The sequence below is a fragment of the Nicotiana sylvestris genome, chromosome 6, assembly GCF_000393655.2.
Source record: "Nicotiana sylvestris chromosome 6, ASM39365v2, whole genome shotgun sequence".
In the NCBI taxonomy this organism is placed as follows: Eukaryota; Viridiplantae; Streptophyta; class Magnoliopsida; order Solanales; family Solanaceae; genus Nicotiana; species Nicotiana sylvestris.
The window spans coordinates 74,377,720-74,449,808 of NC_091062.1; the positions used below are offsets into that span (position 1 = coordinate 74,377,720).

The 72,089-nt window shown below is 38.7% G+C and overlaps 1 protein-coding gene across 10 annotated transcripts; it reads right to left on the reverse strand.

Annotated features, from left to right (window-relative positions):
• Nucleotides 1-19,409: 19,409 nt before the first annotated feature.
• On the reverse strand, nt 19,410-40,718 carry LOC104213309 (rab GTPase-activating protein 22). Of its 10 annotated transcripts, XM_070150243.1 has the most exons (15): nt 40,521-40,718; nt 38,968-39,106; nt 37,369-37,461; nt 36,941-37,000; nt 36,602-36,807; nt 32,094-32,192; nt 28,161-28,264; nt 24,623-25,434; nt 24,400-24,522; nt 24,201-24,289; nt 23,892-24,092; nt 22,889-23,290; nt 21,796-21,879; nt 21,390-21,668; nt 19,410-19,660 (listed from the first exon to the last, which is right to left on the reverse strand). In XM_070150243.1, exons 4-14 carry the CDS (start codon nt 36,954-36,956, stop codon nt 21,621-21,623), a joined length of 2,184 nt encoding a protein of 727 aa, XP_070006344.1. In that variant the 5' UTR covers nt 36,957-37,000; nt 37,369-37,461; nt 38,968-39,106; nt 40,521-40,718; the 3' UTR covers nt 19,410-19,660; nt 21,390-21,620. The 10 variants fall into 10 exon arrangements, with proteins under 10 accessions (XP_070006344.1, XP_070006343.1, XP_070006346.1 ...); XM_070150242.1 differs by lacking the exon at nt 38,968-39,106; XM_070150245.1 differs by lacking the exon at nt 37,369-37,461.
• Between the last annotated feature and the right edge of the window lie 31,371 nt (nt 40,719-72,089).

The window sequence follows — 72,089 nt, forward strand, 5'->3', positions numbered from 1 at the left end:
TCTATGGGAGTCTAACAACAAAGTTTATAGTGAAACGATCCCCCTTCTACTCAGGAAGCTCAATTCTCTGAAACAAACCACCAGGCCTCTAATGCTCTTACTTTACCTGCTGACAGTTCAAACACCAAGCCACATACGCAACAATGTCCTTTTTCATCCTCCTCCACCAATAATGCAGCCACAAATCTTGACACATCTTAGCGGCACCCAGATGAATAGAATACCGGGAACTATGGGCCTCCTCTAGAATCAACTCACGAATTCCATCCACATTAGGTAGACAAATACGACTCTGCATCCTCAAAACTCCATCATCTCCAACTGTAACCTGTTTGTCACTTTCGTGCCGCACTGTGTCCCTAAGGACAAGCAATTAAGGACCATCATACTGCCAATCTCGGATACGCTGAAATAATGAAGAACGAGCGACTGTGCAAGCTAGAACACGGCTGGGCTCAAAAACATCCAACCTTACGAACTGATTGGCTAAAGCCTAAACATCCAAAGCAAGCGGCCTCTCACCAACTGGAATATACGCAAGGTTGCCCATACTGGCTGACTTCCTACTCAATGCATCGGCCACTACATTGGCCTTTCCTGATGATACAAGATGGTGATATCATAGTCTTTAAATAGCTCCAACCACCTCTTCTGCCTCAAATTTAGCTCCTTCTGCTTGAACAAGTATTGCAAACTCTTGTGATCCGTGAACACCTCACATGACACGCCATACAAATAATGTCTCCAAATCTTCAGTGCATGAACAATGGCTGCTAACTCCAAATCATGAACTGGATAATTCTTCTCGTGGATCTTCAACTGTCGCGAAGCATATGCAATAACCTTGCCATTCTGCATCAACACCGCACCAAGTCCAATACACGATGCATCACAATACACTATATATGGCCCTGAACTTGTGGGCAAAACCAATACTGGCGCCGTAGTCAAAGCTGTCTTGAGCTTCCGAAAGCTTTCCTCACACTCATTTGACCACCTAAACTGGGCACCCTTTTGGGTCAACCTAGTCATCGGGGCTGCAATAGATGAAAACCCCTCCACAAACCAATGGTAATAACCCGCCAAACCCAAGAAACTCTGGATCTCTATAGCTGATGCAGATCTAGGCCAGTCCTTGACTACCTCTATCATCTTCGGATCTACCTGAATACCCTCTGTTGATACAACGTGACCCAAGAAAGCAATTGATCCCAACCAAAACTTGCACTTCAAAAACTTAGCATACAATTGACTATCTCTCAAAGTCTAAAGAACAACTCTCAGATGCTGCTCATGCTCCTCCCGGCTGTGGGAATAAATCAAAATATCATCAATGAAGACTATCACGAATGAATCCAAGTAAGGCTTAAACACTCGGTTCATCAAATCCATGAAAGTTGTTGGGGCATTTCTCAACCCGAATGGCATCACCAAGAACTCATAATGCTCGTACCGAGTACGGAAAGCTGTCTTAGAGACATCGAATGCCCTAATCCTCAACTGATGTTAGCTAGATCTCAAGTCAATCTTCAAAAATACCTTGGTACCCTAAAGCTGATCAAATAAATAATCAATCCTCGGCAATGGATACTTATTCTTGATTGTAACCTTGTTCAACTTCCGGTAATCTATACACATCCTCTTAGATTTGTCCTTCTTCTTAACAAATAACATCAATGCACCCCAAGGCGAGACACTAGTCCTAATGAAGACCTTATCAAGCAAGTCTTGCAACTGTTCTTTCAATTCTTTCAACTCTGGCGGGGCCATACGATACGGCGGGATAGAAATGGGCTGAGTGCCCGGAGCCAAATCAATGCAAAAGTCAATATCCCTGTCGGGTGGCATACCCGGAAGGTCTAAAGGAAATACCTCAAGAAACTCACAAACAAAAGGCACAAAATCCATAGAAGGAACCTCGGCACTAGAATCACGAACATATGCCAAATAAGCCAAACACCCCTTCTCGATCATATGTCGAGCCTTCATATATGAGATAACCCTATGGGTAGAATGACAGTAGTCCCTCTCCACTCTAACCGAGGTAAACCTGGCAAGGCTAAGTTCACAATATTGGCATGACAGTCCAAGATAGCGTGGTAAGGTGATAAACAGTCCATCCCCAATATGACATCAAAGTCGACCATATCCAAAAGTAATAAATCTACCCGGGTCTCAAGACCCCCAATCACAACTATACAAGAACTATGAACATGATCTACCACAATAGAATCACCCACCGGTGTAGACACATATACGGGATCACTCAAAGAATCACTATGCATGATCAAAGATGGTGTAAAATAAGATTACATATAGGAGTATGTAGACCCTGGATCAAATAGTACTGAAGCATCCTTTCTACAAACCAGAACAGTACCTGTGATAACTGCATCGGAAGCTTCAGCCTCAGGCCTGGCTGGAAGAACATAACATCGGGGCTGGGCCCCACCACTCTGAGCTACGTCCCTGGGATGGCCTCCTGCTGGCTGGCCTCCACCTCTAGTGGCCTGACCTCCACCTCTAGTACCTCTACCTCCACCTCTAGCACCTCTACCCCCACCCCTAGTTGGCGGAGCGGGCAGTGGAACACCTGGTGCCTGAATCATAGCATGGGAACCTTGTTGCTGCGATTGAACACCCACTAATCTCGGACAAGCCCTCCGGATATGACCATATTCACTACACTCAAAGCATCCACTTGAGTGCTGCGACTGAGGGAATTGAGACTGACACTGGTGGGCCGGCTGACCATGAGAATAGCTCTGAATAGGTGGTGGTCTGATAGGAGCTGATGGTGCACGATAGGACTACTTATCAGAATACTGCATATGAGAACCACGGCCACCTGAAACACCATGAGAAGTCTGAAGTGCTGAATGAAACGGCCTGGGAGAATGGCCCCTACCAAAAGAATCTCTGCCTCCAGAAGAGGCACCACTAAACATGCCTGAATGATGGGGCCTCTTGTTATACCCCTGACCACTACTCTGTGATAGAACCATCTCAACTCTCCTGGCCACATTGGCCACATCCTGAAAAGAAATCTCGCTCCCAGTCTCCTTAGCCATCTGTAATCGAATCGGCTGCACGAGTCCCTCAATGAACCTCTTCACCCTCTCTCTCTCTCTCGGTAGGAAGTATGATAAGAGCATGACGAGCCAAAGTAATAAATCTAGTCTCATATTGAGTGACGGTTATAGAACCCTGCTGGAGACGCTCAAACTACCTCTGATAGTCCTCCCTCTGAGTGATAGGAAGAAACTTATCCAGAAATAGCTGAGAGAACTAATCCCAAGTCAAGACAGGCGACCCAGCTGACCTAGCCAAACAATAATCCCTCTAACTAGTCTTGGCGGCACCTGATAGATGAAAATCAGCAAAGTCGACCCCATTGGTCTCCACTATCCCCATATTCCGAAGAACCTCATGACAGCTGTCTAAGTAATCCTGGGATCCTCTGAAGATGTACCACTAAAAGTAGTAGTGAACAGCTTGGTGAACCTGTCCAACCTCCACAAACAATCGGCAGACATAGCTGCTCCATCACTGGTCTGAGCTACCACACCCGGCTGAAATGCTCCAACTGGTTGAGCTACTGGAGTCTGAAAATGGGGAGCCATCTACTCCGGAGTGCGGGTAGCGGGAGTCTGTGCTCCTCCCCTAGCCTGAGAGATGGCTGGTGCTACAGGAAGTAAGCTTGCCCGGGTGACACTCTCCATAAGGCCCACTAGACGGACCAGAGCATCTTGGAGTACTGGGTAGCAATGAACCCTTTTGGGACCTGAGCTGGGCCCACCGAAACTATCTAGGCCAGAACTTCATCATCAAACTCAACCTGAGGCTCCGCCGTTGGTGCTGCAGCTTTGGGTTAAGCTCTGCCCCTGCCTCGGCCTCGGCCTCGCCCTCTGCCCCTCATGGGAGCTGTTGTTGGGGGCTCGGGCTACTGATCAGTGGGTGAGGAAGAGCGTGTTCTTTCCATCTACAAAAGAAAAGAGTAGAAATTCAATTAGCATTGAGAAACCAAACCGCACAACAGAGATGAATAGAAGTGAAACTGTTCCTAACTCTGCAGCCTCTGGGGATAAATACAGACGTCTCTGTACCGATCCCTCAAACTCTACTAAGCTTGTCTGTTAATTGTGAGACCTAAGCAACCTAGAGCTCTGATACCAACTTGTCATGACCTTGATTTCCCACCCTCGAGAGTCGTGATGGCGCCTACTAGTGAAAGCTAGGCAAGCCAATGATTTCAATTACTTTACCCTTTTCATTTTTAATCCCTTGACGATTGTAAATTAACATTTTATAAACAGCAGAAATATTAAATTGGAAGAATGAAATGAAACATTTTAACCTAATACTGATACAAGTCTATAACATAAACCACCCAGAACTGGTATCACAATCTCACGGACTATCTAAGAAAACAACAAATAAAGTCTGAACAAGAAAGCCCATTCACCCACGAGCCCAAATATGCAATTAGCTTTGAAATCCGACCCCAAAACAAGGTTTAAATCCCAATTATTCAAAAAGCCCTAATTCTACCCATATCCTTAATTTCTACCATAAAAACCCTAGATTTTTGGATGAAGATTGATTAAATGCAAATGGAAATTGAAAGAAAAAGGTTTAAAATCATATACCAAAACTTTGGGGAAGAACTTTCCTGTTGAAAATCACCTCAATGCTCTCTAATTTTGAAAATATGAAATTATGGGCTAAATTCCCGTTTTGCTACTATTTTTAATTCACTGGACAGGCCTTCTTCGCGTTCGCGAGAGGCCTGTCACGTTCGCGAAGAGTCAGGCCCAGATACCCTCGCGTTTGCATTTAACGGCTCGCGTTCATGGAGCTTTGGCACCTTAAACCTTTGCGTTCGTGGTTAGGTGGCCGCGTTTGCGTAGAAAAATTTTAACTCCCTCCCCCAGGCCCACTAACCCTACGCGTTCGCAAGAGCCTAAATGCATTCGCGAAGGGTAACTCCCCCCACAGCTTCGTGTTTGCATCCTGAGCTCCGCATTCGCAAAGAACAAACTGGCACCTAAGGAAACTTACCTTACGCGTTCGCGAGTGAAGCCACGTGAATGCGAAGAACAAAATCTCTGTGCACCTGAGACAGCAAAACCTGCAACTTTTCTAAGTGTAAAAACATCCCGAAACCTATCCGAAACTCACTCAAGCGCTCGGGGCTCCAAACCAAACATGCATACTAACCCAACAACATCATATGGACTTACTCGTGCAATCAAATCGCCAAATTAACACCTTTAACAACAAATTTAGCATTAAAATCAAAGAAGAATCCCAAGAACTCTTAAATTCAAATTTGAACAACCGAGGGTCCGATTCACGTCATTTCAAGTCCGTTTCTTACCAAATTTTACAGGCTCAACCTAAATACCATATAAGACCTGTACCGTTCTTTGGAACCAAGATACGGGCCCGATACCATCAATTTCAAATACATTCAAATTTCCAAAAACCCTTAAGATTTTAGTTAAATAATTTTCTTCAAAAATTAATTTCTCGGGCTTGGGACCTTGTAATTCAATTCCGGGCATACGCCCAAGTCCCATATTTTCCTACAGACCCACCGGGACTATCACATCATGGGTCCAGTCAGTTTACCCAAAATATTGACCGAAGTCAACTTAAATTAAATTTTAAAGGCCAAATTAGCATTTTCATCAAATTTCCACATAGAAGCATTCTGGATATACGCCTGGACCGCGCACGCAAATTGAGGTGAGATAAAAGGAGGCTTCTAAGGCTTTGGAACACAGAATTTACTCGCAAATCAAGTGATGACCCAAAAGGGTCATCACATAGTCCCACAGTTGCAAGCCTAAGTTGGAAGAGTTGATCGGATTATGACTTTTGTGTGAATGACTCAAAAATTGAGTTTTGACAATTCTGATAGCTCTGTATGGTGATTTTGGACCTAAAAGTGTGTCCGGATGTTAATTTGGAGGCCCTTAGATGATTTTGGTTTGAATTGATGAAACATGGAAAAGTTGAAGTTTGGAGAGTTGAGAAGTTTGACTGAAAGTTGACTTTAAGTTTATCGGGCTCGGATTTGTTTTCTGAAAGTTTGATAGGTCCATTGTGTCATTTATGACTTGTGTGAAAAATTTGAGGTCAATCGGGTTTGGTTTGATAGGTTTTGGCATCGATTGTAGAAGTTACCAATTCATTAGTTTCAATAGGCTTGAATTAGGGTGCAATTCATGTTTTTAACGTTGTTTGACATGATTTGAGGTTTTAACTAAGTTTGTATCGCATTTCAGGACTTGTTGGTATGTCTGGATGGGGTCCCGAGGGCCTCAGGTGAGATTTGGATTGAAAATGGATTGAAATTTGGACTTAGAGGGATGTTGTTGTTGCTGAAGTCTGGTGTCATCGCACCTGCTGAGGGAGTGGCTGCAGGTGCGGTGAGTCATCGCAGGTGCGATATTTGTGGAGGAGGCCTATGAGCGCAGGTGCGAGAAACATTCCACACCTACGAGGTCGCATAAGCGAAGGAGAGGTCGCAGAAGCAGAATTGGCCAGATGGTCTAGGGGCGCAGAAGCAGACTTGGTCCGCAGGTGCGTGCGTGCAGAAGTGCTTGTTGCCCCCAGAAGCAGAAGCGCAGGTGCGCTATCGGAACCGCAGAAGCGGAAACTGTTGGCTTGAGTTGAATCTGCACTTGCAATGGATTTTTCGCAGGTGCGGAGCCGCAAAAGCGGTTATTGGTCCGCAAAAGTGAAAATTGCTGCGCAGAAATAGAAAGTTCGAGGGTTTTCATTCATTCTTCATCTTTTGACCTAGATTGCTCGTTTTTGGCGATTTTTCGAGGTATTTCCAAGGAAATCATCAGAGTAAGTGAATCTAACTCGGATTTGGCTATTACACATGAATCCATCATTATTTTTGTCATTTAATTAGTGGTTAGAGTTGGAAAATTTAGGGGGAAATTGTGAAACTTCATAGACCAAATATTGGGGATTTTAAAGGCGATTTGAGATCAGATTTGAATAATTTTAGTATGGTTGGACTCAACATTGAATGGGTGTTCGAATTTTGTAAATTTTATTGGATTCCGTGATGTGGGCTCGGGGTTGACTTTTGGGTTGGCTTTTTTATTTTGGTTAAAGATCTTAGCTTTATCATTTGGAATCAATTCCTATACTTTTTATTGATAGTATTAAGTTATTTTTGTCTAGATTCGAGCCTTCCGGAGGTCGATACGCGTGGGAAGGGCTTGCTAGCAAAGTGATTTGAATTGTTTGAGGTAAGTAACTTATCTAAACTTGATTGAGGCACTAGTTGCCTGAATTGTTGTTATATCTACATGTTATTGGGTGTGCACATGCGTGGGGATGAGCCCATGTGCGGGCACCGAGATTATTTATTCATGTTCGGGTTGTGCTCGGGCTCTTATAATCCTTGAATTTGACTGTTAAACCTTAAGCTATGATGCTTCGCACATTGTGACATTTTTGTGAACTATTTGGATCGTGTTTGAGGCTACATAAGGGTTTAATCCCTGAATTAACTAATAAATGTTATTTGATGAAATTTGTCAGTTTGAGTTATGATAGTGCACTTGCACATGCCTACACTTTAGCATGTCCTTTATACCAATGCAGGAGCATGAGATTTGATATTCACTCGTTTTATACATGTATGCTTGTTTATTTTCTCTTGCGTGATATGATTGGACTGGGTACCTGTGACTACGCCGAGCAGATTGTGTTGTTATGCATGTGATCATACCGGGCAAATTGTGTTATTAACACATGAGTTTCCATGCGGATCCAATATCGATGTTATTGGCACGCAAGTTGTCTATGCAACACGTGAGTTGTCAGTGCAGAACGTTAGTTGTCCGTGCAGCGTGTGGATAGGGATCCATTCCCCTAGAGTCACCCTCTCATGTTTCTCTCTTGATAGTTTACATGTGGATATTGAGAATATTGATCAGTGGTTTGGAATGGATATGGAAAAGTAAAGTAATCTTGATAGTGTTTGTTGGATTGCATTTCATCTTTACTTGAAATTTCTTTGATCATTTATCTGATTTAACTACATATCACCTCTATATGCCAAGATATTGTCTGAGTAGAGTATTTGAGAAACTGTACACATACACACACGGATGTTTCTTTTACTAAACATTATGATTTGATTCCAATATTGTTCTGTACTTGTTTATAAGATAAAACTATATAGGTGATAGCTAGTATCATTAATAATTTGTGCTTCTCTTACCGTGTTGTATTTATTTATGATACTTATTGAGTACATAGGGCCTATTGTACTCATACTACAGTCTACATTTAATTGTGCAGATTCAGGTGTGGGGACTAGTTATCAGTATAGGTTACTTGTTGAACTATCTGCTAGAGGCAAGGTAGAGATGCATTATTGGTCGCAGATTGACTTGTCTTTCCTTTCATGCTATTGTTATAGTTCAGACAATGTATTTATTGTTCAGTTTCAGACTTGTATTCCGTTGTAGAAGCTCATGGCTCTGTACTTACCAGCTTCTGGGGGAATTTACCTTGTATTGGTACTTTTATTGTAATGAACCACAGACTTTATGCTATTTCTATGAATTTTGTTATTTTATTGCCCTCGTTATCATGTTTCAGCTTGCCTAGCCGCTGTATTAAGCGTCATAACAACGGATTGAGATTTTGGATCGTGATAAGTTGGTATCAGAGCCCTAGGTTCATAGGTATAATGAGTCATGAGCAGGTTTAGTAGAGTTTTGAAGATCGGTACGGAGATGTTTGTACTTATCTTTGAGAGGCTACCGAACAATTAGGAAGCTTCGCTTTCTTGTATTCTTGTCATGCAAATTTGTTGATTCTAGAAACTAAAATTTTATTATTGTATTCTCTCACAGATGGTGAGGACACGTGCTACCGAATTGAGCGGACGGCCACCAGTACCACAATCTAGGGGCGCGAGAGGCTGGGGCCGCGTTAGAGGCTAAGGTGCAGCTCATACAGCAGCTAGAGTAGCGCCTATGGAGCCACTAGTTGCTCCAGCTTAGGAGAAAAATCCAAATGTGGTTGAGCCGGTGGGACCAGCTTAGGTACCTGTTGTGCCCATTGTGATTTCAGGCCTTCAGGAGGCTCTAGCCTAGATATTGACAGTATGCACTAGCCTTGCTTAGGCAGTTTTAGTTCTGACCGCACCAGCTAATTCTCAGGATGGGGGAGGTACTCACACTCCCTCGGCCCGTACTCCAGAGCATATGGTTCAGGGACTTCAGAAATTGGGGGTACTACCCACCCAACCGGTTGCAACGGCTCAGGACTCGGTGGGGCCCAACTAAGAGTGACGAGGAGCAAAAGAGGCTGGAGTGGTTTGGGAGGCTCAGGCCTCCATCATTTAGTGGGGCCGAGTCACAAAATGCTCAGGACTTCTTAGATCGGTGCCAGCAGATTCTTCGCATGGCGGGTATTCTGGAGATTAGTGGAGTATCATTTACTACTTTTCAGTTGTCTGGGCAGCCTTCAGATGGTGGGAGGCCTATGAGTTGAGCAGGCCAGTCGGTGCTGCACCACTTATGTGGCATGAGTTCTTCATTATCTTCTTGGAGAAGTTTATTCCACAGACCCATATGGAAGAGCTACATAGACAGTTTGAGCAGCTACACTAAGAGGGTATATCCATGACCCAGTATAAGATGAGGTTTTCAGAGTTAGCTCATCACGTAATCCGGTTGGTTCCCACAGAGAGGGAGAGGATTAGGAGGTTTATTGATGGCCTAAACTATGGACTATGTTTCATCATGACTTGGGAGATTGCATCAGGTGGTAGGTTCGACGAGGTGGCGGATATTTCTAGGCGGCTTGAGCAGTCAGGAGCGTGAGGAGAGGAAAGCCAAGAGGCCTCGTGGTTTAGGCGATTTCAGCGGTGTTTCTTCTGGAAGACAGTCCCATCAAAGTAGGGACGTCCTTATAGGCATACTCATATGGCTCATCCGGTTCATCATGGTATATCAATTGGCCATGGTTTCTACAGTGCTCGTTCAGGTCAGTCATCCTTCAGTGCATTACTAGCACAGAGTTCTTACCATGCTTTGTCCTCTCAGGTTTCTACAGGCAATTCCTCGGTTTATCAAGGGCATCAGCTCCGTCAGAGGAAAGGTTGCTTCGAGTTTGGGGACTTAAGTCATCTCAAAAGGGATTACCCTAGACTTTTGAGTGGGGTTCTACAGCAAAGTTCTTGTCCAATAATACCAGCACCAGCAGCTACACCACCCCTCATCCAGCTTAGGGTGGGGCTCAGGCAACTAGAGATTGCCTAGAGGGGAAGCCAGTCAAGTGGCAGACAAGCTCGATGCTATGCTTTCCCTGCCAGACCAGAGGTTGTTACTTCAGACGCAGTAATCACAAGTATTGTCTTAGCATGCCACAGGGATACTTCCACATTATTTGACCCTGGTTTCACTTATTCATGTGTCATCGTATTTTTATCGTTATCTGGATATGCCCCGTGAGTCCTTAGTTTTACTTGTTTATGTGTCTACATCGGTAGGCATTTCTATTGTTGTAGAACGTGTGTATCGGTCGTATGTGGTGACTATTGGGGGATTACAGACGAGAGTTGATCTCTTATTGCTTAGTATGGTTGGCTTTGACGTGATTCGGGGCATGGATTGGTTGTCCCCATTTCATGCTATTCTGGATTGTCACGCTAAGATTGTGACATTGGCGATGCCATAGTTACCTAGGATCGAGTGGAAGGGTTCTCTAGACTATGTTCCCAGTAGGGTGATTTCATATCTGAAGGCCCAAAGGATGGTTAGAATGAGAGTTTCTCATATTTGGCTTTGGTGAGGGACGTTGGTTCTGATACTCCTACCATTAATTATATTCTTGTGGTGCGAGACTTTTTGTCCTGTAGACCTGCCGAACATGCTTCCTGACAGGGACATCGATTTTTGTATTAACTTAGGGCTGGGCACTCATTTATATTCCTCCATATCGTATAGAACCAGCAGAGTTGAAGGAATTGAAAGAACAGCTTCAGGAGCTTCTTGATAAATGGTTCATCAAGCCTAGTATATCGCCTTGGGGTGCACCAGTTCTGTTTGTGAAGAAGAAGGATGGTGTTATGTGGATGTGCATCAACTATAGGCAGTTGAACAAAGTTACAATTAAGAACAAATATCCTTTTTCCGCGCATTGATGACTTATTTGACCAGCTTTAGGGATCTAAAGTGTTCTCTAAGATTGATTTTGAGGTCTAGATATCACCAGTTGAAGATTCGGGACTCGGATATTCTGAAGACGGCATTCAGGACCCATTATGGTCACTATGAGTTCCTTGTGATGTCTTTTAGGCTGACAAATCCCTTAGTAGCAATCATGCATCTGATGAACAGTGTGTTTCAGCCATATGTTGATTTGTTTTTCATAGTTTTTGTAGATGATATCTTGGTGTACTCACATAGCTAGGAGGAGCATGCACAATATCTAAGGATTGTACTAGATACGTTGAGGGACAAGAATCTTTATGCTAAGTTCTCCAAGTGTGAGTTTTGGCTCAGTTCGGTGGCGTTCTTGGGGCACGTGGTGTCCAGTGAAGGGATCAAGGTAGATCCGAAGAAGATTGAGGTAGTTTAGTGTTGGCCCAGACCATTTTCAGCTACTAAGATTCGGAGTTTTCTCAGCTTGGCCGAATATTACCATTGCTTCGTGGAAGGTTTCTCGTCCATTGCAGTGCCTTTGACCAGGTTGACTTAGAAGGCTTCTCCATTCAGGTGATCGGATGAGCGTGAGGAGTGCTTTCAGAAGCTCAAGACTGCCTTGACTACAGCTCCAGTTTTAGCTTTGCCTTCAGCATCGGGTTTTTATACAGTGCATTGTGATGCTTCTTAGATCGGTATTGGGTTTGTCTTGATGTAGGGGGTAGAGTGATTGCTTATGCTTCATGCCGGTTGAAGCCTCATGAGAAGAACTACCTCGTTCATGATTTGGAGTTGGTAGCCATCGTTCATGCATTAAAGATTTGGAGGCATTATATCTATGGCATTTCTTGTGAGGTATATATAGATCATCGGAGTCTTCAGCACTTGTTTAAGCAAAAGGATCTAAATTTGAGGCAGCGAAGATGGTTGGAGCTTCTAAAGGGCTATGATATTACCATTTCATATCATTCCGAGAAGGCCAATATGGTGGTCGATGCCTTGAGTAGCAACGCGGTGAGAGACTGCTTGCATCAGATGTTCAGGCCTTGGCCAATCCATTTGTGAGGTTAGATGTTTCGGAGCCCAGTTGAGTTCTAGCTTGCATTGTTTCTCGGTCTTCCTTATATGATTGCATCAAAGAGCGTCAGTATGACGACCCCCATTTGTTTGTCCTTAAGGACACGGTTCAGCACGTTGCGGCCAAGGAGGTTTCTATTAGGGATGATGGGGTGTTGTGGATGTAGGTTCAGATATGTGTGCCTAATGTGGATGGTTTATGTGAGTTGATTCTTGAGGAAGCCCAAAGTTTGTAGTATTTCATTCATCTGGATGTCGTAAAGATGTATCAAGACTTAAGGAAGAACTATTGGTGGAGGAGAATGAAGAAAAGATATAGTGGAGTTTGTAGCTTGGTGCTTGAACTATCAGCAAGTGAAGTACGAACATCAGAGGCTGAGCGGTTTGCTTTAGAAGCTTGAGATTCCGAAGTGAAAATGGGAGTGTACCACCATGGACTACGTAGTTGGGCTTCCACGGACCTTGAAGAAGTTTTGTGTTATTTGGGTGATTGTGGACCGATTGAATAAGTCTCCACGCTTCATCCCAGTTGGGACTACCTATTCTTCAGAGCGGTTGTCTAAGATCTATATCTGCGAGATTGTTCACCTACACGGTGTGCCCGTGTCCATCATCTCAGACTGGGACACGCAGTTCACATCGTAATTTTGGAGAGTAGTGCAACGAGAGTTAGGCATACGGGTTGAGTTGAGTACAACATTCCACCTTCAAATGGACGGACAGTCCGAGTGCACCATTCAGATATTGAAGGATATGTTACATGTTTGTGTCATAGATTTTGGGTGTTCTTGGGATCAGTTTCTACCGCTTGTAGAGTTTGCCTATAACAACAGCTACCAATCGAGTATTTAGATGGCTCCATATAAAGCCTTGTATGGGAGCGGTATCGGTCTCCAGTAGGTTGGTTCGAGTCCGGTGAGGCTAGGCTATTTGGTACTGACTTGGTTCAGGATGCTTTGGACAAGGTTAAGTTAATTTAGGATTGGCTTCACACAGCACAGTCTAGATAAAAGATTTACGCCGATTGAAAGGTTCTTGATGTTGCCTACACGGTGAGGGAGAAGGTACTACTCATAGTTTCACCTATGAAGGGAGTCACGAGGTTTGGAAAGAATGGAAAATTGAGCCCACAGTATATTGGCCCCTTTGAGGTACTACATTGGATTGGAGAGGTGACTTACAAGCTTTCATTGCCACCTAGGCTATCAAGTGCTCATCCAGTGTTTCATGTTTCCATGCTTCGAAAGTATTTCGGCGATCCGTCTCATGTTTTGGACTTCAGCACGGTTCAGTTAGATGGGGATTTGGCATATGATATAGAGCCGAGGGACATTTTGGGTGTGTAGGTTCGGAAGTTGAGGTCAAAGAATATAGCTTCAGTAAAGGTGCAGTGAAAAGATCAGCCAGTCGAGAAGGCTATGTGGGAGACAGAGTGGAAGATACGGAGCAGATATCCACACCTATTTGAGACTCCAGGTATGATTCTAGACCCGTTCGAGGACGAACGTCTGTTTAAGAAGGGGAGAATGTAACGACGCAGCTGGTCATTTTGAGCATTGTAGTCTCGTTCCCTATTTATTGCTTACTCTGTGTTCATTGTTGTTATCTGACTTGTCGAGGTGGTTGGTTTAGTTCCAGGGATGTTTCGGAATGAGTTGGGACACTTAGCCCCAAGGTTGGAAGCCTAAATGGGAAGAGTTGATCGGATATTGACTTTTGTGTGAATAACTCCAGAATAGAGTTTTGATATTTTCGGTAGCTCTACATTGTGATTTTGGACTTAGGAGTGTGTCCGGATATTGATTTGGAGATCCGTAGGTAATTTTGGCTTGAATTGGCAAAAATTAAAAAAGTTGAAGTTTTGGAGAGTTGAGATATTTGACCAAAAATTGACTTTGTGATTAGCGGGCTTAGATTTTTGTTACGGGAGATGGAATAAGTTCGTTGTGTCATTTATGAATTGTGTGAAAAATTTAAGGTCAATCAGAGTTAATTTAGTAGTAGCAACACAGAATTCTAATAAAATTCTAGCAATATAGAACTCTAGTTTTTTACTTAATCAACAAAAATAAGGTTTTTTTTTTCTTCAGCAATAAATCAGTAAGAATTTCAACTTGAACTAACTTATTCATTAGTAGAGAGAAGATTATTATTAGTTCAAACAAATCTCAACTGTAGAAACAAGAAGAATTTTCAGTTGACAATTCATATAATCAACTCAAAGTCTCAAAGGAATTCACCCAATCCGTCCAAAGCCATCAATAGATGTGAAACTAGATTTCAATGGTAACTAAATTTAAACTCTAGCAGCAATAGAACTCAAGTTTTTTTTTCTTTTTTTTTCGAATTCAATCAGTTGAACACAAGTGAAGTTCAATCCATAAACTCAGGAATCCACATGCTCAGTCATAATTCGAATAAGGAACACAAGTCGAACTTATGAATTCAACTCAATTGAATCCACATGTAGTTTAAATTATGCTAGATACCTGAATTTTAGCTTCCAAATATCATTGAAATTCTTCAAACTTTCTCAAACCAGTTGTAGAAGTGTTCTTCGATCTGAATTCAGCTTATACTTCACAACTGGAACTCAACATTTAACCACATTCTAAATCCAAAAAATTGAACTTGGTTCTTCTAGATCTTCGCACAGTCGCTTCAATTTGCTTGATCAAAACCCAATCAAATCTTTGCGAAATGAACTCAAATTTGAATTACAGCTTTGCGATAGCAGTACAAACAAAGCCCAGTAATTAATTTGAAGAAACAACCATGAAATCAGAAAAACCCCGCTCGTCGTCCTCTCCAAAATTGAATTCGATAATTTTTTATCAAACCCTAAAAATCATCTTCAATTGAGCCTAAATATTAGGTTTCGACCTCATACTCACGTTTCCATCAAGAATCTGTTACACCTACTCGAATTTGAACACCCAAATTTCAGATCAAAAACAACCCAGCTTCCTCTTTGAACTCGTCAATAGAGGATTCAAGCAGATTCGAACTTACTACTTCAAATTTCGGCCCCAAATCAGAAGTTCAAACTCCAATAATGAAGAAATTAGAATTTTCAGAATCAAAATTAATACTGAGAACAAGGAATTCAAATTTTTTTTGGGGAACAAACAGTGAAGAACAATGATAGAACATATACAATTTCCTCTTTAAAACACGGATGAACACTAACTTTCAATTTTTGGATTTTTTCTGATATTTTTTTTAAAAAAAATTCCGATTTAGATGATAATCAAAATAAATACCCAAGGATTGATAGAACAAATCGTTAACATTCGCTTTGATGCCAAGATGATACAGCATCAGATCGAAAACACGTATAATACAAAAATATCCTGAATCAAAAAGATAAAAGATTAGGTTTAAAATAAGGAAAGACAAACTAGTTAAACCACTTGAAATTCCTATGAAGAACACTAATCAACGAATAAGACGAATAAAAAGTACGGATTGAACTAAGTAAAGTATGTAATTTAAAGCCACTAATAATTATATTAATTAGAACAACAAATTAACATTCAAATATAAAAAATAATCGAAGATTAACTTAGCATAGATAAGAAAATATGGTAAATAAAGACAAGGTAAGATACCCCATAAACCTCTCAAGGTGTTTGTCAACCTATCATAAGCCTCTTTTCAAAATGAGAGGAAGAGACTATTTATACTAGGATAGTATTTGGGTTAAATGACCAAAATATCTTTAAGCTAGTAAGGAAGCTAAGTAGAGCCAAATTACAAAAGTAGCCTAAATATCCTTAAATACCAATATAACCACACTTGATCTTGATCCCTTTAAAGCACTCTAGAGTTAAGATGTTGACTTGAAAATCATCCTCATTAACCTCGATTATTCGGCATGTATGACCATTGGATCGGGTTGTTCGCCGCAACGAATATGATATGAATTCATGTGTTTAATATATGATATTGTCTTCCTTTGTGGATTATTGTTTTCCTTTGTCATTTTATGATATTGTTTCATCCTCTTGGGTTGAGCTGTTGGGAAAGGTTTGGCTACTTTTAGCCGTCGTTATTTTCTTTAGTTGATTATTTTACTATTTTTCATATTTATTTTTCTTATTTCTCTTGCTTTTTAACTGTGCAGGTTTATATGGTAAGTGCCTTGTCATATCCTCGTCACTATCTCGTCGAGGTTAGGCTCGATATTTACTGAGTACATTGGATCGATTGTACTCCTACTACACTTCTACTCTTCTTGTGGAGATTCAAGCATTGGTCCCAGCGGAGTCCCGAAAAGTGCTTAGTTTGGATACTTTGGAGACTCAAGGTAGTACTGCATATCTGTTCGCAGGCCTTGAAGTCATCTTGCTATATCTCTATTATTGTTCACTTATTTTAGACAGTATTGTATTTATTTTAGATTTGTATTTAGAACTCTTTAGAGCTCATGTATTTAGTGATACTGGTCTTGGAAAGTTGATTAGATAATTGTATTGGTTTTAGACTTGTTAAGTAATTCGGAGATTTTACTCTTTATTTATGATATTATGTTGTTAAATATTTAGTTTTTTTTTCTTTTATCGTTAAGTATTGGCTTGCCTAGCAAATGAAGTTAGACACTATCACGACCTCTTAGTTGGGATTTTGGATCGTGATAATGATTTTTTTTTATAGAAAATAAGGGGAAAAAATATTCTCCCTTATTCTCCCCCAACATCAATCCCGTCACCTGCTCTGTCGAAATTGCCGCCGAACAAGGTAAATAATTTTTTTTTTTTGGTCGGAAAGAAATACTTATATTGAAAGATTAAAACGTTACATTAGTACAGGGAGCAGGATACCTTGCAGGCATGTTAGTATCTAAACTAGTACTATTATAAGCTACTACAAGTGCCCCTGCATGGGGTGCATTACTAGACATAACATTAGTGTTACAAACGGGAAACAAAGCAGGGGTAAGTTGGTTGTTCTTGTTAACAAGCCTCATGTGTATTGTTCCCGCTAGATCTTGTTGATAGAAAGTTGCGGCAAAAGGTGGTGGTGTGACAAAAGAGATGCAACTATTGCTAATTGATTGCTTGGCTCCATATTTAGCTAGACTATCCATAACACTATTTTGCTCCCTGTAGATATGTTGTAGAGAAGGCCTACCCAGCTGTTGAAGCAATAACCTGCAGTCATTTAAACTGTTAGTGTACATTCACGCTGAATTTTCTTTACTGAAGTTTGAGAAACCTATCAAAACCCTATGACAAAAGTAACAAATTCCTTTAAGAGATTATGAGTATATATATATACACACACACACATTCGTCACGCTCATGAAGAAAAAAGGGAAAAGAAAATTCACTCCTTCTCATGGCCTGGTCTGGTCAACCCCCAGATTCGATCATAATAAAAGTTTCATTTCCCTTTCTTCTTTTTCACTTTATGTTTACCACCTTGCTGGACTAGAAAAAAGAAGCTTCCGAGTATTTCATAATGCATTTTTATATTATGATTTTAGAGGTTTTGACGAGCCGTATCTCTATCAAAACACCTCCGGCAAAAGAAAAGCTAGAACTTAATTCTGTAATTTAGTTATTTAAATGAACCCTCATTTCTGAATCTCATCAAATTGGAAACCCCCCCCCCCCCGGAAAAAAGATCAACACTCTAATTTGGATGATTCTGTGACGAACCTACTCTCTTAATACACTCTTCTTGTCCCCTGCAAATACAACATTCGGAAGTCACTATCAGGTTCTAGCTTCTTCACAAGCACTAGAAGCCTTGGCGGCAGTGGACACCAAACGGGTGTCAACCGACACCTATTCGTCAGAAAATTACACTGTATAGCTCGGTAATTTTTTTTAAAATATGTATATATACTATATAATGACACACCTTGACTTCTTGGTGAGTTTATTTCTTTATATTTTGACTCCCCTTAATGAAAATTCTGACTCTGCCGCTGCTTGGCAAATCCAGAATATTACTTTTATGGGTTTTAGATTTCGACTCCAACCCCTGAATCCATCACCTTATTTGAGTTATGAGTTCATACCTCAATTTTTTCAGTAATTTTAATAAATTTTATACTGAAAATTTAGGTTTAGGATAAAAAGTCATGGGTTCAATTGAACCCATGACTAATATATTGGATTCGCCCTGGTTGATATGTCATTACAATGGCGTTATTTTGAAATCCGAGCACCTTCACCACCAAGCCCACAGCGACGCTTTCTCTCCTTTCAATGTTTGCTGCCTGATGAACAACTCAATCAGAGCCTTCAGTTTTTTGAAGTTTTGAAACATAATAGGACGATCGAGTAAGTGGCCATAAAATGAAATATGAAATAAATAAGGTCCTGAATGATGAAAATCGAATGCATAGCAGTTGAAAATTAGTTTCTAAAACAGACAATTCGCGTAGATGATTTATTTTATTTCGAAAATGGACTTCTAAAAAATGTCTCCACATTGTTTTCAAATACCAAAGTTCTTTCAGAAAACCGCTAAAATAAAAACTACTGATATCCAAAGGGGACCAAAATGAACCACGGCACTTTTGCACCTTGACCACCAAAGATTCACCTTTTTCATTTTTCTTTCCCCAATACCGTAAATTGATCATCTTGTTCAGGAGCACAGGCAGTGGGTAAAGCACATTGAGATTCTTCTGTTCAATTTCAACACAACCTGAAAACCTTACCCCAGCATGAACAAATCTCTCTTAGAAAGTCTCAGATCACATTGCTCACTGAAAACAAGAAAAGGCCAAGCTATCCATTTCACACCAGAAAAAGGACAACACCACCAGCTCAGCAACAGCTCATGAATAGTTCTTGGAGTCGACCAACAGTTAGCATGTGGAGAGAGCTGACACTGGCGAGTTAATCTTTATACAACTAACTTCAAGCAGCTTCGAAGAACATTCATTCGCCTTGCATCGGACATGCCCGGGAGGGGGGGGGGTGTCCATCAACTAGGGGAAATACGCCGAGATTGCAAGTTCATAATCCCCATATAAAGTAGGGCATGATACATTTAGGTGTTATTGTTTAGAAGTTAGCCGGCTATATATATACTTTCTACTGCTTCTATTACTGATAAGAAGAGATCCATTTTTGTTTCAAACATGGTGGACAATATCGTTATGACTGAAGACATAAGTTGGTTAATAAAGATATGAAAAATCTATTTTATTTTATTTCTCTTGATGTTCAATTTGAAAAATATTATCTGAATGAGCCTGCTAATCCTCATCCCAAGCTTTTCCCTGAGAAATCTCAATGCTAGCAAGTTTATCAAAATTGTTGATACATAATCTCACCCACCAACTATATGACAGCAAAATTTCGTGTTCCCTGACTAGCTGACTGTATTCACCAACCAAGGTGAAGGAAACATGCAACTTAACGATCCTGCAAAAGAAAAATACAAAAAGGTGCATTTTATTTCTCCACTACAATTGACATGACAGATAAATTAAAATTTAAAAGGTAGAAATTGCCTGCTGAGATACTTGCTGTCATATGAAATATACGGAAAGTATCAGCATGTTAAACAATTACAGGTGCTAACTATGCATTCCGGGTCTGAATTCCAGATTACAGTAATTTTACTGTAGGGAACATCAGATCTGGAGACAAATTATCAGGCATAGTAAGAATCACACTAAGATAAACTTTACGTAGCATCCTACTACAGAATCGTGAAAAACTTACTAATTAACAATACTCGTGTTACCTGAAGACTAAATTTTAGTTCCTTGACAGAGTACTTTCAATATCCAAAGAAAAGACTTAAAAACATAATGGGCATTTGATCTACAGAGAATGGAATAAACAACATTATCAATTCTATCACCAAATGCAAAGTAATTCTTCTAAGGCAACAAAACTCCTGGGAATTAATCCAACTGAAGTCATACTAAAATAGATTGTTGAACCTAGACAAATGCATGGGGAGCCATCCTAACAGAAAAGAACCTCTGGAGGGAAATCTACATTAGGTAGAGCCATCCTAACAAACAAAGAACCTAAGGAGGACAATCAACATTGGTTTGAGCTTTGTGCACAAGCAAGCATGAGAATTGGTCTAATACTTCACAGCACTATTGCATACATGTTGTAGTGCATGGTGAGTAACAATGTTCAGAGTCTACTGGGTGATACTAGAGCGTGTAAGAGAGTGGTGCTTGGGTTGAAACTCAGAAAGAGCATGGGAAGTAAATCCTCTTGTGCCCATGTACACCATATGGAAAGAGAAGAACATGAGAGTGCTTCAAAGAGTAGAATTTTGCATTGTAAACATAAGCACAGTATTTTTGGCTTTGTAGACTTTTTTGGAGAACTTTTGACTAGATTCTCTTTGTAGAGAATCATGTTCTTTTTTAAGTTACTCTACTTTTGCATACATGTGAAGATGAACCTTGGACTTAACCCAATCCCAGAAGCTAGCTCATGAGGGAACGATTGCTAAGGCCATAAAAGACAATTTAACGGTATGTCCTCTTTTGAGACCACTGTTAATGTTTTGTCACTGTTTTAAGTTTTGGGGAGGGTTACCCAAAACTATGTAAGGAGACTATTACCCACTACAACATGTTTGTTTCATGAGATCATGTTACGAATCAAAAATGCTTGTTTCTCCAAGCCATTTTAGGGTTTCTCTCTCTAGGTTTCTTCATCTTCTTAGCTCACTTTTCTGCTACACTTGCTCATCAATCTTCTTTGATTCACATCCTTGGGACCAACTGCCTTTCCCTGATCAAGGTCATGAAATTCCTAATAAGGAGGCCCAGAAGACCTCTAAAATCTGAAGGCATTGGTTCTGTGTTACACTATGAGCCCCATAACAGCCAACAAACCCTTACCCCTTTGTGATGATTTTCAACCTGCGAGTAGTTCCCATCACTTCAAGAAATAAATATTTCTCTCAACTAATTTAACCCTAAAATCCTTTTTCACATGTTGGTGGAAAAGTCCTCCAACGGTCACTAATAATAAACCCGTGGCATGGAAAAAAAAGAAGATGAAATTTGCATGGTCCATAAGAAGTCGGGTTTCATAAATTGTCAAAAACAAGAATTTTGGGAATTAAACAAGAATACTGTATTGGGTTCAGATGAGATAAATAATTGCAGAGTACCTTCGATGAAGGTGCAACAAGTGCACGGATGTACACTCAGATGCCACTACACTTTGCTGTATAATCTCCAAATAAACTACTTCTGATAAATGTTCTGCACTCCAACGTTAAAATAATATTGCAATTAACAACTCCACGTGAGAGATCTCCCTTGCCATCTAAGCAAATGAAAGAGACCAAACACTTAATCACCATTTTGGGCTGCCGGGTTTCTACCTTTAATCAGCTGCTTCAAACAGGAGAGAGACATTTAAACCAGCAAGTTTTTAAAAGCAAGACCTACTTGTCGAGGTAAAAGTTTAGAAATAGGAACTAACAAATGGTGCATCTTGTATGGAAAATGCAATGATCCCACTGAGCAGGAAAAAGTATAAAAATCCAAAGCCAGAAGGTTAGCAGAAACAACCTTGTAAAAGTACTTCCTCCGCAGCTTGATGGCAGTCCGTACACACCTCTTGACCCGAATCTTTAACATATTGTCATTGAATATCTGACACACGTTCAACATATAATTATCAGTACAATTACTATGGCACATGAAACAATTAGTAACCATGTAACTCCAACAAATTCATAATTTTCGTGCGATACGCACGTGTTATAGCTTATAAGCACTTGTAAGCCAGGTAAATACACACACACACACAGAGAGGGAGGGGGAGGGAGGAAGGTGCCACAAAATAATTCAAGAACAACTTCCACATCAGATAGCAGTAGCACCAAGGTAAAAATGAGGAAGCATCTGAAAAACCAGTCAAAATGAAATATAATCAACCACCATATTCTGAAAAAGATAATAAGTTGAACACTTATCTTCATGAAGTGAGATAAAGTCAAAGGTCCTTCAGCATGTTAATATAGTAAATTCATAAATTGGTTGCTAGGACAAACATTCTTTAAAATATAAAGAGCATGGTAGACACAAAAATAATCTGGCATCCTTAAAATTCTATTAGCCCTTCAGCAGCAAAAATGGACCTAGATACTAACTTCAGAGTATTATTTTTAAAGTTCCTTTCGACAACACTAGGACCTAAATAACACTAAGCAACGGTTGTAGTGAAGTAATCGCTGATCACAAATTTATACAGTATAGGTATATCACATCATGCTCTGTGTACAACAAAATGCAAAATTTAGGAGGTTACTAGCAGTAATGCCAAAACCTGATGCTTTAGCATAATAACTAGCTAGCATGTGTTGGAAACACGATGAAGGAAGCAATTAAGGGTATTAATAGCTAAACTATAACAATCAAGTAAAATGAAAAACAAGGAAACAGATAAAGAGAAATAAGCAAATGTTGTGATCTGTAGTAGTATATTAGTAGAAAAATAAGCAACATTATGTAGAGTTGACAATCTGATCACTTCACATTACATTTGAATTAGAAACATACACAAAGCAAATAAAAATGAAAAAAAGGCAGAATCACACAATTGTAAGCATCAAAAACGATCAGTATGCAGAACAGTAGATGTTAAGTTTGATACACCTGCCTTTATCAGATCATCAATTGAGCGGGTTTCTTTGAGGATCTTCTGGTGATTCATGAATAGAATAGCTGCTACACAAAAAACTGGTAATTCATCAATACTACTCCTTGCTGACGAGACCATATTAAAACTGGGCATGCCATTATTTTTGGACCAGATATTCCTAGTCAATCCACAAAATGGACGAGCTAAGGAGAGCTTCATCCCATTGTTTTCAGAGATGGTACGCTCTCCACTTCCATGTTTAGGGGGCGAATCATCCTTTGAGTCGTTATTGTTATTCTCAACAATTTCTTCTCCTGATTCTGCCTCAGATTCCTTTGGAATCTGAATGACCAATATTTCAGGGCAGTTCTCCCCTAGATGAAAAGCAATTGATTCATCAAAATCCGCAGCCCACATCATCTGCAAGATGCAAATTAGGTAAGCAGATAAATAACAACTTAAAACACCTAATGAAATTGAAGAGAAAGCATACTTGTGACTATATGGAACAAAAATCCATGTTGCTCGGATTCTCCAAATGCTGGTGGATGCGTGTCGGATCCTCCAAATGTGGTGCAATTTTTTGGAGCATCCGACACGGGGTACAACATCTTTTTTGAAGAGCCCGGGCAACATAGACCAAAACTATCCATATTAAATATCAACAATATTGCATGACAATCATGTTGAATGGACTCTTAGTCAATTAATATCTCTGAAATTTACTGTCTCTCTTTGATATTTCTTTCTTTCCTTTTCCTCTCTACAAGTGCGCACAATTATATGTTCTTGATGGGTGTAAAATGGAGGATGCTACATCCAGGATAAACAAGTGGCAATAAATGGTAGAGAGCTTGAAGGGTGATACACTCATACCCCTGCAATGTTGGAGGCTAAAACTTAGCTGATTAAGTGATGCCACAGTACTTTTCCTACTAATGAAGGTGCTTTCTTATTAGGGCATGACATCTTTTTTGTTGCAACAAACATTCCAGTTCTCGATAAAACGAGAAACACAAACCTCCCACATACAAAGAACCTCGTTAAAAGATAATTCTCGGCGGAAGAGCACCAACAGCATCCGGAAGGCGAAATGAAGGCTTTCAGCACCTATGCTTGACAAATGAGAAAACATTTGTCGATCTGTAAATTCGACAATATGCCATAGAGCTTGCAACTGCTTCATGACACCAGTTGGCCCTTCCATCTGAAAGTTCTCACGCTGAAAAGAAAGAAACACTAAATAAAGTCACAAGCACAAAAAAGAAAGGAATTACAATGATAAACTAAAGTGTGAAATAACACACGAAATCAATGTTCATGTACAGACCATTCTCCGTAGAAGCATCTCAAAGCACCAGAAAGCATCAGCATTATCCTCAAACAGAACAACAAAAGGAGACAAGAGATCACTCATTCCTAGAAGGAAAAAATATCATGTAAGAGGACAGAAGAAAATAAAGGAATTTCTTCAGAGCTTTGAATTGATATAGCAAAAAAAGAACTTTGGCCATAGGAAAAGGAACAACCTTGGCAATATCCCGTTGCAGGATCAACCCATGCATAAACAGCCAGGATATCTGACATTCTAGCCAAATTTTTTGTATCCTCATAGAATTCAAGATGGCTATCAGTTCTGACTACATCAACAACTAAAAGCAAAAAGGAAACTCTGTTCCAATATCACTAATTTGCAGGTAAAAGAAATTAAAAAAATTGTAGGAAAGAGGTGATCAATAATTCTGAACTCACCTATCTGATGTAATGTCCAGAGCCATTCCGACACTCTTTCGTCACTGAAACCACCTCTTGGAGATGTTCTAGCATTCATATTTGGAGTGTCTGGTGCGTCAGATATTATGAGTCTGTTAAAAATCTCTGTCTTGTGTTCCTGGAATTCTCCAGACCACGACGCTGAATCCGGCCCACTAGGATGAACCCTCACAATTTCAGAGTTCAGGGAACGAGATACGCCATATGATGAGGAAACATTTGCTTCTATGACAATATCTGCATTATTATTTATTCTGAAGCTGTGCATCTTGTCCTCTCCAAATTTCAATTCACGCCTTGCCAAAATTCTCTTATCATATGACCTAGGACCTTTCTTATTTTTGCTACTCATTTCAAATAAATCTGTAACAGGTAAAGGAGGAAAATCAAAATAGTTGTCATTTACAAATTCTGATTGACATGCTTCACCCCCAAGTTCGGTGGATCTGCGGTCATATGGACCCAAAGTAGGCACAGAACAAAAAGAGTCCAATGCTGCCTTATCTGTGCTTCCCCTTGCACTTATAAGGTCACAAGAATCACTAGAGCTTTCCCTTTGATGTGCATGTGAAGTGTCTATACAATTATTATCAAAATCACTGTAACTGTCTAAATTGTCAGTATTAACATTAGAAGCTTGACTGCACTTGATATCCGCTTCTCTTCTACGGTCATCTTTAGTACTTGTTCTCATATCCATGACCTTGGACCCAACAACATAGGCAAGGGAACCAGTTCCTACACTGGAATGCATTGCTTGGCACTGCTTTATGAGGTCTCTGTAACGTTCCCTGAGGAGACACTATTATTGATTTAGTATGGATATACAAAAATCATATCTCAAAGTTTGTTAATTGCAAAAGTTAGGACATCTCTTATAGGGCTTTTTGCTTATGCAGGTGGCACACTTTCTATCACAAAGAAAACTACCCCTCCTTTAACACCCAAAAAAAAAAAGGAATCAAAATCATTTCCAGACCTAGAAAGTACCATGCACAATGGCAATGGAGAATAAAGCTAAGACAATTTGGCGCGTCTGATATAACAAGCAAGAGTCTGAATCTTTCTACAAGGCAGTGAAAGGCTTAATTCACATCTCACGTGAATAAATAACTGCAATGGATATCCAAATGCTAAAAGTGAGGACAGAAAAATTGAGGGGGGATTTGAGGGGTTTCTACAAGCAAACAGATGAGGCATTAAAATGTTGGGAATGAAGCAGATTTATGGGTTATAGGGAGAACTTTCAATACAACAGATTCCCCCTGGAAGATGTCAGTCATTCTCCAAGACGATGAAGGAATTTTTTACTTATCAATTGCCACCAATTTGTTGACCTCCTTCTGTCAATCGACATGTCAATCTAGATCATGACACACTTGGCTTCTTAACTCAACAGGGTACAAGAGAAGATGTTTCTGATGCTCCCAAATGTTATTCAAGTTCCTCTTCTTCAGCTAGCATCAGATACACCAACTTGTTTGATTGTATTGTTCAAACTCGAAAACATGTGGTTCAAGCCCCAAACTTTCAAGAGCTATAGTGGAATTCATAGCAAATAAGCTGAAGGTATCACAAAATGATTTAAGACGGTGGAATAGAGAGTGTTAACAGGGGATGAAACGGACCAAAAATCATATGGAAGAAAGTTGTCACAGAAAACCTAAAATTCTCAGATTACATGCAGACTAGCGGAGAACATAAAAAACGGAAGGAAAACATCCACATAAGCAATGCCAATTTGTTGGAATTGAGGCTTCAATATGATTACATTAGCTCAGTGCTTGCTAGGGTAGTCCTTTTTAATTGGTTTAGAGATGTGTATGTCACTAGAAATTGTAACGAACCTCGAACTTAGAAAGAATGCAAGTTATGGAACACTAGGATGACATGGGTCTAAGATGGAGTGATGAAGATAATGAGGATTCATATAGTTGACCCCAACTAGTTGGGGATTCAAACATAGTTACTTTCTTTCTGTAAGAGAAGTGTTCAAAATGATGGAAATAAAAAGAGAGAACTGAACAATCAAAAAAATAAAATTGCTGGAACTACTGAATGAACTTGGGGAATTAGAGAGCAAAGAGGGGAAAGGGGGTCTAACCGAGGAAGATAAAATGAGAAGGGGGGAGCTAATAGGGGATTTAGCTTATGCTAATTTCAAAGGAGATTAGTTGTTCGAAAAGATCAATGGTGTCAAGGTAGGTGATTGCAACAAAAATTCTTCCATTGATTAGCTAACACTAGAAAGAGGAAAAATTTCTGAATGCCACATATGGAGGTAAAGTATAAGAAGTGAGAGAGATAATTTAGGGATCTTATACAAAATTGTAATAAAAAAGTTATATGACACAAAGACCAAAGCTAGATAGAGGAGCTAGTAACATTGGGTGGGAGTGGGGAGAGATGAGGCTGTGATTGAAGAGGAAGATTAAAGTAACCCATATTGGTTGAGGGAATGGTTGTTATCTCCTTATACGATTTTAATTCTATCACATGAGCTAACTTTTGGGATTGAACTAGTTCAAGAGTCATCTTCAAAATACGATATTAGAATCAAACTCATCCATATTCTTGTTTACCCAATATTTGTCCCCCATGTTATATTGTCTGCACACCAGATGACCCGTCTTGGACGTGCATGGGTGTTAAGTGTCCCATATTAGTTGAGGGAATGTGTTGCTGTCTTCTTATATGATTTTCAGCAATTCTCACCTCATAAGCTAGCGTTTGGGGTTGAGTTAGGTCTAAGCTCTATCCTCGTAACCAAGATAAAATTCTTATAGGAAGATTAAGAGGCAATCAGCAATAGTGCTGGTATAAAGGCAGATACGGCACCGTATCTGGATGACCTCATAATGGTGTTCTTTCATCGCTGCTGGTAGGGGGAGTATATGGTTTGATTTGACTTGATCATTTTTTTCCTAAAAATCTACCAAAGCAACTATGTCAGTTTGCTAAATCTATAAACTAAATCAGACCAGCATAAAATTGGATCTTTAGGTAATTTTTTCGAATTTTTCAATTTTTTAATCATGTGAATATTAGGAGTATGTCAACGTGAAATTAAAATGCTTGTCCTACTTAGTATTTAGTTGAACTAAAGAATTTAATATCCATTACAAATAATTTAAATAAAAATTTTAAATAATACATGTTATTTTCCTTTGGAGACCAAATTATCTAAAAGAAAGAAAAAAAGACATTTTCTTTATCCACCTTATATAGGTCACTAAAAATTTCAATATTTCAATGTAGATGGTTCAACCCAAATCATTTGCAACACAAATACTTTTTCTCCTGCATAAAAACGCATGTTATACCCATCTTAAAAGAAAAATCATGATGGACTCGCCCCAAATTTAACACAAACAACAAGTTACTACTTATAATATATGGTTAAATTAGGTTACCGAACTTTAATAATTGTTTTAATGGTTGCTTAGTTTGCATGCGTATACCTTTTTTTGTGCAACACATTTTCAATGGAATATAGCAGTAACTGGAAGGCAAATACCTTCTAGCAGTCCTCAGCTTCTTTCGATACTTAGCAGAGCTGCCCAAAGCATAACACCCCAAGAGAAATTCCCAAACTTCTGGCCTTATGGATGGATCCACACCCTACCATGCAAGAAAGATTTTTTCCATTACAGCATAGATACACTCATTATTTCATGTATATACAAATTGTCAAAAATTAATACTTTTCTTTTGACAAATTAATCTCTTTTAAACAACCACCTTAAAGAGCCCTGGAGCAGAACTTAACAAAAGTGTGTTTGCAGGTGAAACTCAATGTCAATGTACGTTATACATAATCTGTCACCATCTCACTCTACTTCTCTGAGTATTCCAGAAGCTGCCTAATAGGATATTTCAGCTATGTTTTTCAGGAGGATGGTCATATGGGTTATGCTCCTCCTGATTAGTATCAACACAGAGGTTAACTCTCCTTTTCTTCTTTTCTTAATAGGTTTCTCCCTTAATGCTCGTTATTCCCAAGAAAGGGAGATGTTCTGATGGAGCTTTCATGTCTCAAAATGTTGAGACGGAACATTACAAATACATCTCAGTTGTGTCCGGATCAATTTGAGCGAACCTCGACTAACCCACCATGCAGCATGTTCAGCACATAAACATTATATATATATAATGTAGGGACATTTCCCCATGACATGGCGTATCTCTTTAACAAGGAATACTATTTATCTATATATATATATATAGATAATGTAGGGACATTTCCCCATGACGTGGCGTATCTCTTTAACAAGGAATACTATTTATCTTTTTTGTCATTTTTTTGCTTTTTATTATTTTTCAATAATTTAAATAAATAAAGACAACAAACAGTTGTGGGGGCAATCAAGAGTTGCAACGGATGATTAAACGAACCATTTCTTAGAGAATTTAAGTCAATTAATGTCCAATTATCCTTAAACGCCGGTGAAAGTGGACGATTAACTATTCGGTTCATTCTGATATTTTCCATCTCTATAAAGAAGCTTCATATCTTCTATTTGGCTGCATATTCTGTCCATTATTTTTCTGTTTCTCTTTGTAATTTACTTTTAACTTCTTTACAAAGTTAAACTTATTTTCCAGGCACTAAATCTTAGGCAAAAGGTCGAGCACCATGAAAGCACGGTGAAGAATATTACTGGTATTATCAAGTTATTCGTTCCATTAATTTGTTTTTTAAAATGATATTTTATTCTGTTTTAAGCAATTTGGAGTGTTTACTGTATGTGTCACTCGTCAGGTCTATTTGTCGTCTTTTTCTCTATGTTCTGTTTATGAATTATGTTTATTCTCTTCCTTTGGTTTTTCATTTCCAGTGTATCATTTTGCCTTACTTAAATGACAAATTATTCTTTGTAAACTTGCAGACTTCTTTTGAGAATAACAACGAGATTGAAGAACTCAGTTTTTGGTAAAATATTGGTAAAATCACTTCTGGTAATCATGTTAATTCATGTGTTCCTTTCATCTTTGTGCTGGAAGCCAAAGCAACCTGTAGGCCTTTACTCTTAATTTATCAGTATATTAAACAATGTAGATTATGGTATAAGACACACAACACGGTATACAGTGCATTGATTTATTCACTTTCTTGACCCCAAGTTATCTTTGAACTGAAATACTTTTTCCCGAAACTTTTGATACTTTTAACATGAAAAAGACACTCAAAACAATATAATAATGTAAGATACAGATAGAGAAATCAGAAAGAAAACATATTTGAAAATTTGAGTGTATCACTGAAATGATATTGGTTACCGAACACATACTGTGACAATATTTAGTCTTGAGTTCTGTTGTATTTTCCATTGTGAATAATTGCTCTCTTTTATTTGTCTATTCAAGCAGAAAATACATATTCCTTTTCAAATTTATGTTGTATAAATTATTCGTTGTACAAATTTGCAAGATGATTCCAGATTACAATGCTTCCTCCATTTATATAACTTCTGGGTCTTCCTACCATACCAACTTTTGGTATTATTATTAGAAAAATATCAGTTGATCAGAACATTATTTCATTATTTAAACTAATTTGTTAGTTTGAACTTTTGGGTTGTTAAAGCAGCTTGGTTGAGAAAAAAACTAATACCTTAATTATGCGTCTAATTATGAGCTCGGGAATTAAAGCCAATGAAGATGAGTGAATTTTCAAACAAATGGAGGGCGGGATAAACTCATTTGATTACGGGTTGAATTCAAAATTTTGCGTGGTAGTTTGATTATGTGTTCATTATATAATATAGTGATAATATAAATTATTATAAAATATTAAAACTATATAGTATCGGATAAGAAAATAAAAAGAACAAAAGTGAAGGGAAAGAGGCGAGTATAGTTTCTTTCATTTCAGTTACGCGGTAACCTCTTTCCCTACCAAAGATGGAAAAAAGTATAGAATGTATAGAATGTAGAATGATTACCTCTATTTATACAGAACAAAAGATGGTAATTTGTTCAATTCAACAGAACCAATTACCTCTTATTATATAGAATGTACAGAATGATTAGCTTTTAACACTTCTCTTCTTCTTCAATTTTTTCCTTTCTATTTTTAAAGACAATCTAATACTATGAAATGCAGTTCATCTAAGATATATTTGATTTTATTAATAAATACAATAAGTGATCAAAAGGTCAGTTTCCTGTGGGATTCGACTCCGGACTCTAAAGCGAATTATATTTGCAACGATTGTTTAGTCCTTGTTACAGTCATAGTTGGGCATGATCAAGGTGTCTTCTCCAAATGATCAAAATCAACCACTATATGAGGTTACATGGACCCAAGATATGTTCATTTTATTTACTCCAAATCTTTGGATGTTGCACTATCAGTCTCACTCGTCAAGTTTTTTACAAAAACGACATGACTAGATTAAAATTAACTGTGATATTTATTTATCTTTCTCCTTAATTATAAATAAAGTATTTATATTAGTTTAGAGATAACCTTAAAAAAAGGGCAAACCGATACACTAAGCTCCCGCTATGCGCGGTGTCCGGGGAAGGGCCGAACCACAAGGATCTATTGTACGTAGTCTTACCCTGCATTTTTGCTAGAGACTTTCCACGGCTCGAACCCGTGACCTCCTGGTCACATGACAGCAACTTTACCAGTTACGCCAAGGCTCCCCCTCAAGTTTAGAGCTAACTTTATTTTTTTAAATTAGAGCTAGGATTTAAACTAGTGCTATATTTTTAGATGGACTTCTAGAACTTTTAAGAGTTCTAACTTGTTCAAAACTCACTATCATATAAATAGATTATGTACGGTTTTTGGAAAAGTCTTCAATAATAATGAAAACTGATGAATTGATTTGACATTAAAATCACTCTCCATTCTCGGTATTTCTTTCGGTCTAACCCTCTTTCTTTCTTTCTTTCTCTCTATTTCCTTTCTCCCTCTTTCTCTCTTCTCTCTCCTCGTCTTTCTTTCTCCCGTTCTTCATTATCTTCTCTCTCTCTTTTTTTTTGGATAATGGTGTTATATGTGCCTAATACAAAAACCTCAACTAATGCACCACTCCCACTAGCACATGCATCGATTATTCTGGCAACTAAGGTTTAGCCAGATGATAAAGCTTTTCATGGTGTTGTCTCTGTTGGAATCTGAATCTTTAGTTCCCTAGGTTGTTACGACATCTCTCTGACTGCTAGACCGTTCCCTTGGAGGGGGCTTTTCCTTTCTTTTTCTCTTCCCCTTGCCTTTCTCCCTTCTCACTTTCTTGGGGGTACATCACAACGAAAAACAGTATGCATCGGTGAAATAAAAACTGAAATGCTAGAAATATTTCCTTGTGAATTCTTATAATTTCTCTGAAAATTACCTCAGCACTTATTAACGCAGATCCGATTTGTGTGCTAACAAAATCAATGTACAAAAGGCTTGAACAAAAACAGAAACGTTACTACAAAATAGAAGTCTTACCCCCAATATGATCAATTTCAGCACTTTTCGAAAACCATGTACCTTCCCATCCTTATCAAAGGTAGCCTGCCACCTGGTAGGCGTAAGCATTTTGCTCATCTACATCATCAAAAAACACAAGGAAAGTGTTTCCAGCATGAATGTTGAGTTTATCATTATCAAAAGCACAAGGAAAAGTCTACAGCATAAAAGTTGAGTTTACAAAGCAAAAATTCCTATTTAGTTATTCACAAAAAAAAAAAAAAAAAAACAGAAAAAAAAAACAGAAAAAAAAAACAGAAAAAAAAAAAAAACAGCTCACCTACGACAAAAATATTGTATTCCTAGATACTTTCTCTTAAGAAATCACAATAGTTTCTGGACAGCTAACATTAGCATTCATAATATCCTTATCACCATCATTAGCAAGCAAGAAATAAACATGAATTCTCCAACTTAAGTAAACAGACACAAAAGCAAAAGTGTCTCTCGAATTCTTCCTAATGCAGCTTCATTACATTAAATGGGTGAGCCACTAGAGATAAGCTTTATTCATATATGTTCAAAAGGCCCTTTACTTCTTCTTAGAAATCAAGCAAACAAATAGTGTTGCAAGTGGCAAAACGGCCAATTCAGGAAATTCTCCTGCTGACCAAAACTTTATGTGGATTTACAGCTTCATTGAAGGTATCTTAGCACTAGAAGATTGATGGTTTCTCCAATTAAATCCTTTGAATAGTGTCTGGATGATAAATCTTGCACAGTCAATAACCAACCAGAGCAGAATATGGACTCCCAGCTGATGTTGTGAATCTTCTGGGTAAGAGGTATGTCTCTTTCGTGTCAAGCACCCTCAATAAATAAAGCTAAAACATTAGATTCAATATTATGATGAGAATATAGCTTATGAGATAAAAACATTGTGCATATGATGATAGACCTTATTTGCTTAACTTCAAATATGAGAAAGTGGAAATTTCATCCTAGAAAACGCATCCTATCCTTTTACTAAAGTATCTATATCAAACATTCTACTGATATCATGTTGTTCGATTGTGTTCTTCACTAAGCCGCATTAATGGATTTACTTAGTAACTCTGGGTGTGTTTGGTATAAAGGAAAATGTTTTCCAATTTTCCCATGTTTGGTTGGCTTAAATGTTTTGGAAAACATTTTCCGTATGAATTCATTTTTCTCCAATTGGAGGAAAATGCTTTCCTTATCAAGAGAAGGGAAAACATTTTCCAAAACTCCTTCTCAACCTTCCCCACCTCACCAACCCACCCCACTCTCTCTCCAAAAAAGGCTTTTTTTAAAAAAAAAATCAGTTTTTCCATTACCACCCACCCTACTACCCCTCCACCCAACCCCACCGCAAAAAAAAAATTATTTTTTTTACCTTAATTTTTTTTTTACAATTTTAAATTTCTGTTTTTTCGTTTTTCTGCACCACCCACCCCAAAAAATTACTTTTTCTTTTTTTTTTGTAATTTAAATTTCTGTTTTTCTTTTTTGTTTTACTGCCCCCCCCCCCCCCCCGAAAAAAATATTTTTGAAATATATTTTTCAGTTTTAATTTTTTTATTTATCGGTTTAAAGGTTCAAAATTTTACAAGTTCCAAAATTATGAGTTCAGAGGTTTATGTGTTTGGAAGTTTGGGTTTAGAAATTATAAAGTTTATGGGTTCAAAATTTCGCGATTTTGAAAGTTTAGCGGTTCGAAAGTTTATGAAATTTGTGAGTTCGAAAGGTTGTTGGTTTGAAAGTTTATGGCTTCATGTTTATTATATCTAAATTATTTATGAATACTCTTGAGAAGTCATTTTCCTTAATTTGCGTACCAAACACCGAAAAATGAATAAGATTACTACTTGTTTTCCAAGAAAATATTTTCTTAAAAAACATTTTCCACGAAAAATATTTTCCGTTATACCAAACACACCCTCTATCCGGTATAATTCTGGTCTGGATATTTGATATGGTGGCAAGTATATTGTGGAAACTTTCTTTCTGCTTATCAGTTCAGCATGAAAAGAAAATAAGGTGTTGCCAGAATTTGGGTTTAGACCGATGAACTTCAAACTCGCCTGATTCTACATAACTTATGAGTAAGGAAAAGCATGTTCAACAACAAAAATTCAAAAATCAGTCAAGAGGCTTAAGAAAGGTAAGTGTCATCCCTTGGACATACTGCACAAGAGTGTAGCCCAAAAAAATACAAATTCGTGCGTGTCAGGGCCCAAAGCGAACAATACGTGCCATGGGCCTGGGTCGTGACAAATATGCTATCAGAGCCGAATCTCCCTCATAGTGGGGCAAACCTCAGTGGCCAACTAAGTTTAGGCGAATCTCACATCTTTGAGAAGGTGGTGGGGCAAACCTCAGCGAGGACGCTGAGTCCCAAGAGGGGGGTGAACGTGATACCCATGACGGAGGGCGGACCGATGAGGGCGAGTCAAGTAGGACTTGCAGGCTTCTAGGCTGGCAAGTTTTGAAGAAGGGGCGAACACGTTACCTTAGGCAAATCCCACATCGAAATGGGAGAGGAAAGTAAAGAGCTATGTAAGGCATGAGTTAAGTTCACATGGTACGCGCGCGTTTAGGGCTCAAGGTGGCGTAGCCCAACAAAGACAAATTCGTGCAGGCCCAAAGCGGATAATACGTGCCATGGGCTTGGGTCGTAACATCTTGTCGCCCGTATTTCTTTTATTCATAATTTTATAGAAGCTCCATAGGCAGTAGGTTACGTTATGCTTTTGTCACTCCGATTGAGGTCTCATATGGCATGTATAAATAACTATTTTTGGTTATTTATAACTTTACAAGTTATGATAAGTTTTAATATTCGATGCTTTCCGAAGTCATGCATTAGTTATGTTCATTTAGTAAAGGCAAGTTGGGTTAACCCGGTGTTGTGTCCGTCCCCCAAAGCCGGCGTGTGAATGGTTAACCGGAAACCAGCTAAGAAACCGGGTGCCTTGTCTGTCGTCGGGCATGACAACATGAGTCCCGTTTTTTCCTGTTTTATGTTTAAGAAATGTTATATGTGATTATTAGAGGATATACGAAAGCCTATTTTTCATGCTATGGTAACTGTCATGAAGGGCAGATGGATGACCATGGAAAATTAGACTTTATGACAACTTGCTGTGACATGATGTTGAAGTTAAAGAATAGGTGACTTTTTTTAGAGGGAAGAATAGGCACTTTTTTTGCAACTGTGAGTTTGAAACTAAACTTGGGTTGTCAATTCAGTCAGAAGTTCAACTACGAATGGCATGTCAAACAAATGAAAGAACGGATAGTAATAAAAAAGGGCAGCCCAGTGTACTAAGCTTTCACTATACGTGGGATCCAGGGAAGGGCCGGACTATAAAGGTCGATTATACGCAGCCTTACCCTGCATTTCTGCAAAATGTTGTTTCCACGTTTCGAACCAGTGACCTCCTGGTCACATGACTGTAACTTTATCAGTTACACCAAGGCTCCCCTTCAGTAATCTTATTTATATTTTGCAGATTAATCAGAGTATAATTTTTTTCCATAGGGAACTCTATTTAATTGCTTGCTTTTACTTTCTTTTTGGACTCATCAATGGTATAGATATTTCTGGTAGTCAGATCAAAATGGTGAACTCTTAATACGACTTTTAAACCGATTTTGCTTTTTGCCTTTTATTACTGTCTTAGGAGACATACTTTTGATAAAGCATTTGAGGACTTTTGTGAGGTATGATGTCCTCCTTTGCTAATTAGTTAAATAACATCAACATTCATCATTTTCAGGAACTTGAATATTTTTCTTCTAAATTTTTTTTGTAACTTCATATATTTTTTAATATTATTTATGTGATTTATTAAAATTTTATACTCGCTGATATGGATACAGCACGCCCAAAGACAACTAAGTACGGAACAGAAGGAAACACAGATCAGGGAATGGGTAAAAGGGTCCCAATACCTGCTGACTAATCCTTTCTTCTGCTGAAAATGATGCACATTAAGCAGCAAGAGTACTTTGACTGATTAACAACAGAAATAGAAGTACAGTAGCAGAGGTACAAACTAGTGATCCAACTGGGACTTCACGTAGTCAATCGTTGCATTTTTTAAAGTCCATAGTTGGTCAAGAAGCACAAACCAAAATTCTCAGCAATAGCAAAGGTTACCTCCTCTCGTGTTAGAAAGGTAATAAGCAGGACTGCATATACATCAAGCATAGGTTTATTTCCTACACTAAACATATTCTTTATTCCGTTATTTTTTGGCTTAAGATTAAATAATTTTTTTCGAGAAAGAAGCATTCAAGAGATGCAACAAGCCAACAATACACATCAAACTTTTTTATATTCCAAAAATTTATCATAAATTTACAAAGTAAAGAAGCAAATAGAGTAGAGGAAGAAGAGCAGAAGAAACGAGTTAATACGAAAACTCTATAGGCAATACAGAAAAAGAATCATATAATATCCTTGTAAAACTAAGTGACAACTGATAATTAATAGATGGTAAGAGTAATTAAGGCATTACCTTTATTGATGATTGATGAAGGCAAGGTTCCCCAATATCCCGGACAATGGAACTCACTTTCTGTAAATTCACAGTACCCCCTTTTCCACATTTCCATGGCCTTTCAGCTCCGTCAAAAGACATCACATGTGCGTTCTCCCTCTCTCCCCCTCTCTCTCTCCCTCCTTCTAACCAAGCAGGCAGCAGCTTTACAACTTCTAACTTCTCTGATAAGCAAAAACAAACTAATTAAGAAACACACGTGGTAGAAATGTCAAGCAAGATCATTTAAGTTAGCGATGAGTATTAGCTCCCTCATCCCTGTTCAACAACAAGTTCCTATTATTTGGAGAAAAGTACCAAAATGTGTAACCATTCAAGTCTGCTTTCAGACTTATCATCCAAAGAGTTAATAGGATCCTGAAATAACATTAGAAACAGCCAATTAGCAGTTGCTAGAATTATTGTTACAAATGAAACATTCTAGAGTAACTTATATGACTAAAGGCCTGCAGTTATTCTGGAAATCTTTAAGCAGCGAAAATTATGTAAAACTTCTGAAAGCAGATGCCTTTCAACCAATGACAGCATAACCCAAACGTTCATGAAACTGAAACTAAATGGGCCAAATTAGACCTCTCTATCCAGTCAAAAGTCACTGTGAATGTACGATATATTCTCCTTCTTTGTTTTGTGTTTGTGCGTGTGTGTGTTGGTTGGTGGTGGTGGGTGTTGGGGGGGGGGGGGCTTTGGTGTTTGGAAGAAGATGGCAATATTGTAGACTGTACCATGCAAGGTAACAGGACCTAGTAAACTATGCAGCAACAATCCGCAACCAAAAATGAATATTTGGTGTCTGGAGTACTGTGGCAGCGTAAGACCTGCATTTTAGAAAGAAAGTTTTAGCTCAAATATTCCAACAAGTAATATATATTTCTTTCACTTCAGCTGCAACATAGCTGAGCGTGATATCCGCACACTCTTTCCCTGGACTGTCACCACGGAAAGTGAACTTCAGAACTCAACACAAATCACTTTGTTTAGGCATGTTAGACAGAGAAGATACCACCAAAATCCACCCCTCTTTTGCTTCTCCTCTATCTCATAACCCAACCCAAAACGAAAAGCCCTTCTTATCCTCCATACCTTTTCATTCTCCGATTTCCAGTGATCCCAATTGTCTTAGAGTCTTCCTAAAAGCAAAGGCATCATTTCCCAAAACATAAGCATTTTTCCACGCATCCTATTCTAGGGACACAAGAGGGAACGGCAACCAAGTTCACAGTTTAAAGCACTGATTTCAATTATCATTCAATTCTCCACGAAGGCCTCGAATATCTCCGTTCCTCTCGCCTTCACAGAACCCCACCTTGGTCTGGGATGGACGGAGACGGAGACATGGTCCCTACTTCACCTTTGGACCATAGATGAAAAAATGAAAAACTTGCCCTAGGAATTCAAAGATAATATCAACTACTTAGGAATAAGGAAATCAGTCATGTTGGTATAACTATATATGCTCTCATGCTTAAAGGGAGTCATTTTAATCTTTTACATATTTATATGTCAGTAGAAAAATAGAGAACTTCTAGTATTAGAGAATCCCAAGTTATTGAATATTGGAATGATACAGGTACAAGTGGAGTGAAATGGATAATACAATTCATAACCCACACTAGCTTAAGATGAGGTATAGTTGTTAACACCAATACCAGGATGTACCCCTATGCCATCTACCAAAAATAAGAAAGCTAGGGAGTGGATGGAGACCCAACTTCACCTTTTGGCCATAGATACAAACAAAAACAACTTGCCCTATGAATTTAATTAAATTCTCAAGACCCCATTCCGTATATCTAAACATAAGAAAGATCTCATCCGCAGCCACTTGGTCTGTAGAAGGCCTAGAGTTGTTAACCCCAACTAGCTTAAGATGAGGTATAGTCGTTAACACCAATACCAGGATGTACCCCTATGCCATCTACCAAAAATAAGAAAGCTAGGGAGTGGATGGAGACCCAACTTCACCTTTTGGCCATAGATACAAACAAAAACAACTCGCCCTATGAATTTAATTAAATTCTCAAGACCCCATTCCGTATATCTAAACATAAGAAAGATCTCATCCGCCGCCACTTGTTCTGTAAAAGGCTTAGAGGAGGGGAGGGAGGTAAACTGAAAAACTTTCCCAGTGAAATTTAAAATTAAAGAATTGAACTCTCAAGAATGAATACCAGGATGTTCCTGGATGTCATCCACTATCATAAAATTAAGAAATATCTCCTCCCCAAGCAATTGCATATTTTGGCAAATCATTTTCCCAAATATAATTTACTATCAGTAACATGCCAAAACCTTCATTTTCATATCATGCCACTATCACTCACCTGAAACAAGTTTGATATACACAATGATTTGTCATGCGTGGCTAACCACTCAATAGAGAGAGACAACTTTCCCTTCCAAATCCACTTAGTTCTCAAGTAGCCTTCATATTCCACATTGACAATATTCAATTTTGCCTCTCTGTATTATAAAGTCAATGCCTGATTAGTAAACTCTAATTGAGTTTTCTAATAAAGAAGCTAATCTACAACCCCCCCCCCCAAAAAAAAAAACCCAAGTTGGAACTCAATATGTTTACACATATTTGCTTACTTTACATGGAAAAAAACAAGGGCGAATCCAGAGTGAAAAATGTGGTTCACGTGAACCCGTGGTCCGTTGACTAAAGTCAATATATGATGTATATAATCTGTAAAAAATACTTAAAATTAACTGATGGCACCCATGGTCAAAAAAGGAGAGGTGGTGCACTGGTTTTGGCTGCTTATTCCTAGGAACCAAAGCTCGTGGGATCGAATCCCACTTATGTTTTTTGTTTTAATTTTCTCTTTTAAATCTTCCTTTTCTTTCATTTTCTACTAAGACGCAGCAGCAACATTAGCTCCCAACTTTCCCACACTTGGAACCTTTCAGTTTTCCCCATTCCCAAATATCATCTATTGACTATTCTTCAATCACTATTATAATAATATTTCCTAATCCCAATTTATCCCAAAGGCCAGAAAATGCAAAACCCTAATCCCTATATTGAATATTGTTCTTGTCTCTTGCTCTAAAATCTACGGCATTCAAAGAATCAAAGTACACATTTGTCTCTATTGACTGTTTGTGGCCTTGTGCAATAGCTATTTTCCTTCAAGGTAAGGTCCAATCTTTTTCTAAACTAATCAATATGTTTTTTTTTTATTCCGACTGTGAGATTTTTTTCTCTGTAATATTGAATAAAGGGGATTTTCTTTTGGTTTCAAATTTTGGCCATGTAATTTTGGTCATTTAGCTTTGTTTATCATGATATATTTTTCTCTCTCTTTTTTTGAATTAAAAATAGGAAGTTGCAATGCTCTAGTCGCATTGAAGCTCATAAAAACTGATCTACGTAATAGCATTAATGAATGGTTGTTTAGTTTGCAATATATAGTGTATGGTATTTGCAACTGTAAGTAATAATGCTATTATAGATCGTTTTCAAAAGTATGAAAACTCGTCGAGTACAATTGTAATTGATGATGATTCTTGCGATAATGAATTTACTTTTGCTCGCTAAGTTGATGTGAATGTAAAATTTTATATCATCAAACAAAATATTTATCTTAAAATCAATGGTGCACCCATCCTCCCGAAATCTTAGATCCGCCTCTGGAAAAATAAGCTCCTAAATACCACTTATAACCAACAAATTCAACCAGAAACATTCAGCATATATCTAGCATGTTATTCACGACATGTTATTCAACATCAATTCCCAGATTAAGAGAATTTAGAAGGAACAATTGCTAAAAATCCAATTGCATAGAACTAGAGTATTCAACAAATCTAGCAGAAAATGGGAACATACCTAGGCAAACAAAAAGACAATATATTGAACTAAGCTTACTTGAATTTTTTGCTGGATTATCTATGATGAACTGGAACCTGCCGGAAACCCCCAGAGAATTAACACGTTCAGAGACGACAACTTATATTTCATCAAAAGATTCTTTGGCTGGATTTGTTCTTCTTTTTCTTCTTCTTATTCTTCTTCTTCTACTAATCTCTGTTCCCTTGTATCCGACGTTTGTGTCATGTATTTGGGTCAGTTCACGGTATGTCGTGTTACTGGGCTTTCTGCCAGTCGGGCCTAATTAGATTTTTGAAGTGAAAATAGCGTGGGCTAACCTATTTTTGGACGAATAATGAAAAAAAGTCAGTTTTTGTAAAGTTATTAAGGCATCATTTGTTTTCTTTAAGATTAAGACGTCCGAATCTGAATACACATTTGAATATCAAGATATGCATTAAGATTAAGACATTCGAATCTAAATACACATCTGAATATATTAAGATGTGTATTAAGATCTGAATACTAAAAATTAAGACTGTTTGATTTTTAACATCTGAATGCATAAAATTTATCTTTATTTAAAAAATAATAAACATAAAATTCAAATAAAATACTAACTAATCTAATATTCTATCAATAAAATATATAGTTTTTTAAAATATGATAGTTATTGGTTGTGATGGCTAACAGGTGAATACCGACTAGAGGCGGTGGTTGGTGGTAGTTTTGGTTGATGATGGTGGTTCATGCTAGTAGCTAGTAGTGTTTGGTAGTGGTGGCGATTATGATTGAGGATGGTGGTAGTGGGTGGTGTTAGTTAATCATGGTGGGCGGTGATTTGTGATTGAGGAAGGTGGTGGTAGGTTATAATGATGGGCGGTGTCCGCTATGGTTGTTAATAATGATGGAGTGGTTGGTTGTGGTGGTTGAGGTGGATAAGTATTGACTGTGGGTGAGAATGATGGTAGTCGAAGTGGTGGGGATGGTAGATGGTGATGGTCGATAATGGTGGCGACTATGATTGAGGATGATGGTAGTGGTGGTGGTGGTTGAGTATGGTAGTGGTGGTAGTAGTGGTGGTTGTGGTTGAGTATGGCGGTGGTGGTGGCATGGCGGTAGTTGATAATGGTAGGCAGTGGCGGTAGTTAATAATGAGTATGTGATAGCATCTTAATGAAATTAAGTCTCTGTTATAGATCTTAATCATACAGACCTATTCAGACCCATTAAGTGGTTGTGAAGTAAAAAAAAAAAAACACACTTAATGATTAAGATCTGAATAATTAAGATTCAGACTTTAAAAATAAATGCACTTAATGTCTGAGAACTGAATGATTAAGATTCAGACCTCCATTAAGTGCAAACAAATGAGGCCTATAAATGGGTGAATGACACAATTACTATAAAAACAAAATTATTTATCATTGCCTATTCATTTATTTTTCTATTCATCAAACTAGTTATATTTCTTACCCTTTGTAGCTTTTGTGGGTAATTTCCTCTCTTTTTTCTCCTTTTCTTTTTTATTTCTCTCCTTCTTTTCTTTTTTCCCTTCTTTTTTTTCTTTTCTTCTTTTCTTTTTTCTCGTTTTCTTCTTATTCTTCTTTTCTGTTCATTTATATTTGCCCTAATCATATTAATACCATAATTTTCTTTCACACTCAATTTTAGCTCATTCTTCATTTTTTTTCCTTTTGCTTATGTGTTATTTGTTGTTCCTTTTCTAATTTCATTTAACTCCTTTTTTTATTTTCTTTTTCTCTTTATAATCTAATTTTATTGACTTTTGTTGTTATTTTTTATTATTCTTTTTTTATACAACAAGAAAAGATAACTAATAAAGTAAATATTTGTTCACCTTTTGTTTAATATAATTGTTATAATATACATTTTGTATTTTTTTTTCTTATTTTCTCTTTTTTTAAATTTAATTATTAGAACAACTTATATGTTATAACTATTTTCTCTTCTCTTTTTCACTTCCATTTTATTTTTTTATTTTTATTCTTATTTATCATTATTTCAAAATATTTTTTATTTCCTTTTTTCATAATCTAATACTGGACACTTTATTGGCTACGTTATTTTTGTTCTTTTTATTTATTTATATTCTTTTATATTAATTATTAAAAATAACTTACTTTAAAATATAGTATATCAAAATAATATATTTTTAGCAGTTGAAATGCAGTATATTATGATACCCACATGCTATTTATTATATACTGACTAATATATGATATCGAGAAATCTGTTGTAACATTGAAAAGGACCCATTGAATTTTTTTTGAAAAATTTAAAAAATACAAAATTTAACTATATTGTTACATTATACCATATATTATAATAATATACTTCTTCTGGTATATTATTCTGGTATATAGTACAAACTAGTCTTCTTCGCTAGTTCAACTCAATTTCAACCTAAATTTTAAAAATCTACTCCAGAATTTTTACCAAATTGACTCAAACTTTAGCCACAACCTCCAATCAAATATTTCAGACTAAATATGTTAGTTTAAGAAAAAAATTAAAAAAAATATGAGAACTTTGTTGAGAAGTCAAAAAAGAACTCAATGAAAATTTCAAAAAATTCTAAAAGGAGCAAATTGTGATAGTATACTGTTATATTATATAGTAAATTATAATAGTATACCGTTAGAACGAACTGCATACCAAAATGGCATATAGTATATCATTTTGGTATACAGTACAAAGTCTTCTTCGCCAGTTCAACAAAATAAATTATACACCATTGAATTAAATATTATATACCAAAATAGTATTGTGAAGATCTGATTTGTCATTTTGATTTTGAGTACTACCCCTTATTTTCATAGTTTGAGACCTTTATTAACTTTATTTGATGTTTCATGATTTGAGTACACAGTCCGTGTCATTTTCCGAAAAGTTTTTATGTAAAATTTGGAAGAAATAAGATTTTTGGCTTTAAAAGCAACTTGAGTTGACTAAGGTTAAAATTTTATGCAAACGACCCGGGATCTGTATTGTGATTTTAGACTTTGGAGTATGCCCGGAATTGAATTCGAAGGTCCATAGGTTGATTTGGGTTATTTTGCCGAAAGTTAGCAATTTGAAAGTTTGAAAATTTTCTAGGTTTGACTGTAGATTGACTTTGTGGCTATCAGGTTCATATTTTAGTTTCGACACTTGGAATAGGTCCATTTTGCTATTTGAAACTTTTCTGCAAATTTTGATGCAAATCGGAGTTGGTTTGAAAGGATTCGGACACTTAGTTGTGATTTTAGAGGTTCTTGAGTTTTCTATGAAATTTTATGTGTTTTAACGTCTGATTCGTAGTTCTAGATGTTATTTTGGTATTTTCATCACGTGAGCGAGTTCGTATGATTTTATTACACTTGTTTCCATGTTTGGTTTGGAGTCCAAGGGGCTCGGGTGAGCTTTGGATAGGCTTCGGACCATTTTGGACTTAAGAGATTGTTGGTTTTCAGTTGTTTCTATTGTCTGATGCATTGTACTTCGTGATCGCGAAGCTTTTCTTGCGATAGCAAAGGGGAAGTTTGGGGCTGGGGCAGATTGTTCTTCGCGAATGCGGGGGCTGGGTCATGAACGCGAAGCGGAGGGGGGCTCACCCTTCGCAAACGCGACAGGCCTCTAGCGAACGCAATTCGTTGGGGGACCTGGGAGAGGGCAGATGGTTACTCTCCGCGAACGAGGACCTCTGCTCGTGAACGCAAAGGAAGGCGGGAACTTAAGCCTTCACGAACTCATAGAGTACCTCGCGAACGCGAAAGCCATTTGGGTTGCTCTTCACGAATGGGTTAGGTGTTTCGCGAGTCGAGATTTAAACCATTTTTCACCATTTTGAAGTTGGAGCTCAGTCTAGAAGCGATTTTGAAGAGGTTTTCTATCCCTACTTCATTGGTTAGTAAATTTTAACTTGTTTTGTTATATTTTCATAAATACTCATTGATTTTAACCTTTAATCTTGGATTTTTTATGGTAGAAATTAGGGATTTGGGTAGAAATTGGGAGTTTTGTAAAATTGAGATTTAGACCTCAAATGGAGGTCGGATTTTAAAATAAATCACATAACTGAGCTTGGGGTGAATGGGTAATTGAGTTTTGGTTCGAATCTCGATTTTTGACCAAGCGAGCCCGGGGTTGACTTTTGTTAACTTTTTTCAAACACATTAAAGATTGAATCTTTTTCACTCGTGGGTAGTTTCTAAAGCCTATTTTGAATTGTTTGAACTATATTTGACTAGATTTGATTAGTTTGGAGGCTAATTCTAAAGAAAAAACTGCAGTTGAATATTGATTTGGTTGTGGAGTGAGGTAAGTGTCATGGTTAAACTTGACTTAAAGGAATAAGAACTTGTTGATCCATTTGCTACGTGAATTATATGTGAGGACGGAGTATATGTAAGGTGACGAGTATATGTGCATTTTCATTGGGTTAAAGAATGCTGGTGGAAATTATTTTATTGTATTATGTTGTTTCAATGACTATGTTTTCCATGTCGTAGTTAGAGTATTACTTCTTTAATTGTTCATATTCATATGTAATGTTTATTTTGAAGTTGTTGGGATTTTTAAAGTTGAGTTGAATAACCATTACACTATTATTGAAGTGAAATTGCTTCCCACCTTGTGTTTGCTGTTTTGGATTAATATTGTTGCTTTGTGAGGAAGAGTGAAAAGCACGAAGTGTGTTGACGTGCCTTATTTGTATACAATTTCATTTTTTGAGAGATTGTGAGGATTAAAGCACGAAGGGTGATGTCATGCATTTGATTTCTTATTATTATTTATCACATCATGAGAGGTTGAGAGTAAAAGCATGAAGGGTGATATCATGCCATGTTATTTATGATACTACTGTAATGACCCAACCGGCCATTTGGAGAATTCACGTCATATTTGGTGGCTTAGGGTCTCGAGTAGCTTCCTATTGTGTATTAGGACTTGCATGTATGGTCGGATTCGAATTTTCGGGTGATTCGGGATTGATTTGGAAGAATGATTCTTGTTTAAGAAGCTTAAGTGATTAGATTTTATCGGAGTTTAATTTTTGTGTAGACGACTCCAAAATGGTATTTTGATCATTTCAATAGCTTCGTATGGTGATTTTGGACTTAGACGTATGTTCAGATTTGGATTTGGAGGTCCGTAGGTTGATTTGATGCATTTTGGCGAAATTTGGAAAGTTGAAAGTTTGGAAGGTTGAGAGGTTTGACCAGGAATTTACTTTGTTGATATCGTGTTCAGATTTTGATTCCTCGAGCTGGTATAGCTACATTATCTCATTTGGGACTTGCATAAAAATTTTGAGATCATTCCGGGTTGATTTGATGTGACTCGCGCAATTTGTAGAAGTTGAAAGTTTATTAGTTAAATAAGCTTGAATTGACGTGCAATTCACAATTTTGATATTGTTTGATGTGATTTGAGGTCTCGAGCAGGTTCGGGTGTGGTCCCGGAGACCTCTGGTGTGTTTTCGATGGACTACGGGCCATTTTCTCCTATTTTGGATTGTTGTTCTAATAGCTCTTCTTATTGGTGATCGCAAGTCGGCCATCGCATTCGCGGAGGGGGTTTAGGAGGCGAGATCAGTTGTACTTCGTGTTCATAAAAATGGAGACGCATTTGCGACGTTGTGGGTATGCAGCTCTTCGCGATCGCGGGCATCATTACGCGTTCGCGTAGAAGGGCAGTGTGGGTCGGTCAATGTAAGCCTTTATATTCGCGGTTGGCACTCCGCGTTCGCGTAGTTATTCCTTGTTGGCATCGCATTCGCGTAGGGTTATTTGGAAGCTTATGACTTTGTGCTTCGCGATGTTCCGCATTTGCAAAGAGAAACACTTGGGCAGACTTATAAGTACTCTATTTCGAGGACTTTTGTTATTTTATCACTTTTTGATTTAGAGAGCTCATATTTGGACGATTTTGGAGGGGATTATCACAATTTGGATTGGGGTGATTCTCGACTCGGATTTGGTTATATTTCATGATTCCATCTGTATTTTTATCATTCAATTAGTGATATGAATTGGAAAATTGAGAATTTTTGTAAAAACTTTCTAAAATATAAAATAATGATTTGAAGGATGATTTGAGGTCAGAATTTAATGATCTTGGTATGGTTGAACTCGTATCGGAATAGGTGTTTGAATTTTGTGGATTTTGTCGGGTTCCGAGTCGCGGCCCGGGGATTGACTTTTTTGCTTTTCATTAAAGATCGAAGCTTTATTATTCATAATTATTTCTTATGGCCTTTATTTATGATATTAAGTTATTTTGGCTAGATTCGAGTTGTCCGGAGGTTGTTTCACATGGGAAGGTCTATTTAGAAAATTAATTTAGCTTCTTTGAGATAAGTATCTTGCCTAACTTTGTGTGGGGGAACTACTGCTTAGGATTTGGGTTGGTTGTTCCCCAGACACTCAGGGATGTGTGGCGCACCGAGTTCTATCAGATGTGCTAGGACACTATGAAAGTGTCGAAGTACACCATCAGGTTCAGCGAGTTGTCCCGACATGCACCTACCTTGGTTTCTATAGTGAGAGAGCGAGTCTAAAGATTTATCGAGGGGCTCAGTTATGGTCTTAGATTAAAGAATGGATCGGGAGTTGGATACTGATGCTCTATTTTAGCAAGTTGTGGAGATTTCCAGGAGGTTAGAGCGTATTCGATGTGAGGAGAGGGAAGATAAGGAAGCTAAGAGGTCTCGAGGTTCTGGAGGATTCAGTAGATTCTACTCTTCAGCTCTGACCCATCACGGTGGAGGCTCAGGCTGTTGGCCAATCCAGTCCGCACTTCAGACTACTCGTGCTCCAGCTAGTCAGGGACCTCAGGGTACCTATATGGGGTAGTCATCTTTTAGTGCACCACCTACACGGGGTTTTACAATGGTTATTCCAATTATCCAGCACAGATTTAGTACCAGTAGCCACGCTTGCACATAGGTTGTTATGAGTGTGGCGATAATAGACACATTATGAGAGAATGTCCCAGACTCAAGAGAGGTGGATTTCATCAGGGCACTCAGGCTATGGGCTCCATTCCAGTTGTTGCTCCACCTGCAGGGCTAGCTAGGGGTGGAGGATAGGTGGGTAGATAGTGTCCTAGAGAGGGAGGCCCGGTCCACTGATATGCTTTCCATGGTAAGGCTGAGGCACTGCACCAGATGGGGTCATTACAGGTATGATTTTGGTTTGTCGTAGAGGAAAATCAGTCTTATTTTGATCTGGTCCTATTTATCGGTATGAGTCCTCTTATCTTGCTTTATGTATGGGTGTGTTTCATAATTCGTGTACTATGCTTATGTGTTTGCACCTATTAAGAGATTCTATAGTGGTAGCTCGTGTCTATCATTTCAGTTTGTTCACTATTGAGAGTTATGAGTTTAGGATGAACTTTCTGTTATTTAATACGGTAGGTTTTGATGTGATTTCTGGATGGTTTCGCTATGACTTGTGATTTAGGTGCTCTACAGGTATGGGAAGTCCATTACTTGGTTCTACGGGATTGAGTTAGTAGAGTGTTTTAATCATTGAGATGTTTACCTTACTTGTGATTCCGAGTGGAGGATGGGAACCCAGTGTTCTTGTGATTCGATATGTTTGAATCGGGATACATGCCGCGGTGGGGTTATATTAGGATGAGATCCTTGTGATTAGTCCATATGGTTTGGTTTCTCCCCTGTGGAATGGATACGTAGTATGATGCCGATGAGGAGTTGTACCTGCTAGACTTGTTCAATAGTTCTCTCATGTGTTTCTCTTTCCATAGTCAGTCATATTCAAGGTGTGCTTGTGAGTTTAGTTTGCGAGGCATGTGCTTAGGTGGCGTTGGGTGTGACTTGTTGATTTGGGTGAATGGTTATGAGATTTTCATGTTTCTTGTATTATTGTCAGTGTTGTGAAGGTTTAGAACAAGGTTCTAGCCGATATGAGGCTATTTACCAATACCGGGTTTGGTAATGGATAGTTATTGCGGTTGAGTTATTGCTATGGGTATGTGGGTGATGTGTTACGACATGTGGTTATACCTTGTGGGTGTATGCATGAGCTGTTGCAGCTGGTTGAGGTTGATACCGTGTGTTTATGTGGTAATTGGGTCTTTGGGGATGATCAGATGTTGAAGAAATTTGGTTCTAAGGCTTATAGGTATGGGTGGAAGGAACAATCTTTAGATGAAATGGTGTTGTTGGACTTATGTGGATTGGGGTGATGTAGGATCATCCCTGAGTATGTGTATGGTGAGTACATTCAGTGATTTGATGACTTCGGAATGGTTCTTGGCATGTTCGAGGATGAATGTTTGTTTAAGAGGGAGAGAATGTAATGACCTGACCGGTCATTTTGAGAATTAACACCCTTCTTGGTGGCTTAAGGTCTCGAGTAGCTTCATATTTTGTATTAGGACTTGAGTGTATGGTCGGATTCGATTTTTGGGTGATTCGGGATTGATTTGAAAGAATGATTCTTGTTTTAGAAGATTAAGTGGTAAGAGTTGACCGAAGTTTCAATTTTGTGTATACGACTCCAAAATTGTGTTCTAATGATTTGAATAACTTTGTATGATGATTTTGGACTTAGGCTTATGTCTGAATTTGGATTTGGAGGTCCGTAGGTTGATTTGATGCATTTTGGCAAAAGTTGGAAAGTTGAAGGTTTGGATGGTTGAGGGTTTGACCGGGAGTTATCATTGTTGATATCAGATTCAGATTTTGATTCTTGGAGTTTGTATAGCCTGTTGCTCATTTGGGACTTGCATACAAAATTTGAGATCATTCTGAGTTGATTTGGTATGATTCAACGCGAGTTGTAGAGTTGAAAGTTCATTAGCTTATTAGGCTTGATTTGAGGTACGATTTGTAGTTTTGATGTTGTTTGATGTGATTTGAGGCCTCGAGTAGGTCCAAGTTATGTAATGGAACTTGTCGGTATGTCGGACGGGGTCCTAGTGGCCTCGGGTGTGTTTCGGATGGGTTACAGGCCATTTCCTCCTATTTTTGATTGTTGTTCTGATATCTGGTGTCTTCTTATTCGCGATCGAGAGTTGACCGTCGCGTTCGCGTAGGGATTTTGGGAGGTAGGATCAGTTGCTCTTTGCGTTTGCGAAGATGGAGACGCATTCACATCATTGTGGGTATGCAACTCTTCGCGATCGGGGGCATCATTACGCGTTCGCGTAGAAGAGCAGCCTGGGGTTGACCAGCGTAAGCCTTCACGTTCGAGGTTAGCACTCTGCATTTGTGTAGCTGTTACTTGTCGGGCGTCGCTTTCGTGTCCTCAATATCGCGTTCGTGTAGGGTTATTTGGCAGGTTATGATTTTGTGCTTCCCGATCGCGAAGAGGAACACCTGCGCATACTTATAAGTACTCTATTTCGAGTGCTTTTGTTATTTCATCACTTTTTGAGATATAGAGCTTGGATTTGGGCGATTTTGGTGGGGATTTTCACGATTTCAATTGGGGTAAGTATTCTCGACTTGGATTTGGTTATATTTCATAATTCCATCTTTGTTTTTATCATTTAATTAGTGATTAGAATTGGGAATTTTTGTAGAAACTTTCTAAAATATAAAATGATGATTTGAAGGCCGATTTGAGGTCAAAATTTTATGATTTCGGTATCGTTGGACTCGTATCGAAATAGCTATTCATATTTTGTGAATTTTGTCAGGTTCCGAGGCGCGGGCCTGGGGTTGACTTTTTGGTTTTCGTTAAAGATCGAAGCTTTATTTTCCGGTATTATTTCTGTGGCTTTTATTTATGATATTAAGTTATTTTGGCTAGACTCAAGTCATTCGGAGGTTGTTTCACATGGAAGGTCTATTTATAGTATTGATTTGGCTTTTTTGAGATAAGTATCTTACCTAACTTTGTGTGTGTAAGAAGGGGGGGGGGAGGAACTACCCCTTAGGATTTGGGTTGATTGTATTATTTGAATTATGTGAAAGACGTGTACACGAGGTGACGAGAGCGTACCTGGGCTTATATGTGGAATTGATCGATTTAGACTCTTAGGCTTTCATGTATTTATTTGAAGTTGTTAGCACACGTTATATCTTTTATTTATCAAGTTTACTCTCACATGCTTTATTTGAAGTGGTTAGCACATGTCATATCTTTTACTTGTCAAGTTTACTCTTATGTGCTTCATTTGAAGTTGTTACCTCTTTTATTGTAATGTGATCTCCTTCGTTGTTGAGTTATTCTTAATTGAAATCGTTGTTACATGATATCCATTTGTTGCCGGGATATTCTCATGCATTTAGACGTAGTTGTTATTTCATGACCATCTCTTCTATTGTTAGCTTATGTCATTCAATAGTATTTAATGTTGCGATTTCATGAAACTACCTTCATTATTGAGTGTATTCTTAAACAGATAATTGAAGTTGAAGTTATTGAAAGCCATTAACCTATTTTAGTTGAAGTAATTGTTTAATAGTGTATTGTTCATTGTTTAGTTATTTTCCCCATTTCATTTTTGTTGCTATTGAGATTTTTGTACATATCGTGGTTGAGCCATGGGAAATGTATTGTGGTGATATTGGTATTGTTGTTGTGCAAAGGTTATAGTTTATGGGCACTTATGGTACAAGTTGATATGTCATGTTGTTACTATGTTAGCACACGTAGAGTTGTTATATGGATTGATAGTTGTTATGCGGAGCATACGGGTGGCATCTCACTGTTATTGATTGTGCAGAGTGATACGGGTGGCTATTGATATATTGTGTCTGTGTGAAGTGATACAAGTGGCTATTGATATATTGTCTAGGCGGAGTGATACAAGTGGCTATTGTGTTATTGTATGGCGGAATGATACGAGTTGCCATTATGCGGAGTGATATGGGAGGCTATTGTGTTAAATGTCTAGGCGGAGCGATAAGGGTGGCTATTGTGATGTTGTCAATACGGAGAGATAATGATGGCTATGTCACGGATGATACGTGATGGCCTTGGGGCATAATGTTGATGATATTTGTGTGATAATGTGATTTTCCTTGTGTATGTCATGTACCTTACATGACTTGTTATGTCGCTTCCAATGAGCTACTCGATGTCTTTGATATTACTTGTTGACTTGGACTGTAATAGTAAACTCCCACAAGCATACACCGTAGCATGCCGTTTACACCAGTTCAGGAGTATGAAACTTGGTTTTCATTTATCAAACCCATGTATCCTTGTATTATCTACTTCTATTATTGAGCCTGTGACCATGTCGGACGAATTGTGATATTGAGCATGTGACCATGCCGGGTGGGTTGAGATATTGGCACATGAGTTGTCTGTGCGGTTGTGAATAATAATGTGGGCACAAGGTGCCGTGAGCATATGAGTTATGGTTTGGGACTCGTGAATTGTGTTTATGAGATGAGGTATCTCGGAGTAATTATGTGGTGAAACTTGTGTTAGAACGGTTTGATTATTCAGTTGTCATTTGTCTTCCTTAATTGGTTTCACTGGTATTTTTACGCTGTTTGGATTACTTTATTGTTTATATCACATGTTTATGTCCTTGTCGCCAATTATTGATTCTTGTTTCTGTTATTAGCTTTATATTTATATGCTGCACAAGTTTTATGAATAGTAGGTGTCTTGACTCGTACCTTATCACTACTTCACCGAGGCTAGTCTTGATACTTGCTGGGTACCAGCCGTGATGTACTCATACTACACTTCTGAATATTTTTGTGCAGATCTATGTATTGGAGATATCAGACTGAGGCAGAGTTAGCTTCTTGATCGTGAGGATTCAAGGTAGAGCAGCTTGGTTGTTGTAGTCCCTTGGAGTCCTTTCCTTTCATTGTGTTGTTATTTCGTTATCTGAACAATATTGTACCTTGTTGTGAAATATTACTATGTATTCATCTTGAATCCGTGACTTTGTACTACCAGCCTTGGGAGGATTGTTGTGATTATTGCCGCGTAGTCTTGTGTCACATTTATTTCGGTATTTATATTAAACTCTATTTTAAAATATCATGCTTAATTGGTTTAGCTATTATACGTAATCGGTTAACCTAGCCTTAGAGACTAGGTGCCATCATGATGCATAAGACCGGATTTTGGGTCGTGACAATTACATGGTGAGGAAGAGAGTAAAAGCATGAAGGGCGACGCCGTGCCATTATTGATTTCATTGCTTTACTTGATTTCTAGATTGATGATTTAATTGGTTTCATTATTATTGTTATTCGGGAAAAGGTTATTCGGTGATTTTGTACTTGCCGTTCTTATCATACTCCCATTTCTACATGTCCCCTCCCAGTTAATATTTTAATTGTCCTACATGTTATTCTGTCGCTTTATGTATATACCTGTACAAAATTTACATAGATGTCTTGTCATAGCCTCCTTACTATCTCGTCGGGGTTAGGCTCGATACTTACAATATACATTGGGTCGGTTGTACTCATGCTACACTTCTACACTTCTTGTGCAGATACTGGTGTTGGTCCCATGTCACGACCCAAATTCTAACTAGTCGTGATGGCACATAACCCAACCCGCTAGGTAAGCCAACAAATAGTCAACACAATCCAAATGAGATTAGTAAGAAAATTAATGATAAATTAACTAAACTTTTATACAATAATCCAGGGATTGGTAGTACAAATTATGAGCTTCTAAGACTTAGAGTTCATAAAGCTAGTATGAAGTAAATATATCATCTGTTTCGAAATGTACACAAACAGATTTATAAATCTAAAGCTACCAAGGACAAGTGGCAGCTGCAACCGGAACGCAGGTACATCTTTAATGCCAGCTCTTGCCATACACAACAATATCAACTCCAATATATGCATGCAAGGTACAGAATTATAGTATGAGTACAACTAACCCCATGTACTCAATAAGAAACAAACCTAAGCTCGGGTTGAAAGTAGTGACAAGCTCAGAAGAAGGTCAGTTTCTATCACCAATAACCATTAACAATTCATAGCAGTCTAGTGAAGGTAGTAAAGTATATAACATACCAACAGTGAGCGCATGCACGATGATATATACACGTGATTTGGTGAGGGGCTTATGAGCCAGGCACCCGTACAATGCTTAGTGATTATGTGTGTGTGATGAAGTGGGCAATTGAGTCAGACAACTTGAGCATGTTAAGAGTGATGACACCAAGGGATATCACCGTGAAATCATTCATATGATATGTATACTTGGCATGTAGGCATAGAGAGATGCATTTTCCTCATGTTAGACGGTAATGTGACATATATGATTTGACATGTAAGAATAGAGATGTATATTCCTCATGCTAGGTGGTATATGATAATTGATGACTTGACATGCATATTAACATATAGGCATAGAGATGTACTTTCCTCATGCTAATTAATAAACAAAAAGTCTTATATGATGTTGTAAATTGTAAAATACCGTTCTTTTGATAAACTCATGTTTAATTGATTTCATTGGTAAAATTTAGACTTGGGCTGTTATATTCGAAATGCATGTCTACTTTTCCGTATCTATGAACGAGCTGATCATTACATCTCTTGAGTTATATACTTTTACTACCTTCACTATGATGCTATGAATTGTTAATGGTTATTGGTGATGGGAACTGACCTTCTTCCGAGCTCATCACTGCTTTCAACCTGAGGTTAGGTTTGTTACTTATTGAGTACATGGGGTCGGTCGTACTCATACTACACTTCTGCACCTTGCGTGCTGATCTTAGAGCTGATGTTGTTGTGTATGGCAGGAGCTGGCAATGAAGATGTACCTGCGTTCAAACTGCCACTTGTCCTTGGTAGCATTAGATTTATAAATTTGTTTATGTACATTTCGAACAGATGATGTATTTACTTCGTACTAGCTTTGTAAACTCTAAGTCTTATAAGCTCATGATTTGAACTATCAATCCTTGGGTTATTATATAAAAGTTTTTTTAATTTATCATTAATTTTCTTAATAATCTTTTTGAATTGTGTTGACTATTAGTTGGCTTACCCAGCCGGTTGGATTTGGTACCATCACGACTAGTTGGATGTTGGTTTGTGACAAGTTGGTATCAAAGCACTAGGTTTATAGGTTCTATGAGTCATGAGCAAATTTTTAGTAGAGTATGGCAGATCGGTATGATGACGTCCATACCTACATTCGAGAGGCTACAAGACATCTACGATAAACTTCCCATCTTTCTTTCTTCATTGTGCAGCATTGATTTAGCATATGTGCTACACCCCACGTTTTCATACGTGAGAGTACATTGTAAGCCATTGATGTAAGCTCGGAAATGAGATTATATTTGGAAGCAAATAAAGTTAGTTAATCATGTTACCTTGGATGTTACAAATATTTAATATCGTGAATAACGATTACCAAGAGGGTTGGAAAACTTTAAACCAATTGAAGAAAATAAGTTTTGTCGAAATTCGACAAGTTTGGAATGTTATAGCATGTACTTTGGGGTGAAAATATGGTTCTTAACATGATAAGGATGTTATGCTATGAGTTATTTTAGTCGTATGATATTCATTTGCTACGTTTTGAAGGCAAGCAAGTTGGGGAACAAGAGTTGGCAAAGGTCATCACAAGTTACATTCATAAATTTACAGAAAATTAGGTCAAATGTAGTTGAGCTTTTCTCCAAATATACTTGGAATTATGGGGTTATCTACCTGCCAAATTGAAGATCTACGAGTCTAGTTTCTAATGCATTAAACCGTTTGTTGATATGACATCGGAGTAGAGAGATATTTGCATTTTTGAGAGACCGCGCAAGCAGCTCCCAATGGGACCCACTTAGACGGTGGTCGGCCTACTTCACTTTATAAATGATTTGGACGCCTATTTTAACTCATTTTCTGCTTAACTTCGTCTCCAAACTTCTCCTAACCCTTCTAAACAGATACCACAAGGGTTTGAAGTGATTCTAAAGTGATTACACCATATTTCAACATCAAAACTTAGTTCTAGTGAAGAACAACACCTCTTTGAGGTTTTGTTGTCATTAAGGATTGTTGTGGGTTGTGTTTGGCTGAAATTCCAAGTTATTGCTACTGGATAAGGTGAGTATAACAGCCTAATAATTTTGATTAAGCTTGATTATATGTTGGTTAAGTTGTTAGGATGATAAACTACAAGATAATACTTGAATTAGCTTAGGTCACTTCTATGGTGTTGTATTGTCATTGAGGGTTGTTGTAAGCTGTATATAACTTGGATTTCGACTTGAAGTTACTGCAGGAGGTATGTGTATTGTGTTCTTGCATGTTCTTAAGGTTATCTTGATGTCGATTAAGTTAAATGGATGGAGTAGACATGAACTAGTGAATAAAGTTACTAATTGAAGATAGTTGGAGTTGAGGATTGCTTCCTTTGTTATAAATATATGGTGTAAGGATGGAATCATTGATGAATGACTTCATTATCATGTTAATGATACTGTTAAGTTAATGTAAGAAGTCTATAAGGGGTGATATGGGTTATACGAATTTCAATCGGAGCTTGCTGCTCATTGTGAAATAGTTGTAACTTGTTGTTGTTATATGGTGTCTTGTTATTGATATTAATATGTTGATGGATTTCTCTGGTTGTTGTTGTTGATATATGGTATTGGAGGAGGCCCTTGTTACTGGGGAGATGTTGCTCGAATTTACGTAAATGAGCTACTATCTTAAGTTACAGACTTAGCCTTTGCTCAACATTGATTTTGAATCTCCTTATACTATGATAGATTGAGTTGACTTGTTTGAAGAGTTGCTTGGAAGGTATTTAGGACTCAATGGGTTTAAGGTATATTAATGCACTTCCTTCTTTCTTTTGGCATGATCTAAAGTGGAATAAACATAAACGATACGCTATTTCATAACAGTTCTACTCCTAGCAACTAAGGCTACCCATATTGTTCTTTCCTTATAAAGTCATTATAAAAATGTATGTATGATCCTTGAATCTTATTGAGGTTTATATTGATGGTATGGATGTCCATAATGCTAGTCAAAGGTTCAACGACCTTATGTCACTCCGAAAGGTTTAGAACGTGATTCCATGAGTCCAGCATGCATTATATCTATGTATCTATTTTACTCTACCAAGCCGAACTATTGTTGTCTGGGTACGACACCTATTGTGAAACCATTGATTAGTTGGGTTTTACTACGCTCCACATGGCCGGGTATGATTCTACCAAGCCTTATGATGGCCAGGTACATTTTTACCGAGTCCTCTTCAAGGCCGGGTACGATATGACGATGATGCCCATAGAGGCGTATGTTTTTAAAAGTTATTTGTATATGTATGTATGTATATATATATATATATATATATATATCATGCATTTCATGTTAGTAGCCCTCAGAGGCACTCAGATGATACAGGTTGTATATCCTATATCTCTCTTTACACTACTATTCTTATTTATGCTTTCCAACCTTACATACTCGATACTTTATTCGTACTAACGTCCTTTTTTTTGGGACACTGAGTTTCATGCCCGTAGGTCCCGATAAACAGGTTCACAATCCTCCTAGTCGGCTATCAGCTCAACGGAAGGTGTTGACGCACTCCACTTGCTCCGGAGTTTCCTATTTGGTCAGTATGATTTGGACATGTACTGATTGGTATGGCGGGGCCTTGTCCTGACCTTTATAATGTTTATGTACTCTTAGAGGCTTGTAGACAGATGTCATGTATATGGATACTTGTATGGCCTTTCCAGCCTATGTTTTGAGTATATAAATAATCATGTCGGCCTTATAGTCCCGTAGGTCACATGTATAAGTTTCTATATCATGTTGGGGTCGCCCTATGTCTAGCAGTCCTTTATATTTTATTCTGGTTATCACATGATGGCCCTTCTGGACCATTTACCCATAATGGTGTGATAAGAAAGATACGTTACATTAGTACTCGGTTGAGTAATGTACCGGGTACCTGTCGCGGCCCTCCACTTTGGGTCGTGATAAAAGTGGTATCAGAGCAGTTCTTTCTTAGGGAGTCTACAAGCCGTGTCTAGAAGAGTCTTGTTTATGGGTGTGTTGTGCACTACACTTATAAGCAAGAGGCTGCAAGGCATTTAGGGCTGTCACTCTTTCTTCTTATTCTAGATTGTGTGGTAAAGCTCAGTTGTAAGAATTCAAACTCCTAAATTCGGCTTTAGTCGTAATACAACGATACCTACATCTACAAAGACATTTGGTAAGAGATTGAATGTGGCTATGGAAGAGCTGAGTTAGAGGAACTCGATTTTGCATCATGCTTATGATGAGTAAATGTAAAGTCTTCAGTAGATCATGTGTGTACTAAGATGTGTGAGCTTCTTGATAAGGAGCCCCAAGGCATGAATATCTATCCACCCATATGGCAAAGAGAGAGGTGGATACAAGTTTTAATAAGTAAAAGAAGCAACTTGAAAAAGAGTACGAGGTACCCAGCTAATAAAGATTATCAGTATTTGCAATTCAGACAGTGAAATATAAGCATTTTGAGTTACCTTCAAAAGTTACAGAAGTATGTACAATTGACCACACCCATCTTAGTTATGCCCTATGGGAGTTGACAGATGTAGTTTAAGAGAAGAAGGGGATAACAAGATCTAGTTGGGATTAGAGTAACCCAAAATGGTAGATGGATTATTATCATTAGCTAACATTTCCGAAGGATATTGCAAATGTGGTAATAGTTCTCCTTGTGAGACACCCCGATGGTGCAATCTAGAATAGTACATTTAGATGTGAATACTAGAATGTCTGGAAAAATTTAGAAGATTGGCACTAGAATCCTAGAAGGGATAAATATTTACCTTTGTATGGCTCCCGTCCCTAGTAAAGAGAGAATGTTAGGCGACCCAAAGAGTCAGTAGATGAAGCAAGGGGAGCTAAAAGCGAAAGAATGTTTTGTTGAAGTTTTCAGAATAAGGTGATAAACAGAAATATTAGCAGGTAATATCAACAAAGTAAATAAAGTATTATGAGTAAGATGTGATAAATAGGTGATAACAGTAAATTAAAATATGACACGATGATAGAGTCTATAATCAAGTGAAGGAAAAGACAAGAGGTGACAGGCCTTGAGACAATGATAGAGTATAGGCCAAAGGTCATACCCTCATTTAGAGAGATGAGTTGGTGAGTCCAACGTGATTACCAGAAGGCAAAGTTAGACCCCCTGTAGTAACAGAAATTAGTATGGTCTAGTAAACAAGATAAAACCGAACATGCATTAGGGACCGGAGGATTTGATAATAGTCGACATCGTGATAATTTCAGAGATCACATTCCGACAATATAGAATTGACAACAAAAGAATAACCTTTAAAGCTCATTCAGGAAGATGCTTCCCTAAAGCAAGCACCGTGAGTAGAGTTAAGCTTAAGGGACTAAGTGTGCTAGTTACACTGGGTGTCACCTTCGTGCGTAGGAAATTCAATTATTACTGGTATAGTAAGGTTACCCCAAGGCAAGTAAGATTCCGTGAAGATGTGAAAAGACGCGAAAGATGAAGAGGTAAAACATTTATTGGTAAATATTCATAGCATTAAATATTAGTACTCCTCTAAAGGGCAAGATGGTGTGATATGGTATTAAGTCGGAGATATGTGGTTTAGGTAACTATGGAATAGTAAAGGAAGAATGTGGTAAAAAAAGCAAAAGGGATGAGGTTGCATTTATTCAGATCCTGCAGATATGATACAACTCCAGAATATTATGCAAGCACGGCGCCGGAGAGAGGCAGTAAGGTTTCCCGCCCAGGATGTTATTGATAAATAAGTGCGAATGAACACTTGACACATAAAGAGCCTATGCAAGAGATAAGTTGAGACAAAGGACATAACCCAAGAGACATTACGTAAAATATAGATATGAGAATAGACTAACGTGTAGTTAATATTGATGGAGGTAGAGCCTAGTTATGGCTAGACAAGAGGATACAGACAAATCAGCAGATCAGGCAAGATAAACGTAGTGAACCCCAAAATAGTGAATTCAGTCTCGCAGATAGGACATCATGATCCTTGAGAAATATTCAGATAGGAGTTGGGGTAGTTAAAGGTACCATATAAGTGTTATAGAAATAAAATAGAGTGCCACTAGGGAGACATTCAAAAATTTCATTTCAGAAGCGACCCTACGAGCACAAGGGCGCGGAGTAAGTAACTAAGGCTAATTATAGGCGAGTGAGAACATCAAAAAATTTCTTCGGGTATAAGGTGTAATAATCTTGCAGCTTTACAAGAGTCAGATGATCTCCCCTAAGTACTACCACGAAAGACTAGATGAGGAAATAAGAGAGAAGGCTTCAACCTAAGCATAGTAACTTGAAGAAGAAATTAACTTGTAACAACAGTCTCAGTACAATATTGTATATATACTCCATTAGAAGTGGCACCTATCGTGGATAATGAATGGGAAGTAAAAACCAAAAGTGATATTTGAGATCATATGAGTTATAGGAATTCAAGTATTCGTGAGCAATAAAATAAGCCAAGTATTCATGCAACAAGTGGCAGAACGACCAAGAAAAGTAATTGCTTACATTTAAAGAAAACTGAGAAGGCACAAAATGAAATCTATGGTGATTAGCAAGTTAAAGGAAGGTTGCGAGTAATATAAATAGATATGTGTAGGTCGCAAGCTAAAGTATCATAGAGAGACAAGGTTTTAGGTAGATAAGAGTAAGGATAATAAAAGGTGAGTGAGATGGTGAAAAGAATAGGTAAGGCTTTAGGATTAAGCCCATCAAAATAAGAGAGCTGATGGTTTTCGTAAGTTGTAGAAAGCTCAGTATATCCTGAATAAATCAGAGGAGTCTAAGACTAGGAGAAATTATAAGAGACAAAATGCTGCTCTGGTGGTAGAATAAGGGTGTAATTGTGATAGATAAGAGGATGACACTTAGGCCTTTGATTGAGTAACGATTTAACGAGAAAGGGATTTCATGAATTGCATGGGATTAGAATACCCCCATAAGATGAATCGCGTTGGAATTCTATGAAATACGGTTATTGAAGTATAGTATTATCCCTAGGTGGATCAGAAAAATCACTTCAGATGTTCCCCGATGAGACGTGAGCCCTAGTGCCAGTGTATTACGTAGAAGGTTGCAAGTTGTCAGTGGTGGATTATAGATCATTATTAAGGTGAATCAACAATAGATGGATAAAAGTTCCAAAGTATGTGATGACATTAGGCTGTCATTCTTAAGATGAACATTAATGAGGAAGCATTAAAGGACTTAGATTTATATATGTAGGATAAGCAATGAGAGAATAACCTGGAGTTGGGTAACAGACCTCGATAATAATAAAACAAAAGTAAGAGTTATGATATAGTTTGACCTGCCTAGATGCAGCAAAGCCATAAGGATAGATATCTGAGGCTATGAAACAAGATATATCAATAGTCATAAGTTCAACAAAGTACCAAACGAAGAACTTCAGTACACCTATAGTTGCCTAGAGGGACAACTTGTCATAGTTCTACATATGTTCATAAAGTGAGGCTCAGAGATTGGCTAAAAGATGGAGGAAAAAGGGGAGAAAAGTCGCTAGGCATTCATAAAAGGACACAGTCGTACATACTGCATGACATAAGGTAGCAACAATTATGAGATTGGAAGAATTCCGACCATATGTCATGGTGTGAGAAAGAGGCCTAAAGGGAGGGAATGCCCCGACGTTTGGATTTATTCACAAAATAGTTGCCTAGATTGAAAGGAGAGAATTAAAGTATTCATAAGAGCTATAGTTTATGAAACTAATAAGCGTATCAGTCAACATTTGAGGACGAATGTTCCAAAGGGGGGATAATGTTACACCCCACGTTTTCATACGTGAGAGTACGTCGTAAGCCATTGATGTAAGCTCTAAATTGAGATTATATTTGGAAGCAAATAAAGTAAGTTAATCATGTTAACTTGTAGGTTACAAATATTTAATATCATGAATAATGAGTACCAAGAGGGTTGGAAAGCTTAGAAGCTAAACCAATTTAAGAAAATAAGTTTCGTCGAAAGTCGACAAGTTTGGAATTTTATAACATGTACTTTGGGATGAGACTAGGGTTCTTAACATGATAAAAAGGTTATGCTATGAGTTATTTTAGTCGTATGATAGTCATTTGCTACGTTTTGAGGGCAAGCAAGTTGGGGAACAAGAGTTGGCAAAGGTCATGACAAGTTACATTCATAAATTTGCTGAAAATTAGGTCAAAGGTAGCTGAGCTTTTCTCCAAATATACTTGGAATTATGGGTTGATCTACCTACCAAATTGAATATCTACGAGTCTAGTTTCTAACACATTAATCCGTTTGTCAATAAGGTATCATAGTAGAGAGATATTTGCATTTTTGCAAGACCGCGCAAGCAGTTCCCAATGGGACCCACTTAGGCGGTGGTCGACCTACTTCACTTTATAAACGATTTGGAAGCCTATTTTTAACTCATTTTCAACTCACTTCATCTACAAACTTCTCCTAACCCTTCTAAACAGATACCACAAGGGTTTGAAGTGATTCCAAAGTGATTACACTATATTTCAACATCAAAACTTAGTTCTAGTGAAGAACAACACCTCTTTGAGGTTGTGTTGTATTGAGGATTGTTGTGGGCTCTGTTTGGCTGAAATTCCAAGTTGTTTCTATTGGCTAAGGTGAGTATAACAGCCTAATAATTATTCTTAAGCTTGCTTGTATGTTGGTTAAGTTGTTAGGATGATAAACTACAAGATAATACTTGGATTAGCTTAAGTCACTACTATGGTGTTGTATTGCCATTGAGGGTTGTTGTAAGATGAATATAACTTGGATTTTGACTTGAAGTTACTGTAGGAGGTATATATATTGTGTTCTTGCATGTTCTTAAGGTTATCTTGATGGTGATTAAGTTAAATGGATGGAGTAGATATGAACTAGTGAATAAAGTTACTAATTGAAGATAGTTGGAGTTGAGGATTGTTTCCTTTGTTATAAATATATGGTATAAGGATGGAATCATTGATGAATGACTTCATTATCATGTTAATGATAGTGTTAAGTTAATGTAAGAAGTCTATAAGGGGTGATATGGGTTATACGGATTCCAATCGGACCTTGCTACTCGTCGTGAAGTAGTTGTGACTTGTTGTTGTTATATGGTGTCTTGTTATTGATATTTATATGTTGATGGATTTTTTTGGTTGTCGTTGTTGGTATGTGGTATTGGAGGAGGCCCTTGTTACAGGGGAGATGCTGCCCTAATTTATGTAAATGAGCTACTAACTTAAGTTACAGACTTAGCCTTTGCTCAGCACTGATTTTGAATCTCTTTATACTATGATAGATTGAGTTGACTTGTTTGAAGAGTTGCTTGGAAGGTATTAAGGACTCAACGGGTTTACGGTATATTAAAGCACTTCCTTCTTCCTTTTGGAATGATCTAAAGTGGAATAAACATAAACGATACACTATTTCATAACGGTTCTACTCCTAGCAACTAAGGCTACCCATATTGTTCTTTCCTTATAAAGTCATTATAAAAATGTATGTATGATCCTTAAATCCAATGAGGTTCATATTGATGGTATGGATGTGCATAATGTTAGTCAAAGGTGCAACGACCTTATGTCACTCCGAAAGGTTTAGAACGTGATTCCATGAGTCCAGCATGCATTATATCTATATATCTATTTTACTCTACCGAACCGCACTATAGTAGACCGAGTATGGCACCTATTATGAAACCATTGATCAGTTGGGTTTTACTGAGCTCCACGTGGACGGGTACGATTCTACCGAACCTTATGATGGCCAGGTACATTTTTACCGAGTCCTCTTCAAGGATGGGTACGATATGATGATGATGCCCATAGAGGCGTATGGTTTTAGAAGTTTATTTGTGTGTATATATATAATCATGCATTTCATGTCAGTAGCCCTCAGAGGCACTTAGATGCTACAGGTTGTATATCCTATATCTCTCTTTACACTATTGTTCTTATTTATGCTTTCCTACCTTACATACTCGATACTTTATTCATACTATCATCCCTTTTGCCTGGGGACACTGTGTTTCATGCCCGCAGGTCCCGATAAACTGGTTGACTGTCCTCATAGTAGGTTATCAGCTCAACGGAAGGTGTTGGTGCACTCCACTTGCTCCGGAGTTGCCTATTTGGTCAGTATGATTTGGACATGTATTGATTGGTATGGCAGGGCCTTGTCCCGACCTTTATGATGTTTATGTACTCTTAGAGGCTTATAGATAGATGTCATGTATATGGATACTTGTATGGCCTTGTCGGCCTATGTTTTGAGTATACAAATAATCATGTTGACCTTATAGGTTCGTATGTCACATGTATAAGTTTCTATATCATGTTGGGGTCGCCCTATGTATAGCAGTCCTTACGTTTTATTCTGGTTATCTCATGATGGCCCTTCTGGACCATTTACCCATGATGGTGTGATAAGAAAGATTCGTTACATTGATACTCAGTTGAGTAATGTACCGGGTGCCTGTCGCGGCCCTCCGATTTGGGTCATGACAATATCTCTTTGAATTCCTTCCACTCACTCATATGCTATGTGAGCGCCCGATTTCAGTTGTGCATCAATGACTTGTGATTCCATGGATGAGGTGCGAGATGTATTTTATGTGTTTTGGTGATTGTCCAGTCTGAAGTACTTGGGGCCAGGTTGAGACCGCAACTTAGGATCGATTGTTTTAGTTGTGTAAGCATGTGCTTTTGGACTTATATGTCCGATATTGTTCCTAGGAGTGGGATTTATTAGTCGGTGAGTGATTGGATAGCTATATGATGAATATGATGTGACTACGGGATGTGTTGAGATGGCTTGGATGTGACGAGAAGAGTTTGCTTGGAAAGTAAAAAAAAGACTATTGGGTGCTCGATTTCTATCTTGATGTATTGTTCAGTCCTTATTCACGAGTGTGTTAGGGATCTTTCAGTTGTTTGTTTGTTGAATGAAGTGTGTTCTTGTGCCTTGTTAACGAGTTCAGAATCAGGAAGATTTAGTAATTGCATAATGGTTATGGCCATGAAAGGACATAGAGATATTCCATGTTGAGGCTAAGCAGGTGGGTTATCTCATGCGAGATATTCTGAGGTTGTGTGATTATTAAGATGATTATGTGGAGGTTTTCTTTCTACAGTGATTTATATGTGTTGTAATTTGAGTTTGGATTGGTTGAGGAAATTTACTTGAGTGTCACAAGGATGAATGTGAGCGTAACATGTGGCTTGAAGTATTTATGATTTGTGTTACATGGGCTTATGCATGATTTAGTTGAATTACGTTGCGGGATTATAGCAGAATGGAGTAAGGTTGTTGTGGGTCATCAGATATCGTGATCCATGGCTTCGAGCCAAGTGGGGGTGTCTCCTATCAGCGATTTGATTGCATCATTTTACGTTATATTAGTTTGGTCTGACGCATACTTATGGATCGGTTATGACTCGAAGAGTTTTATTTGAGGATGACTTGAGTAAGGGAATTTCTAGAAGCGTGATTGTAACGACTTGGTCGGTCGTTTTAAGACTTAATGCCTCGATCCCCTACTAACTACTTTTCTCGTGTTTGTTTCTGCTATTTCGATTTGCCGGGATGATTTGTTTTGAGTTACGGAGTGTTTTGGGACACTTAGTCAGTAAAGGAGAGCTTAAGCTTTAGAATTTGGACCGTAGTCGGAGCAGTGTGTAGACAGCCTCGGAATGGAATTCCGTCGGTTCCGTTAGCTTCGTTGGTTGATTTCGAGCTTAAGGGCGTGTCCGGATTGTGTTTTTATAGGTTCGTAGCTAAATTAGGCTTGAAATGCCAAAAGTTAAATTTTTGAAGTTTCCGGTTGATATCGGGGTCAGAATGGAATTCCAGAAGTTGGAGTAGCTCCATATTGTTGAATGTGACGTTCGTGCAAAATTTCAAGTCATTTGGACGAGATTTGATAGACTTTTTGATCGAAAGCGGAATTTGGGAGTTTTTGGAGTTCTTAGGCTTGAATCCGATGTTAATTTGGTGTTTTGATGTTGTTTTGATCGTTCAGAAGCTTGAACAAGTTTGAATGATGTTTTAGGATTGGTTGGCATGTTTGATTGAGGTCCCGGGGGCCTCGGGTGTGTTTCGGATGCTCAACGGGTCATTTTTGGACTTAGAGAATTGTAGAAAATACAGCATGTCTCCAGTTCTGGTTTCCTTCTTCGCATTCGTGAGTGGCGTCTCGCGTTCGCGAAGAGGAGATGGGGCTGGTAGAAGCTTAACGCTTTGCGTTCGCGAAGAGGGTCCCATGTTCGCGAAGCTAAGAGGTCACATGCCTAAGCATTCGCAAAGAAGGTCCCGCGTTCGCGTAGGAGGGAGAAAGTTGCTACCATGTTCGCGATAGTGTCATCACATTCAGGATGAAGGAATTCTGGGCTAAGCGAAGTTGTGCTTCGCGAACGCGATGGTCCTTCCGCGTTCACGAAGAAGGAATTACCTAGGCAGATTATAAAATTTCAAAATCGAGGGTTTAGCCATTTAAATCAAAACTAGAGTTTGGGAGCTCAGATTTGAGCGAGATTTTGAGGGATTTTCTGAGATATCAATTGGGGAATGATTCCTAACTTCTTTTTACTTATAACCCATTAATCTAAACGTGAATTCATCATCTAATTACAGATTTGGAGTGAGAAATTGGGAAAAATTTTGGAAAAGTTCTTAGGCCTAACTTTGGGCTTTTGATTAAGATTTTGGCATCAGATTTGGATAATTTTGGTACTAGTGAACTCGTGAGTGAATGGAGTTCATAATCCGTAACTTTTACCCAATTCCGAGACGTGGGCCCGGGGGATTTTTTGGGCAAATTTCTTAATTTCGCGTGTTAGCTTCGAATTAATTAGTGAAATTAGTTACTTGAAGTTATATTTACATTATGCAATTGATTTGAATAGATTTGGGCCATTTGGAGTCGAGTACTCATGGCAAGAGCGTGGTTTTGGATTGATTTTTGAGCCGGTTCGAGGTAAGTGGCTTGCCTAACCTTGTGTGGAAGTACTCCCCTTAGGATTTGGTATTGTTGATATATGAAATGCCTTGTACGTGAGGTGATGAGTGCGTTCATGTGCTAATTGTTGAAAATCCTGTTTTCATTAAGTAACTATATATTGTGTTTTCTTCCTTGTTTATACTACTTGCAATTTAAGCCTACTGTTAGCTTAGGGAAGCATGTCTAATTGACTTAATTGTTTTACTTGCTCAAACTGATTTATTTGAATTTTGTGCAGCGTGCTAGGTTAGAAATACCTGTTTTACCTTGGTATGGAATTGGAATGAACTGAATACTCTTTCTGCTGCTGCTGTGTGTTTACTTTAGGACTACAGGCGATATCCCGGTAGATCCCCCTTGCCTATTTATTTGGGACTACGGATTGATATTCCGGTAGATCCCCCTGCACCTTTATATTGGAACTACGGGACTACACCCGGTATTTACATTTGGGACTACAGATCGGGATTCCGGTAGATCCCCGCACACTATGAGTCGAACTACGGGACGACACCCATGAGATCCACTGGATATTTACATTTGGGGACTACAGGACGACATCCTGGGTGATCCCCGGTTGGCATCTCTGTGCGGAGTTACGTTCTTATCTATAATTTTCTCTCGTTGTATTTGCTATTATTCTTATTATCACATGTTACTTCATACTGTAAGCATTTAATTATATTATCGTATTCTATACTGTTTTACCTCGTTTTTCAGCTATAATCAGTAGGGCCCTAACCTTCCTCGTCACTACTCGACCGAGGTTAGGCTTGGAACTTACTGAGTACCGCTGTGGTGTACTCATGTCCTTCTTGTGCATGTTTTTCATGTGCAGATCCAAATTCTTTGGCTCAGCCCTACTATCCTTGAGGCGAGGCGATTTTTCAGAGACTTCGAGGTATATCTGCCGCGTCCGCAGACCGAGGAGTCCCTCTCCATGCTATCTTGTAGTTATAGCCCTTCTGTATTTCTTTGATTTAGACATTCTGGAGTTAGAGCACTATGTAGTATACATAGCTTGTGATTTCATGAGATTCCGGGTTTTGGGAAGTTGTTCAGTTTTTGAGATCTTGTATTAGTATATGCCAAACGACATCTTAAATGCTTCTATATTTGTTTATCTTCAGTTTTTATTAGTTTTTCTGCATTTTGTTTTCTTTTTCTAAAATTGTTAGGCTTACCTAGTCATAGAGACTAGGTGCCGTCACGACAGTTCACAGAGGGCAAACTTGGGTTGTGACAAGTTGATCAGAGCTCTAGGTTCATAGGAGCCATGAATCACAAACTGGTTTATTAGAGTCTCGCGGATCGGTACGGGGACGTTTGTACTTATCTACGAGAGGCTATGTAACTGTTCGGAAAACTTCATTTCATTTGATTTCCTTGTCATGCGAGACCTTTGATATCATAATTCTAAACTTCTGTCTTCTATTCTCTCACAGATGGTGATGACATGTGCTACTGGAGATGACCAGGCACCGGTGCCCCCTACTAGAGCCGTTAGAGGTCGGGGCCAGTGTAGAGGCCGAGGACGCGTTGGTGGTGCATCTAGAGTACCTGTGCGAGCTGCCATGGAGGAGCCACCAGCAGCTCCAGTCGGAGTGCAGGCACTTGATATGCCTACTGCTACTACTATTCCAGCTCTTCAGGAGACTCTTGCATAGTTCGTGAGCATCTACACCACTCTAGCTCAGGCAGGGCTGATTCCCCTTACTGGAGCCACATCCCTGGCTGGGGAGGAGCACAGACTCCTGCTGCCCACACCCCTGAGCAGCGAGTCTAGGTTGATTAGATGCCAGAGGTTATACCGGTACCGCTTGCAATTCCAGATAAGCCTGAGGATAGGGCAGCGGCTTCAGAGGAAGAGTAGCGGAGGCTTGAGAGGTTCATGAAGTATAAGCCTCATGTATTTAGTGGTTTATAATAAGATGATGCCCAAGGATTTCTGGGGGAGTATCACCATATCCTCAGCACTATGTGTATATCAGGATCGAGTGGGGTTTCCTTCACTGCCTTCCAGCTTCGAGGAGCCGCCTACCAGTGGTGGTGTACTTTTGAGTTGGATAGTCCAGCTAAGGCAACATCCCTTACTTGGACTCAGTTTTCAGATATGTTCCTGAGAAAGTTTGTTCCTCAGAGCCTTAGGGATGCATGGCGCACAGAGTTTGAGCATTTGTGCCAGGGCACTATGACTGTTTCGAAGTATGTTATCCATTTCACTGACTTGGCTAGGCATGTATCAGCTGGCTACAGTTCGTGAGAGGGTTTGATGGTTTATTGAGGGGCTCATTCCTAGCATCAGGTCTAGCATGGCTCGTGAGTTGGAGATGGATATTTGTTATCAGCAGGTGGTGAGCATTGCTAGGAGAGTAGAGGGTATGTGTGCTCGGGATAGAGAGGAAAGGGAGGCCAAGAGGTCTTGAGAGTCGAGCCATTATTCTGGTGCTCGTGCTCCAGCTGTATTTCGTCGAGGTAGGGGTTATATGAGTCGCCCTATTCATTCAAATCTTCCAGCACCCAATGGTATTCCAGCTCCTCCTAGACCTCAAGAGCCTTATTATGCACCTCCAGTATCTAGTGCGCCTCCTACATGGGGTACTTTCAGTGGTCAGTCCAGCAGACCTAGCCCGAGCCAGTCACAACCACCACATCCTCCCAGAGTTTGTTTTGAGTATGGTGACACATTCTATATGGTGAGGGATTGCCCCAAACTTAGGAGGGGTGCACCTCTACAGACTTCTCAGCCACAGCGTGCCTCGCAGAGTTCCTAGGCTATGGTTCCAGCCCCAGTTGCTACCCCACATGCTTAGCCATCTAAAGGTGGAGGTCGGGGAGGTAGAGGTTGCCCTATAGAGGGAGGCCAGGCTGTATATTATGCCTTTCCTGCCCATACCGAGGTTGTCGCCTCTGATTTTGTCATCACAGGTATTGTCCTGGTTTGTCATAGAGATGCATCGATTCTATTCGATCCAAGCTCCACTTATTCTTATGTGCCTTCTTATTTTGCCCCGCATTTGGGTGTATCTCGGGATTCTTTGAGTTCCCATGTTTATATTTCTACTCCTGTGGGGGATTCTCTTATTGTGGACCACGTTTATCGGTCTTGTTTGGTTGCTCTTAGTGGTTTTGAGACTAGAGCTGATTTATTATTGCTCATCATGGTAGATTTCGATGTTATCTTGGGCATGGACTGGTTGTCGCCCCATTATGCTATTCTTGATTGTCACGCCAAAACTGTGACGCTGGCTATGCCAGGTGTACCATGAGTAGAGTGGAGGGGTACTTTAGATTACACTCCAGTAGAGGTATTTCATTTCTTAAAGCTCAGCGAATGGTTGAGAAGGGGTGTGACACGCATCTGGCCTGTGTGAAAGATGTTAGTGCTGATACCCCTACACTTAATTTAGTCCCAATAGTACGGGAATGCCCTAATGTGTTTCTAGATAATCTTCTGGGTATGCCACCTGACAGAGATATTGATTTTGACATTGATCTATTGTCGGGCACTCAACCCATTTCTATTCCTCTGTATCGTATGGCCCCTCCTGAGTTGAAGGAGTTGAAGGAGCAATTACAGGAATTTCTTAATAAGGGTTTTATTCGTCCTAGTGTATCACCTTGGGGTGCTCCTATCTTGTTTGTGAAGAAAAAGGATAGTTCTATGAGTATGTACATTGATTATCGTCAGTTGAACAAAGTTACAGTGAAGAATCAGTATCCTTTGCCTCGTATTAATAATTTGTTTGACCAGCTACAGGGTGCACGAATGTTTTCTAAGATTGACTTGCGTTCAAGTTACCACCAGTTGAAGATTCGGGAGCCAGATATCCCGTAGACTACTTTTAGGACTCGGTATGGTCATTACGACTTCCTTGTTATGTCATTTGGGTTGACCAATGCCCTAGCAGCTTTCATGCATTTGACGCACAGTGTGTTCTGGCCATATCTTGACTTATTCGTCATTGTCTTTATTAATGATATTCTGGTATACTTCCGAAGTCAGGAGGATCATGAGCAGCACCTGAGGACAGTGCTTCAGACTTTGAGGGAAAATAAGTTATATGATAAGTTCCCGAAATGTGAGTTTTGGTTGGATTCCGTGGCATTCTTGGGCCACGTGGTATCGAGTGAGGGTATACAGGTGGATCCAAAGAAAGTGGAAGCAGTGTAGAGTTGGCCCAGACCATCCTCAGCTATAGAGATCTGTAGTTTTCTTGGCTTGGCGGGTTATTACTGTCCAATCGTTCATGGGTTTTCATCTATTGCAGCACCTATGACAAGGCTAACCTAGAAGGGTGCTCCATTCTAATGGACGGAAGAGTGTGAGGCGAGCTTCCAGAAGCTCAAGACAGCTTTGACTACAACCCCAGTTTTGATATAGCCTACAGGTTCGGGGTCTTATACTGTCTATTGTGATGCCTCGAGGAATTGGCCTTGGAGCGGTATTGATGCAGGATGGTAGGGTGATTGCCTACGCGTCCAGACAGTTGAAGGTACATGAGAAGAATTATCTTATCCATGATCTCGAGTTAGTTGCTATTTTTCACGCCTTGAAGATTTGGCATCATTATTTGTACGGTGTTCCTTGTGAGATCTATGCTGATCACCGAAGTTTGCAGCACCTGTTCAAGGAAAAGGATCTTAATTTGCACCAGAGCAGGTGGTTAGAGCTGATGAAGGACTATGATATCACTATCTTGTATCACCCGGGCAAGGCCAATGTGGTGGCCGATGCTTTGAGTCGCCGGGCGGAGAGTTTGGGGAGTTTGGCTTATTTACCAGTAGCAGAGAGGCCCATGGTGATGGATGTTCAGGCCTTAGCCAGCCAGTTTGTGATATTGGATCTTTCGGAGCCCAGTCGGGTTCTAGCTTGCGTGGTCTCTCGGTCTTCCTTATTTGATCGTATCAGGGAGCGCTAGTATGATGACCCTCATTTGCTCTTCCTCAAGTACAAGGTTCTGCATGGCGATGCAAGAGATGTGACTATTGGTGAGGACGGGGTATTGAGGATGTAAGGTCGGGTATGTGTACCCAATGTTGATGGGCTTCGGGAGTTAATTCTAGAGGAGGCCCATAGTTTGCGGTATTCCATTCATCCGGGTGCTACAAAGATGTATCAGGATTTGAGGCAGCACTATTGGTGGAGGCATATGAAGAAGGATATAGTTGGGTTTGTAGCTCGGTGTCTCAATTGTCAGCAGGTAAAGTACGAGAACCAAAGACCAGGTGGGTTGCTTCAGCAGATAGAGATTCCAGAGTGGAAGTGGGAGCAAATCACCATAGACTTCGTAGTTGGGCTTCCACGGACTTTGAGAAAGTTCGATGCCATTTGGGTGATTGTGGATCGGCTGACCAAGTCCACGCACTTCATTCCTGTGTGTACTACCTATTCTTCGGAGTGGTTGGCGGAGATTTATATTCGGGAGTTTGTTCGTCTGCATGGTATTCCAGTTTCCATCATTTCAGACAGAGGTACTCAGTTCACATCACTGTTCTAGAGGGCCGTACAACATGAGTTAGGTACTCCGGTGGAGTTGAGCACAACATTTTACCCCAGACGGATGGACAGTCCGAGCACACTATTTATATTCTTGAGGATATGCTTCGTGCGTGTGTGATGGAGTTTGGAGGTTCTTGGGA

Excerpts from the sequence above, each read along its gene's own strand:
- LOC104213309 (XM_070150244.1), bottom strand. Across the intron at positions 25,435-28,160 it reads AAGCTGAGGACTGCTAGAAG|GGAACGTTACAGAGACCTCA; the intron begins GTATTTGCCTTC and ends GTGTCTCCTCAG. Across the intron at positions 21,669-21,795 it reads GGAGGAAGTACTTTTACAAG|GTCTTGCTTTTAAAAACTTG; the intron begins GTTGTTTCTGCT and ends CTCGACAAGTAG.